General features: G+C 43.6%; 2 protein-coding genes and 1 long non-coding RNA gene across 4 annotated transcripts; 1 reads left to right on the forward strand and 2 right to left on the reverse strand.

Annotated features, from left to right (window-relative positions):
- Positions 1-12,668: 12,668 nt before the first annotated feature.
- Positions 12,669-14,744, forward strand: LOC120966775 (uncharacterized). 2 transcript variants are annotated; one of them, XR_006665765.2, is made up of 3 exons: positions 12,687-12,765; positions 12,884-13,073; positions 14,372-14,744. It is a non-coding gene; the product is annotated as an uncharacterized lncRNA (long non-coding RNA). The 2 variants fall into 2 exon arrangements; XR_005761015.2 differs by having other exon boundaries at positions 12,669-13,073.
- An 8,332-nt stretch (positions 14,745-23,076) lies between these two features.
- LOC141026583 (disease resistance protein RGA5-like) lies at positions 23,077-27,390 on the reverse strand. The gene is made up of 4 exons (XM_073503350.1): positions 26,905-27,390; positions 26,319-26,732; positions 23,286-25,239; positions 23,077-23,190 (listed from the first exon to the last, which is right to left on the reverse strand). Exons 1-4 carry the CDS (start codon positions 27,321-27,323, stop codon positions 23,077-23,079), a joined length of 2,901 nt encoding a protein of 966 aa, XP_073359451.1. The 5' UTR covers positions 27,324-27,390.
- Positions 27,391-30,950: 3,560 nt separating this feature from the next.
- Positions 30,951-34,242, reverse strand: LOC109737873 (respiratory burst oxidase homolog protein B-like). The gene is made up of 7 exons (XM_073503351.1): positions 34,160-34,242; positions 33,495-33,597; positions 33,187-33,260; positions 32,947-33,097; positions 32,680-32,826; positions 32,455-32,591; positions 30,951-32,363 (listed from the first exon to the last, which is right to left on the reverse strand). The coding sequence occupies exons 1-7, from the start codon at positions 34,240-34,242 to the stop codon at positions 31,829-31,831; spliced, it is 1,230 nt and encodes a 409-aa protein (XP_073359452.1). The 3' UTR covers positions 30,951-31,828.
- Positions 34,243-72,089: the final 37,847 nt, after the last annotated feature.

Raw genomic sequence — 72,089 nt, forward strand, 5'->3', positions numbered from 1 at the left:
ATGAACAAAGAACAAATGAGGAATAAAGCATGTGCAAATTGTGAAACAAATGATAGTACTTTTATTTTTCCTACCCTGGTATCTAATTAAACTATATGATACACTACGCATTGCTGCGAAGGCACTCGCAGTATATTTCAATAGAATTTGGTTTATAAAACATGAATATTTTAATACTTAGTACTCCCTCTGTTCCATGATATAGTGCATATAGATTTTTTTTTAAATCATGCCTAATAAACATTGGCCAAGTTTGTGAAGAAAAATATTTACATCTAGAATAGCAAACTTCAGCCAAGCCGGCAGCTATTCGTATATATGGTATTGTAGATATAGATAGCTTTCTTTATAAGATTGATCAAAGTTTGTAAAGTTTTACTTTTAGAAAAATCTATACGCACTACATTAGGGAACGGAGGGAATATATAAATTAAAAATAAAATTCATATGATATACCATATTTGATCTTTGTATATTTGAAAAATATTTATGAATAATATGAGAAGCATTAATATAATGAAAAAAAACTCCCATGCATGTTGTGGTGGTCCCTTGATAAGGTGACATTGTGGTGGAATAAGATGTGTACATGTTGAGATAAATAGTGTAGTGGGTATCAAGTAATAACGAAAAACTGTTTTCATGCATGTTGAGGTGGTCCTTTCATGATGTGGCATGTGTGGTGAGCTGGCACGTAGTAGTGGTGATCCACTACTGGATATATACAGTTAGACATAAACAACTGTTTTGATATGAATGCAAACAAGAGGGAACAGTTAGCTGTTAGTTTTGGAACTTGGAAATGATTTTTTTTGTCTCAAGTGCCGGGAATTTGGAAATGACTTCATACAATATTGATGCGTGACGGTTAGAGCAACAAGTTTTTTGTGTGATGTGATGACAAGGACCGGCTGGAGGGCCTTATTTAAGGCTTGATACACGATGGACAGCACAGCTATGTTGTAATAGTTTTCCTCTAGATGATCGAAGTCCGAATCATGTTTCTACTACTTAACTTTGTTATGTAATTGAGATTTGTACATTAAGATATTGGAGGAACTACCACACATTTGCAAAGCAGCCATGGCTACTAAGATATGGGTTCTGCTTCTTCTCCTGCTCCTCTCTTCTCAGAGTCCACCACCCCTTACTTTCAACCTGGACAAGCAGAGTATCGAGGAGCTTCAGCAAGCAATGGAGCGGGCGTTGGCTCCTCGCCTTCCGGCGGTTCATCGGGCGAAGTGGATACTCGTGGGACGGCCTGCAGGCTCTTGTCTCCTTGATGACTACAATGGCCTACGTCCTGCAGGCTGGCCGCATCACGCACACGAAGGCCAGAGTTGTTGCTGCCGTGCACTTCCACGACGTAGGTGAGGAGGAGGTCCGCAACGTAGGCGAGGAGGAGGTCCCCCTGCATCACTGTCACGGGAACAAAGCACTTCAGGTGAAGCCCAAGAACGACCCACTCGACCCAAGCGGGGGACGAAGCCCAAGCCACAGTACACACACGAGATGACCGCCCCAATAACTGAAGATATAGGGATATGCGCGACTCTTCTTCCTTGGCAGGCATCGATTTATCACACACTGTATCCCCAATTAGCTCGTATCAGTGAGTCGAGGGTCGTGACATCTGGTATTTATAGCCTGGTTTATCTTCAAATTTGTTTCCATCTCTGAGCGATCCCGGAGATAGCCGCACTCGCAGCCTCAAGGTGATCATGGTGGAGCTCGTCCTGCAGCAGCAGCTGGTCGAGGCGAAGAAGGAACGCAGCAGCATCGCCAAGGCGCTCCTCACGATCCAGCACACTCTCGACAAGATGGTGCCGGCGATCTCGCTGATGGAGTCCGTTCTTGACAAGCTGGAGCCCGCGGTGACTACCACCAACGCCCCTGCGAAGGCCCCACCCACCGGAGTACTCGGCACCAACCCCAGCACCACCGCCATGAAGGGAAGCGACCTTCCTGCTCCGACGCCCACCAACTGTTCGACGAAAGGCGTGGGCTACGACGATGTTGACGAGCAGCCCTATGCAGCTGCCATCCCCAACACCACCACGTCCGGGCTGCTGTCAGTGACCACATTGGTGCCGGATCCTGAGTCTATGATGCTTGAAGACACCCAGGCCACCACAATATCACTTGATGCATCAGTTTTTGTGTGTCCCAATGATAAGCTGGATGCCGCATATTAGCTATTCGACACAAAGCCCCTGCATGCTGATTGGTGACCTTGTGGCCTCACTCCTAATAGACACCGAGCAACCAATATCATATCCACTGCCACTGGTCCTCGTCCGATAACCAATCAAGACCTTGGAGCTGAGCGGGCAGACAGCACGGTGAGCGAGCAGACAGCAGAGGCAACGGGCGGTGGCAAGCATCAGCGGCGGGTGGCGCATGCAGCAGCACGAGCGAGCGGTGGCAAGAAGCGGCGCAAGCAGCAGCAGCCAAGTGGCGGCAAGAAGCAGCACGGCCGCGGCCCAAGCAGCAGCACGGTGACACGTCTGTGCGGTGGCAAGCAGCGGCCCGGCAAGTAGCAGCACGACAAGTAGCAGTAGCAGCTCGGGCGACCACCACCATGGCCGGCTTCGCCACGGTCAAAGGGACCCGATTGCCTTTTATAAAAAGTTACAGGGACCCGATTGCTTATATATTGTTTTGAAGGGACTGACATGTGGGCTCCACCTAGTCAACCTAACGGTCAAAGTTAACGGTTTGACTTTGATGCCACGTTAGACCTGGCGGGTGGCCCAGTGTTGTCATAATCATGATTAAAAGTTAAGCACATGATAACTTGGGTTTTTTTGAAACAGTGAACCAAAATTGTGGTAGCATTTTGAGAAATTAAGAAAATCGGTAGTTTTTTATAGACATAGCCTGTAATGTGGTAGTCTTTTGCTATATACTCGAATGGAAAACATGGCTGAAATAAGTTGATTCCCGTTTCACACATCTTTCATGAATCATGACAAAATGGACTTGGGACTAGATCATTCAAGACTAACCTGCTTGCGAATGCAAATCGCGCTCAACTACTCGGTTATTCAAGATCATCGACATCATTTTAATGTGAATTCACAGCAACAAAATCCAACACTTTTCTTTGCATTGTTTTAGGCAAGAACGCGGAAACTAAACAGGCAAAACAGAATGGCCACATGATCACGCAGCCTACACATCACATAATAAAACACACATGATAAACATATTCCATGCTCATTACATATTCCATGCTCATATTATGCTCTATAAGAGCTGACAAAAACTAGTGGTGTATCAAAGGGAGCCTGGTATGAGTTCAAACTTGGGTGCCCCTTTATCCAGCCTTCAAGAAGATCTGAAATATTAGAGAAAAACAAAAAGAGCACGTTAGCAATCACAGAGAGAAGCTGAAGCTATGAATGGATGGAGTCCTCGTGTTCAACTATGAGTCCTGTACCGAGTTGTTCGACCAGACGTGGAAGGTGAAGCTTGTTGGCGCAGTGCAAGTTGGAATTCTGTGCTACGAAGACGGGCCAACGAGTAGCTCCTGCTGTCATTGGCCTGCGACGTAACTGAGAAGCTAGTGGGCTACTACGTGTCGGAAGGAGACAGAGCGGCATGTTGCTGTTGAGTCTTGTTGGTTCTTGCCAGGAATGGAGATTCTAATAGCTACCAAGGTTGCCGGACTATACTACTGTACTCCCTCTGTCCCATAATATAAGAACGTTTTTTGCACTACATTAATGTAAAAAACGTTCTTATATTATGGGACGGAGGGAGTAGTTAACTAGGCAGGTTACTTGCTTTCTGTTAGGAATTAGTTTTTCGTACTAGCATGTGGACTGTATGTGTTTTTTTTTTTTTGAAGTTATGTGGACTGTATGTGTTAGAGGGGGAAATATAGCCTACGTCACGTCACGCGCTTTCCTGTGTGTGGTGGCATGCAGAGAAACACACGTGCTCCATCGCGTGGCACAGAGAGAGGAATGGGGTTTTCCTTGTTGGCCCGTAGGCACAAAGGGCAAACCGTCGAAAAAACGAAACTGCACTTGGACCGATGCGCTACCACATCCCCACATCATATTAACATGAATGCATTTCCTGCACCCTATTAAACATCATATTAACATGAATGCATGCATCCTATTAAACATCTCGTAAACCTTCTCTATTCCTCTGCTGCTGCCCAGTGGGAGATGCACATCTACTGATGTTCACTTTTACTTTGGCAAAATGTCTGTCGCGGAAGTAAAGCCTTTTTGGCGTTGTTGGATGAGAAAGGTTTGGTGGCGAGGTGAGGTGAGTAAGAAACTGAAGATGCAAATCCATGTAGTTTTGCTTGGCTGTTGTAGATTTGAATTGGATGGTTGCATCTTTCATGAGCTGTTTTAGCAATGGAATGTCGTCGTCTTAGATATGTCGATAGAACTGACTTTGTGTTCATTCAAGTAATGCACATGATTTGTCCATGGTCATAAGCAGATGTAGATGAAAACCCTCGTGTTGCCCCCGCGGGCAACTTGGGTGGCGGCGCCGCCTACCTCCTGCCCCCTCCCCTTCGCTGCTCCTCTCTCCCTTCGCCGCCGGCCGAAGCCGCCTGGACAAAGCCCCTCGCGGCGGTCGGCGGCGGGGGCCCTTTTCCTCGCTCCCCGACCACATCGAAGCAGCGTGGGATGCGGCGCTTGCGCGGTGCACCATAGCTGCAACGAGCGAGGCCGGGTCTACGGCGTGGCGGTGCAGCGGCGGCTGCGGGTGCTCCAGGTCGGGCAGCGGCGGCTCCTTCATCTAGATCGGGCGCAGGGCGGCTCCTGGTGGTGGTCGGCGAGGCCCCGTCGTGCGTGTGGGCTGGCATCCGCCGTCTGGGCATGGCGCGTCCGGCGGTTGCGGGCTGCACGTGCGGCACCCGGATCTGAGGCGGCGGCCTCTACGGTGGTGTGCCTCCATCCCAGCGGCGGACGGCCGGCACGGGTGCGGATGGGCGTCTTCCCTCAGTCGCGTGGGCGGCGAGGCGGCGACCGGCGTGGATCTGGACCCTTGGGCTGCCCCGTGGGCCCTTGGCGTCTGAGCTGAAGATGGCGGCGTCCTCTCTTGCTCCTCGGATCTGTCGGCCATGATTCTTGACACTGGTGGTTGTGATTGGGGCTGGGGGCTCGAATCGGAGGAAATTCTTGACCGGCGGTGGCGGTCACCATGCCGACGATGCCTTGAGCGCCATTCTCCTTGCTGTAGGCGACATCGAGATTCAACCCCTATCCTCCTCCTCCATGTCCTGGGGAAAGCTCTATATCCTTTGGATTAGGCGGCGACGACGCTCCAAAGGCTTCGTGTTTTCCTGGAGACGCCGCCTTGGGACTTTGGTTGGATGGCCGAGGCTGCTGTTTGGGTTGTCGACTGCCGGTGTATCTTCAGTTTTGGTTCCATTTGGCAGCTTGCGTTGTGCGTTTGGTCTTGCCGGTGGTAATGGCGATGTCGGTGGTTTGCTTCACAAATGTGGTGGCCGTGCTTGCGGTTCGCTCCCTGGCACCAAGATGGCCCCATTCATTCTTGCTTGGGGGTGAGCAATTCTACGTGTGGCGTCCTTCGATCCAGGGCGAGAGGGCAGGGGGCCCTCTTCGGGGGTGGAGACGGACGAGGGCGCAACAATGGTTGGCCTCACGAGAGTTGATGGAGCAAGGTCTTCATGCGACGGCGGGCAGCTCATCTGACTTAGTTTCTTTGATGGCCTGGCCTCGTGTTCGCCGAATTAGCTGATATCGAGCATCTTGTATCTTTTGCCGTTTCTTTTCTTTTCTTGTTTGCTCGGTTGTATCTTGCATGGCTCGGAAGTTGCTTTATCTATAAAGCGGGGCAAAAGTCTTTATCGTCATAAGCAGATGTAGAGCATAGAAGAAGATTTAGTTTAAAGCTCATTGCTTAGCCAATCACCAGAATGATACACTACAGCAGCTTCCCTTCTTCGAAGGACAGTTGCAAGCACTGGATGTTCCGGCAATCGGCGGTATCTCACGATACATATGATCGATGCAACAAGCACCTCGTGAACATTTGCTGCCTTCTCCTCCAACCAAATCCAATGTCACTCTGTTCGTAGTAGACATAGCTACTACTTGTTGGAAGTAAACACGTACGTTACATGCATGTATCCAGTAGCAATAGAATTCGTGGCCGTGTAGTACTAGACTAGAAGGGTTGAGCGCGCTTTGCTATGTTGTTGGTGTCGTTGGGTTTCTTCAAAAAATAATCACCCTCTTTTAAAATATAAGGTGTATTAATTTTTTGAAAAGTCAAATCTTTTAATATTAATCTAATTTGTAGAAAAATATATCAAAATTCAGAATATCAAGTCAGTATTTTAAAATTCACCATGAAATGAATTTCCATACTTTTTTGTTTAATACTGTGGACGTCGATATTTTTGCCCTAAACTTAGTCAAAGTTAGTACAAAGTTGAGTCACTTATTTTTGGATTGGGGGACACTAGTAGAAAAAGGGTCTTTATCACCGGTTCGTAAGGGCCTTTAGTGCCGGTTCTGCAACCGGCACTATGGAGTAGAGACTAAAGGCCCCCCCCCTTTAGTACCGGTTCGGCACGAACCGCCACTAAAGGCCCACCACGTGTCGTGAGCTCGCGCTGTGGTATGGGGGACCTTTAGTACTGGTTGGTTTTACCAACCGGTACTAAAGGTTATTTTTTTGATTTTTTTTCTGAAATTTTTGGAAAAAAAATTTGATTTTCAATTTTTTTATTTTCAATTTTCTGAATTATTTTATGATTTAGTTTCTAATCACCCCTCTTAACTACTCAAGTGTGGATCACTCATTCCAAATCGTCGAACTTCCCGGCCGGTCACCCATCCTCTCACTCCCCTAGCCTGAGCACGCTTAACTTCGGAGTTCTATTCCCTCTACTTTCCAAGTCTGCACTTGTTGTTTTCCTGACAATAGTAAGATGTCAATCCTATTAACCCTCAGGAATTTAGATTGAGCATGAAGTCACACATTTCGCTGTTTGAGTTTGAAACTATTGTTTTAAAAAACAATAATTATCTAGTAACACTAATATTTCTTGAATAATTAGTTTGACCATTGTTTGACCACAGTTTGACCAGATTTGACAAAAATTCAAAAAAACTGAAATAATTATTTAGTAACACTAATATTCTAGAATAATTAGTTTGACCAGATTTGACCACATTTTTCCAAAAAAAAATTTGAAACTATATATTTTTCTGTTACTATTGGCGCACCTAGCAAATGGTGCGCCACTAGTAAGTTTGAAATTTTTTCCTTTTTTTCCACTCTAGATCTTAAAAGCACGTGACTTTTTTTCTGTTAGGTTTTTGAGGATTTTGAAAATGTTTAACGGGGTTCCCCTGGTTAAATTCGGATGTATATTTTCGAGTAGATGATGTTTCATATAAAAAACTTTTTAATCCGAGTTCGTATGCAAAAGTTATGCTCATTTTACAAATTCCAGAGAGATTTTGCAAATAAAGTCGAATTTCATATTTGTAAATTTTCCCAACAACTAGACAACATATCACATGGGAAACTTATTTTATTTTATTCTTTTGACATTTCCATCATTTTCTTTTTTTCTAAAACTGGAGTAGATTATTTTTCATATAAAAACTTTTTAATCCGAGTTCGTATTGAAAAGTTATGCTCATTTACAAATTCCAGAGAGATTTTGCAAATAAAGTCGAAATTCATATTTGTAAATTTTCCCAACAATTAGACCACATATCAAATGGGAAACTTATTTTCTTTATTTTTTTGACATTTCCATCATTTTCTTTTGTTTTTTCTAAAACTGAAAAGGCGGTCCGGGGGGGGGGGGGGGGGGGTAGAGTTTGAAAATTGCCCTATAGTCCCGGTTTGTGTCTCCAACCGGGACTATAGGTCAGACCCCTTTAGTCCCGGTTCATGGCACGAACCGGTACTAAAGGTTAGGCCTTTAGTACCGGTTTGGGCCACGAACCGGTACTAAAGGTGATCGTGGGGCCCCGGCCTGACGCCAGCCTGCCACCACCCCTTTCGTACCGGTTCGTGGCACGAACCGGTATTAAAGGTGCATCACGAACCGGCATTATACTGCTAGCTAGTTGCCTAGTTTGCTGACCCAAAGAAGTTAAAATAGTTATTATATGAAATTCAACTAAAGTCAACATTTTTTACGACTAGTGCTACTAATAAATTCAACTAGAGCCATCATATGTCCACAAGTGCATTGTTTTTTGAATGAGAAATGATAACTTAGTGTAGTTGAACAAAGACATCAAGGAGGATGATCCGGACTGGAGTGGGGAAGAAGAGGAGCAGAGTAGACATCAGGCTCAGGATGACCTAGCGATGGTGGTGGCTGACCAAGGGCAAGAGATGGTGGTGGCTGACCATGGGCAAGAGATGGTGGTGGCTGAGGATGACCTAGCGATGGTCGTGCCTGTCGTGCCTGAAGATGGCCTCGCGATGGTGGTGGTGCCTGACAATGACCTCGCATCGGTGGTGGCGCCGGCGATCCCACAGCTGGGCGACATGACCACGCTAATTGTGGTAGAAGACTACATCCCACTGCCTCCACCGCCTCCCCACTCTTGGTGCATCAGGCTGAGGAAGGAGAAGGAGAATAACAATGACAACTAAACTATGTCAGGTATGTTTGATCTCCAAAATGATCTATATATACTTAGCTTTGTTTCCTCCGATATGCTTAGTTACCTATGTTAGCTCTAATATGCTTAGTTACCTATGTTAGCTCTAATATGCTAAGTTATCTCTACTATGCTTAGTTTCCTATATGTTAGCTCCAAAATTACTTATGTTAGCACAAAATGACCGAGTTTACATAATAAGCTTATAGTCTTCTTCTTCTTCTTCTTCTTCTCCAAAATGACATAAGTTAGCTCGAATATGCTTACTTTCCTATAGGTTAGCTCCAAAATTACTTATGTTAGCACAAAATGACCAAGGTTACATAATAATTAAGCTTATAGTCTTCTTCTTCTTCTTCTTCTTCTTCTTCTTCTTCTTCTTCTTCTTCTACAAAATGACATAAGTTAGCTCTAATATGCTTAGTTCACTGAAAGATGGCATAATTAGCTAGGTTGGCTCCATTTTACCTAAGTTGGCTCTAATATGCTAAGTTATCTCTAATATGCTTAGTTTCCTATAGGTTAGCTCCAAAATTACTTATGTTAGCACAAAATGACCAAGTTTACATAATAAGCTTATAGTCTTCTTCTTATTATTATTCTTCTTCTTCTCCAAAATGACATAAGTTAGCTCTAAGTTAGCTCTAATATGCTTAGTTTCCTATAGGTTAACTCCAAAATTACTTATGTTAGCACAAAATGACCAAGTTTACATAATAAGTATGCTTACTTCTTATAGTCTTCTTCTTCTTCTTCTTCATTTTCTTTTTCTTCATCTAACATCTTGTTTATCATTTTGCAGATTTGATTTAATTCACGGAAGCTTGCATGGATGGAGTGCATCTTTTCCAAATGTGCTTTTATTTTGTATCAATGAACTTGCATGGTTGGAACTTGTTATATGGATGGATGGATAACGGTGTTGGATGAACAAATGTGAAACTTTTGTAATATGTAAGGATGGAACTATATATGTGTTGGTTATGTATGTATATATGATGAAACTAGTGTGTTGGATATGCTTGTTGTGTACATATGTATATCTGTTTATATCTGTGAATTGCTGTCAAATTAAATGAATTAAATTAAAAACAGGTCTGTACACGCTCTTTGCCGTCAGCTAGCTGACGGCAAACATGCCACATGGCAGCTACCTGTGATTCCTGGGACTGGCATGTTTGAGCACTTTGCCTTCCGCCTGCGGACGGCAAAGACCTTAGCCTCTTTGCCGTCCGCTGGCTGATGGCAAAGCACGCCGTTAACCCCTAACGGCTCTCACCTCACCTCACAGCCATCCACGATCTTTGCCATCTGCTGGCCACCAACGGCGGACGGCACAATCCTTTGCCGTCCGTTTCTACAAAGCGGACGGCAAAGAAGGCCTTTGGTGGCACGTGTTCATCCGGACATTTTGCTGTCTGCTGGCGGACGGCAAAGAAGTTTGCCATCAGTGAACCATGCCTTTGCCGTCCGCCACGGCAAAGAAGCTGATTCCAGTAGTGTCAGACACAAAGGGAAGATCTATATTGGCAATGTGGTGGAGTTAAAATCTAAACTCTTTCAAGCACTGCACTCTTCTGCTTTAGGTGGCCATTCTGGGAGGAAAGTCACTTATGAGAGGATCAAGAAGATTTTCTACTGGCCTGGACTCAAGAAAGATGTGGAGAAATGGGTGACCGAATGCCCAGTCTGCCAGAAGAATAAATGTGAAACTTGTCATTACCCTGGATTGTTAGATCCTTTGCACATACCTGACATGGCCTGGACACACTTGGGCATGGATTTCATTGAAGGTCTGCCAAAATCTGAGGGAAAAGAGGTAATTTTCGTAGTGGTCGACAGATTGACCAAGTTTGCTCATTTCCTGCCTCTATCTCACCCTTTTACTGTCAAGAGTGTTGCTCAAGTTTTCATTGACAATGTTATCAAGCTACATGGTCCCCCAATTGCTATCGTTTCAGACAGAAACAAAATTTTCACCAGCCAATTGTGGAAAGATATTTTCTCAGCTATGAAGATTGACTTCAAATTTAGTTCTGCATACCACCCACAGTCGGATGGCCAGACCGAGCAAGTCAACCAGTGCATCGAGAACTATTTAAGATGTTTAACTTCAGAACATCCTACACATTGGGTCCACCATCTACCAATGGCAGAGTACTGGTATAACACCTGTTTTCACTCCTCATTGCAAAAGACACCATTTGAGGCCCTCTATGGTTACCCTCCTCCACAAATCAGCGAGTACATTATCCAAGACAATGAGGCCAAAGAGATGTTGACTGACAGACAACAGCTGTTAGCTACTTTGAAGCAAAACCTACAGCTAGCACAGCAGCGCATGAAAAAGTTCGCTGACAAGAAACGTGTGGAACGTTCTTTCCAAGAGGGAGACATGGTGTATCTTAAAATGCATCCCTACAGACTGAATGCCTTTGGTGCCAAATCCCATATTAAGCTTCAAAGTAAGTTTTACGGTCCATTCAAAGTTCTGCACAAAGTGGGAAATGTAGCTTACCACTTGCTTCTTCCTGAGGGGACAAAAATACATCCAGTCTTTCATGTCAGTGAGCTTAAACGACACATTGGTCCGACTGTTGTTCCTGGTGAAAATCCTCCCTTGGTCACAGAGGACGGACATATCAAGCAAGAACGGGTAATGGTGTTACAGACGCGTCTGATACCCAGGAACAATCTTCCAGTGATCCAATGGCTTGTTCAGTGGGAAAATTTCCCTCCTGAAGATTTCTCTTGGGAAGATGCAGACTTCATTAAGCATACCTTCCCCCACTTCTTCAAGCAAACAGTGGAAGGCTGGCGCCAAAACAATACTACTCCTTGAGGACAAGTTCGTTTTTTCGAGGGGGCATTGTCAGGACCTAAGACGATTCAGTATAAGCGGGTTCAGTTATCGAACGGTTGAAAGGAGCTCAAGCTACGAAGATCTAACGGCTCGCATGCGCTCACCGTTACTGTACAGTTTCATTTCTCGTCTGTTACTGTTCCGTTTTTGAGAAGGCTATATATAAGCCAGCGCGGTGCACTTGTAACCATTCATTCTGTTAAGCTCAATTCTCAAACACTCGTATACATTAAACCTCCCTCTGTGAGGAATATACCTAGCATATTCTAGTCAATACAGCTCAGATCGAAACCCTAGTTCGTGTTCATCCCCAAAATTCCCCTGATCTGATAGTTGGGTGTGACACAGCGGCGGGGGAGGTGGACGCCGCGGCCAGAGTGGCCGACAGCGGGAGGGAGGGAGGGATGGGGGGGAGCTCTTGGTGCAGCACCGCTGCTGGGGTTCAAAGCTACAGATTCTCAATTCAGGTGTTTTTAGTGAGTGTGGGTTGATTACAAGGAAAGGCAGGGGGCTATTTGCAAAAACGCGTGCTGACCAGCTCGGGCCCGAGGAGTCCAGTTGTCGCGTTGTGATTGGTCCAGGACCAAAGTAACACATATGGTGCAAATTCTAGGACTGGGTAGGGTCATTTTGCAAGTTGTAGGACTAAATCATCACATCCTGATCAAGTTCTAGGACCCCCAATGCTTTTAACTCACCCATCACATGCAAACTCAGTGCCTCGTCTCTCTCTTCCTCCACAGCGCAGCGAACAACAATCAACAGTTAGAGAGAACATAAGAAGAGGAGAGAGAGTATGCAGGATGCAATAGTTTGTAAAAATTGGCGCAAAAGTCAAACCCAAGTGAGTCAGAGTTGCAACGTGCAAAGGCTTTTTTGGAAGTTTTTTTAGTCTTTTTCATAAATAAACTGCATGCACGTTCAGAGACGAGGTACTGTTCTTGCGTACTCTCTCTCTTTTTCTTTTTGCATGTGATGGGGGAGCGACTACAATAGAAGAACAGCTTGTGATGCAAAAATAGAAAAAACTAATCTGGGCCATCGGATGGGAGATTCATGGCCCGGATTCGGAGGAAGCAATCTGCGCGCACAATTTGCAAAAAAACACCCTCGCTGAAAGTTAATTTGTTCCCATGTCCTTGTCGTTGAAACACGGTCCGTACGCAGTTGCATCGACCTACCCCCCCCCCCCCCCCCCCCTACCCCCAAGCGCGGCGGCGGCGGCCAGATCCCTCAGCCAAGTTTGCCAAGTACGCCGGCGCGGAGGTGATGTTCCATCTTTCCGATGGCTCTTGCCAGCTGTGTCGCCGGCGGTTCGGTTTGAGGCCGAGCAGATCAGATCTCATGGAGTACTAAGATCCGCGTCGCTGTGTGCTCATTGCAGCCTCCCGATCTCAGGCTCCGGCAGCGGCTAGTTCGTCGTCTCCTGTCAATCTCAGGACCTAGGATCAGCTCGCATCCTGCTCCACCTCGTTGGTTGCAAGCCGGAGGTGGGCTCCTCAGCTCCTTCCCCGACCAGCCTGTGTGACGTGGTGCGAACATAGAAGGCGTCACCACCGTGATTAATTCTCCTGGTAAACAAACAAATTGATATGGAGTATTAGCTAGTACATTTGTCCTCCATGGTTCCATCTCAATTTTATTAGCTAGCATCTCTACAGTATTTGCCCACTCTTGGAATTGTTGACCAGCAGCTTTGCATCCGTTTCTACCATGACATTGGTCAATGGTCATCCCCCATATGTATGGCCTGACTGAATCATAGCCACTGCCTCCGCTAGCACATGGGAGCTTATGCAGATTTTTATAACATCATTGGGTACTAATCTAAGCACTGAACAATGCATTCTACAACACCATTGCATGCACTACTTCTGTTTTAAGTTCCAGCATCGGCAATTGCATATCTCAGGACTAGGCAGAGAAAGGAGAGGGCTATACTAGCAGCCAAAAAAAAAAAGGCTGGACAAGCTTGCTATAGTTTGCTTAGACTAGATTTTCGACCAATTTGGCATTGTGAAAATATGTCATCTTGCTGGATACTGTAAAAAGAAAAACTGTAACTTTTTACCTAAAAACAAAGACTCTTTTTCTGCGTGTCTTTTAAATTTGCAACCTTGGAATTGGGGTTGATTTCTCATTTTTGTTGTTTTTTGAGGTGATATTGGCGGAAACACAATTTCTGCTCTGTGTATGATAGATAGATCCGGAGTTCGTCGACTAGTATTAAGCTCGTCCTCTGTTGTTTTGCTGCTGCATCTCGTCCCTCTTTGATACTTTTTTTTACTGAAATTTTGTTTGCACCGTGGAATCGGTCAACAGTGTTCAAAATCAAGATGTATCACTACAGAAGGATGTATCATGTATGCCCATGATTTAGGATCAATTCTTCTTCCATGATACATGCCTCTCAATCATCTTGTTCATTTTTATTTCCTGTGTCGTTGTAGTGTTCTTGTTATTATTCCAAAGTAATATAATGCATGCCATCATTTTCTTTTACAACTATCTCTGCTTTTAAGTAGTCCTTGAAACTTGTAATCTGCTGATATGAGGTCTATGGATGGTTGTTCAATGCATTAGAGTGGTTTTTTGTACAAGAAAAATAATGTTTTATAATCTGTTTCATTATCAGTAAGTTAGGATGATCCAAAATAGTTGGCTTCTCTGCCAGTTCGAGTATAGAAGCATATAGGTCATGTTTTGGGATGAATTTGATTCATCTCTATTTGTCCTTCCATGTAGTATGTGCAGCACACAGTTAGATGGCATCATTGATACATATTCATTTGATTAGATTATGGGTAATAAGAAAAGTATGAATCCATGTCACTTGTACGGACCTGTGCTAACTGAATCTTCTTTTTATTAGGTCTCGTCTCTTCCAGCACAAGAAGCTCGATGAGCAATAAGCACTAGTAACGCAGGCAAAGGCAGCTTTACTGTTGTGTACCATCAAGTGCCAAAAGTTGATGCAATTTATAGTGGCAATGCTTGTTGAACGGTGATTATTTTAGTCCTTGGTTTTTAGTCTTGCCTGTTATTTACCAAAAATGATCCTCTCATGTTATGTAACACTTGATATTATGTGTGTCTCTTCTATTGTGTTTGGTCTGGGATCATGCAGTTCGAAATGTATGTTTAGTTATGATTTGAAGTGGACGGATTACTATTCTCATGTATTCTAATATTTTTGTAATGATGTTCACATACTTTTATTGACCAACATGTTCGGATTGCTTGCATGATTCGTGATATAGTAGAAGCTACTATGAAATCAAATATACATGAATTTCGTACAGGATATATATATGTACAGTTTTTGTGTAAACCTGACAGCAAAGGGGCACACGTACATGGCTGAAAAATTGTCTTGTTTATGAAGGACAGAATTATTGATATATGAGAGATTTGAGGTGGTTACTGCAAAAGTCATGTTCTAGTAGTAGGGGGTTTTCTAGAAATGTACACTGAGAATCCTTCACTTAAATCTGTACCAGTCATCTTCCATCCAATGGCCCAGATTCATTTTTCAATTCTTTCACCAGAGGCCTTGCTTTTATTGTAGTCGCTCCCATGTGATGGGTGGTAGGTGAGGGAAAAAAGAAAGAGCAAGCGAAGTTTATGAGAATGAGAGATAACGTGGCTACAGTAGCACTGCAGCATGATATGCTATGGATGCCAGACTTTTGCAGGTCGTATATGAGTGTATGAAGCTTAAGATTCCCCTGACACGGCTGCACCTTTTCAAAGCTTGCACATATCCTCATGCATCTTCCCATAGTCTGAACGGTGAAGATAATGGGTACCGGGAGCTCGGGCTACAGAAAAACACACTCATTTGGTTTTCTGCAGGGCCAGCAACAGTTTAGTCTTCCTGTTGTCTGTCATGTTTGCTGTAGCCCAGTGTTGTGTCTAGTCTAAATAACTTGCTGCCTGCTTAGAGGGCGAATAAGTAATTTTACTGGTGGCGGGAGGTACCGGCACACCATCCGCCGTCCGTCTAGTTTCGTCAAGATTCGTGCACTCTGTCAGAGTATATACTACACCTCTTATATACTATCTAAATACAACTGGCACACCCTGACACATCTGATCAAATACATGCATGCCATGCAACTTTGTCAGGAGAGAAAGAGAGTTGGAATGGAGAGACCGACCCGGCATGCATTATTCTCTCTTCCCACATAAATGACATGCATTTTATTTCGTCCATATATTTTGAATGATTGATATATTTTAAAGCGAATGTCTATTTTTGAAACTTTTTATATATTTGAAATCATGTTGACAAGACCTCTAGAATAAGATCAATGTTGGATATATTTGAACTACTTTTAATTTATATATTTCCATTTTCTTTGGCATCATTTTCATAAATAAGATTGTTTTGCTATTTCATAAAAGTGTTTGCTCCTGTTTTGCAAATTTCAAAATAATAATTTCACCTTTTGTAAACATTGGTTTCACTTATTTTAAGACACATATTTTACTTGTTTGAGAAAACATATTTCACTCATTTGAGAAAACATATTTCACCTTTTCTGAAATTAACTGTTTTTACGCATTTCATCTATTTCAAATATAGCTGCTTTCACTCATCGGAAGAAAGTGATGTCACTCATTTCAGAAAAATAATTTCACTCGGTTGAGAAAACATATCTCACTCAGTTGAGAGAACATATTTTCACGCATTAGAAAACACAAATTTTAGTCGTTTCAAAATACTAGTTTCACTAATTTCAGAAAGTTGATTTCAAGCATTAAACAAACTAATTTCTTTATGTTCAAAAAACCAATTTCACTCATCTGAAGAAACATATTCACTCAATGAAGAAAATGATTTCACTCAGTTGTGAAAACATATTTCTCTCAGTTGAGAAAACATATTTCGAAACAAATATTGGAACATATTTCGCTCAGAAATATCAGTTTCACACTTTGAAGAAGTTGTTTCACACCAAAAAGACATATTTCACTTTTTCAAACAACTCATTTCACTCATTTCAGAAAACACATTACAGTCGCTCAATTGAAATACTATATTTCACTTGTTTCAAAAAATTGATTACACTCATTACAAAAGATATATTTCATTAGTTTCAGAAAAAACACATAATGGAGTAAAGAAACAGTTCCATTAGCTCAAATATGAAACTCACAAAGAAAACTATATTTAGAAAAGTGGTTTCAATCGTTTCAATATAAAACTGATTTCATTCATTTCAAAAGAACTGACTTCACTCATTTCATTAAACTTATTTCATTCATTACCAAAATGTTTTGAAATAACCAGTTTGACATGTTTGAACAAACTAGTTTCAGAAAACTGATTTCACTTATTTCAAAAAATATTTCACTAGTTTCAAAATCGATTCCAATTATTTTGAATAAGTAAATTTGAAATAAGTGAAATTTAAATTTTGATACGATTGAAATACAAAAACTTAAACTAGTTTAAATATATTAAAAATTGGTCTTGTTCTACAGATCACATGTTTAGGAATTTGAATATATAAAATATTTCAATAATAGAAAATTAGTGTGAGAGATATTGTCCATCTAAAATTTTAAACAAAGATAAAATGGATGGATTTGTGTGTGAGAGAGAGAGGAGAGATTCTGCATGCATGCATGGTACCGTCCATGTTAAAAGGTACTGCATCATTCTGACATTGACTAGACTTAAATCAGAAATACAAGAGATTTTTTGCAATGAATACTTTCATATACACATACACATGGTCCCACAACTTTAGATGTGGGAGAACCTCATTGGTGGAAAGATCACCGGTAGATCCCGGCTCCGGTAAAAAACACTTTGCAGCTTAGAGGGGAGGACAGAAGATGGAGGAACCGAAAGAGCAGGCTGCGGCTGAGTATAACTATCACCGGTGAAGAAGCAATGGATGTTCACTAGCATTATTATGTATGTTTTTGTGTCCTTTAGTTACTTTTGGTGCCCCCTATAGTTACCATTGTCACTTGATTTACCATTGTGCCTTTGGTTGCATACTGCTTCTGTTGATTTACCAGTGTGTTCCTATAGTCAGTCAGCCAGCCCTCTGCTTTTATGGTCTAATGCTGTTAGTGATGCAGGAAAGGGAAGGGGCATGGTGACGGGACGTGCAGACTAACATAAACTTGGGCTGAACATTCAGCACTGCAGTGGGAGGACATCTGTTAGAAGGGAGAGAGGGATTGTTGCGGAATATGATGGATATATTATTGAGCCTCGAGGGGAGTATATATTGGGTACAAGGCTTGGAGGGCAAGACGCCTCTCCTAGAGATAAGGTAGGAGATGAATTACAAATTCTAGACTACCAAACATATGTAACCCAAATATATCTCTAACATCCCCCCCGCAGTCGTAGCGGTAGTGTTGCGAACAACAGGAGCAACGCGAACGGCCAGACTGGAGAGAATAGCAGCCGACAGACTGACATCCCCCCGCAGTCCTAGCGGGAGCGTCGTGGACGGTGTCGCATCGCAGACGCGTTGACTGTAGAGGAAGCCGACGAGTTGCTCAAGCGGATGATAACCCTTTGTGCCGATGTCGATGTAGCCGAGAGCGTAGGGTGGTATAGCCGTGGTCGAGGTAGCCGTGCGAAGAACGCCATGGTCGATGTCGAGTCGGGGTAGCCGGTGTCGAGAGAGTCGCCGTGGAGCCGCGGGCACAAGGAGGCGCCGTGTTAGTCATGGGCGCAGTGGTGTCGAAGAGGTGGTGCGCCAGGAAGGAGAATGGTGTTGACGATGCATCGCGCCGGGTTGCCATGCCCGGGAACACATGACGAAGGCACACATCGGTGTTGCCAGCACCGCGCATGCGTAGATGGACGAAGTCGAAGTTGATGAAGCACCGCACCAGGCTTGCCAGGCCCGGGGACACGTCGTGGACGAAGGCACGCATCGGTGTTGCCAGGACCGGGCATGCGTAGACGAGGGAGCTGCACGAGATGTACGCCATGTCGGAGAAGTCAGAGGGGCCCGCAAAGAACGACTCGACAACAGTTGCGGCGCCAATGGACGCGGTGTCGATCTCGCCCGCGGTTGTCGGAGTAGACGAAGTGGTCGGGGTAGATGACGACGACGCTGGCGACGGGCTGGTGCTTGGACGAAGACGAAGGGGGTGGATAGGCGGCGGCCGCGGCTACGGGGGTAGCGGAGGCGGCGACAAAAGAAGAGCGACAGCGGCGGCCTGATGACGGCGGCGGCGGCTAGGTTAGGAGCGCGGCGGGGATGCTCAAAGTAGGCGAGGAACCTGACAGTGTGACGAAGACCGACGGACGGTGACGTTCCCGCGCCAAGGGAGGCGGCGCGGCGCATACCACGGGAAGTCGATGCGCGCGGATGGCGGAGTGGACCACGCGCCACGACTCTATGGCCCGAAGGGGCGACACAACGGCGGCTGGCAAGTCGGGGCGATAGCAGGGGCCGCATTCCGCAGCGCTGCAGCCCGAAGAGGCGGTGTAGCGGCAGTTCGCAGGTCGGTGCAACCGCAGGGACGGCCTCGGGCGACGGTGGTGACAGCATGCAGCAGCGCTACAGCCCGAAGAGACGGTGTAGCGGCGGCTCGCAAGTCGAGGCAGCCGCGTGGAGACCCTAGCCGGGGGCGATGGACGGACGGGAGGCGGCATGGACCGCGTGCCGCGACGCGATAACACTAAGGGGCGATGCAGAGGCGGCGATGGCTACAGGGGTAGCCGGTGGGAAGATCTCAGGGCGGCGCCGTGGACCAGGTTCCGCGACACGACAGCCCGAAGGGGCGTCGGCGGTAGCGGCGCGCGAGTCGGGGCAGCCAACGGGAAGACCTCGGGCGGCGACGCATCGGACCGAAGGGACGACGCGACGGCAACCCTTGGCTCGATTGACGGTAGGCGCGTGCTCGGGGACGTACTTGGCGAAGACAGAGGCGTGATCGGTTGATCAGACCGACGGCGACGCTGTATGCGCCATGGCGGGGACGACGCGCAGATCGGAGTCGATGGCGACGTTGTCGGTGATGTCCCGGGCGATGATGACGAAGACGGATCGGCGATGGAGACCACGCGGACAAGCAGCCGGCAGCGATGCACGAAGGCCTCCCTTGGGCGGCGCGTTCAGCCTTGCCGCGCGGTTGATGTCGGAGTAGAGGCACGGGGGTCGACGGAGGCGGCGGGCGACACAAACCGATCAAGCATAGATCGGAAAACCAAAAAGAAAATGCCGATGAAGATGACCGGCGGGATAGAGAAAAATCCGGAGCAAGGGTTCGGGAAAAAAGATTCTCTAGGGCAGCCGGTCAACATGACCAGCGGACGAACCCTAGGTACGGGCGGCGCGACCCCCGGCGACGGTCATGGAGGCCGACCATCCCGGGGGCGGCGGCTAGGGTTGGATCGGTTAGGCTGATACCATCTTAGAAGGGAGAAAGTGATTGTTGCGGAATATGCTCGATGTATTATTGATCCTTTATATTTAGTACAAGGCTTGGAGGGCAAGACGCCTCTCCTAGAGATACGGTAGGAGATGGATTACAAATTCTATACTACCAAACATATGTAACCTAAATATATCTCTAACAACATCTTTGGCTGATTAGAGAGAGAGAGGCAGAGTTGCTGACATCGCTAATCGTTGGGCTTGATAATTGATAGCTTTTTGATAATTAATAGCTGCAGAACCCAACCCAGGCATGCCTGAGAATTAACAAGTATGCTTGTCTGATGAGAATTGACAGGTGTGTGTTGAGGCTGGACCCTTTTTTGCCTTTCACACTGGGCTGAATTTCCATATATAGGAGCATATGTTGCCTCCTAGGTGCGTTTCTTGAACAAGGTAAGAGTGATGTGGATTGTTATATTCCAATACATTCACAGCTATTCTAAGAGTTTCTACTGTGATCGTCATGGAAGACAGTACTCCCGACATTATACCACACGGAGATGGTCATCCTGGTGTTCTTCTGTATATGAGTTGATCAAATCTGTACTCGCTGAGATGTACATATATATGAGCCGGCGAGCGCTCGAATTTATCGCTGAACAAGTAACTGGGCAGCTTAGGAAGGTTGATTGTTTGGTAAGAGCTGAAGCAAGCGACGTTGACCTATAACTTCTCTGGATATTTTTTAGGCTGCGATTTCTGTTTTACCTGCTTGTATACTCGCACAGATAAAGTGCAACTTGGGAAAAATGCTCAGGTGTATCCGTGTTTGCACTTTCTAGGTCTTGTACGAAACGAAGTCTGACAAGAATTACAAGCGGTCTGGCGATGGTGCACTTTGACCTTTTATATTCTTCATTCACATATACTATTTGTAATGTGGATAATTAATCTCACTGAGCATTTCCTGGGTTTAGTAGAAGTTGTGACAGGATATTGATATGTTTTGAGCTATCTATGTATGCATCTAGTATTTGTTATTTCTCTGAGAAGACATTGGCTTTCAACTTGTGGAGAAACTTTGTAAACCGTGATTGTTATCTGGTTGGATACTGATGGTGCGCCGGTAATGATGGTTAATTACTGGGAAGTTGTTGAGAAACTTTGCAGCATTAGGTGCTTTGGAGCCCTGCCGAAGGATGTTGTGAATTCCTTGGATAATAATAGGCCTCATCTCTGATGGCTGCTCTGCTAGCTAGTGGAGGGGCTTGTGATTGCTTCTACAGCTGAACTGAACTGTACTGTACTGCTGTTGCTATCGATCGAGAATTGTTATGGCCTGTGGTGTAGGGCGACTGCTTGGCGTGGAGTTGAGCTGCATCGCTGAATCACATCGCCGAGACGATCTGATCTGGCTTTTCTTTGCTGCTGGTCCTTTTGGCTGGGTGTGTACAAGTACAACAGGGCCAGCAGCAGTTTCGTCGGTCATGTTCAGCATGTTCTCTGTAGCTCAGCGTTGTCTCTGATTAATTTGGTGGCTGCTTACGAGGTAGGACATGCTAATGCAATGCAGGAACCGAAAGGGAATACACACTCCAATGACAAAGCAATGGACGTTCACTAGTAGTATTAGGTAAGATTTCTGTGCCCTTTTATTACTTTTGGTGCTTCAGTTGATTTGCCAGTGTGTTTCTTTGGAGCCTCCTGTAGTCAGTCAGTCAGCCACTCCTCTGCTTTTATACACCAGTATTATTCGTAATGCTCCTTAACCCAAATTCCTATTTCTCTGCTACCTATACTAGTTTGCATTAGACTGTAACTGTTTGTTCAATTATTTAACCTGAAACAAGCACCCCCGGCCCTGCTCTGTTGGTTGCTAGCTTAATTAGCATCCACTTCTCTATGTACACGAATGTGTAAGCTATGGGACTTGTCTCTGTACACGCATGCATGACAGGGTGGAATTAATATCGGTTAATTCGATCATACGTAAAAATTTAGTTAGTACGTATTATTTGTTTTTATTTTGCCCCATTATATTCATTTAGATCTTGTTGAATGTTCCATGTATATGTCTGGTACTGCTATTTCAGTATGCTCATGCTTGCGCGCTTGCTGGTTTAGCATAGCACATGTTGTTTATTGAAACTGTTGCATAACCGTGACTAGGCTTGATTAATACTGTTACCTTTCTAATTTCGAAGGTAACCATGTTATTTATTAGTTTGTCATCAATCAGTGTCTGAAATATGTCTGATCATCTCTGTTGGCATGTGTCGATGTTATCCCGATGCAGCAAGCGGAAGTAGGTTGAACATTCCTTCAGCATTGCGGTGAGTCGTCTCAGTTGCTGACGCAGCTAGTCGTTGGGCTTGCCTGCGGATTAGCAAGGATCGTGTGTAAGTGTTGAGGCTGAAACTTATTCTGCATCTCATACTCTGCTGAATTTTGGAGAGATTTCCATATATATACAGGGGCATGATGTTTCCTATGGATCTGTTGCCTTGGTATCTTTCTTCAACAAGGCATGGATGCATATTGTTGGATTCCGATACCTTACTAGCTATTCTTAGAGGACTTTCTATTGTTCTGATGGCCACCATGGATATTTGTAGATATTATACCAGACACACCTGTGGCCCTAGGGTACACGAGTTTGTTGTCACTTGTTGCGGTGAGAAATGGAAGGTCCAGGCCAAAACAGAGGAGGAAAGAAAGGAAGAACTTCATGCGAGAAGGGTGAAGTACTTCATGGGCTATGTTTCTTTGTGCTTGCACAGCTCATGTACACCCGTATATGAAAGGTAGAGTGCGTTGATGACCCATCCTCGACGCTTAAAGAAAAATCTGAACTCAAATTTTGGATTAATTTTCCAACCGTGCAACCCTCTTTCTGTTAATTGCTCAAGGTAGTTCTGAATACAAAGCAAAAGGGAACAAGAAAGAGCAAAGCGAGTTGGTGCACTAGTAGGAAACCCGCTGTGAGTGCTCAGGGTTGAAATACTCACTACGGGACGAAAACCTACTACCACAAGATTATGGGAAGACTTCAAAACTAGATAACGACAACAACAAGACCAAAACATCCATGGTAAAACAACACAATCACACAAGGCAACTGAATATCACGGTGAAGCTCTAGAAATGCGTCAGGCTCCAAGATCAACAATTGACATCCCCATCAGCCCCACCACCGTTCTGGCCTCCCCCATCAGCAGGCAGAATTTGGACCTGAACAAGGTTGTGCACGAAATTTCTGAAACTTCCCCGAGAGTTTCCTTGGCTCCCCAATCAGTTCATCGAATGTAATATCTGTTTTCTCAAGCTGATAAATTAAGATAGAGAGAAATGTGAATATATAATCAAGGGTCAACCAAAACTTTAAGATATGGTAAGAAAAATGAACAATATGTGTTTTACCTCGCATGGTTTTATTGGTGGCCTGATATCAACAGTAATGCCGGGATGATTGTCATGAGTGCTGACTTCACGCCTCAATGTGGCTGCTGCCTCATTCACATCTTCAATCGTTGCACCATCACGATCGATTCCGACGGTGATCTGCTTAAGTGAGGCGAGGTTCATCAGACCGAAGTTGAAACCATCATTGCCATTGGCTCTTGCCATCCGAACACTGAAGTTGAAGAGAACCGCCTCAACCTTCGGAAGAGCTCCTCGTTGAAATGCTATCTGCTTTGGTGTTATACAATATAGTGTGAATGTTCTTAGACAACGGTACCCGTCAGCACCAATAGGCAACACTGCCTGTGTTTGTTGGGAACTGAATAACCAGAGGCGATGGAGAGCCGGCAACATCCCAAGGATAAGCATGTCCTCCTCCTGTAGTTCCTTGAAGCCCATGGTCAGATCAGAGAGGACCGAGACAATAACTGGGTTGACCTTTATCCATGCCGGCACCGCAGGGAAAATACCGCACATGACCGACTCAAATTCGCGGAGTCGTTGAGGGGGCACCCAATCTTCCCCAAAGAGATCCATGGATGGAAAAGATCCACGAATAACTAAACTTTGGAGGTCTTGAAGGTGGGATAAAGACTCAACAAAAGCTTTCCTTAACTCCAGGCTTGCATTATCCTCAAACTTGATTTTGAGCTCCCTTAGCTTTGACAGGTTGCGCAACTCTTTCACAATGTTTAGAGTGGCACAAATCTTCTTCAATACTTGGATGGATGTCAGATTCCCCAACCCATCTGGGAGCCTCGTGCAGTAACCATCAACATGTAGGCACATTAATCTTTTCAACTCATAAACACTCAATGGTAGTTCTGTAAGTTTGGGATTGTATCTTGCATCCAGGACTTGCAAAAACTGCAGCCTACCAATTTTTGCCGGCAGTTCACAGATTTGTGTACCAGCAAGACCAAGGTACCTCAGGTGAAATAAATTCCCCACATCATTAAGGTTAATGTGGCTACCTTCACCAATGAAGCATCCACTTAGATCCAATACACGCAAAATTCCAAAGCTCGAAAGAGCCGGTACTAAGTTAATAGCAGGCGGAAAGGTAGTAATGGACCTCACTTGTGGTTGCAGCAGGGAAGCAAGTGGTGTAGTTTCAGTACCTTCCTCTCTATTCTGGATGGATAGCCTCCGGACCTTACTTCGCCGATCTATGCCATCGGCATGATTTGGCACTGTAACAAAGTTTTCTTCTTGTGACAGGGAACAGAGGACTTCAAGTACAATGTCATGCAAACGACAATGTGTTACTTGTCTTTTATAGTCCATGCATGCCAGTACCATACCACTATTTATGAGCCCTCTGAGATAACCGTCCCCAACCTCAAATAATGAAACCATGTTGTTTTCTTGTGTGATGAAACCTTCGGCAATCCATTTCCATATTAAATCACCCTTCGGAATCTCATAGTCTTCTGGATATATACTTAGGTACAACAGGCATGTTTGCAAATGTGAAGGTAGGTTATAGTAACTTAGGGCCAATATTTCCTTCATGTTTTCTATATTAGGATCGCCGCGGATTAATCCACGACCAATAGAGTTACACACACCATCCCATTGTGTTGGATTTTCTTGTTTAGTAGACAATAGACTAGCCATAGTGATGATAACTAATGGTAGACCCCCACATTTATTCAGGATCTTCATGGATACTTTGGCCAATTGTGCAGGACATTTCTCTTCGATGCCAAATAGTCTCCTATAGAATAATGATTTGGATTTCTCTGGGCTAAGAGGAGGTAATTCATAACAGTTGCGACTGATGTGTGTAGCAACACCAGACTCACGAGTTGTTGTGATTATTCTGCTTGCACAACCATTATTAGGGAAAGCATGTTTGACATTCTCCCATGACATTGCATCCCATATGTCATCAATAACAATGAGGTACCTAAATGTATGGTAATAATTGAAGGAACTAAATGTCAGCTAAATAATTGTGTAACTAGTAAATAAGCTAATTGAAGATGTCATGCATTAACAAAAAAAATTATAACTCATGCATCAATGATTAGCAAAGGTGAAATCAGAAAACACTTTTGAGAGGGAGGGAGAGAAAAGACAAGGACAAAAGAATAAGATGAAGAAAAACATCAAATGGAAACAAAGAATACAAATTTTGTAATAGAAATCTATATGTGATATATATAGATGAGTTGATCTGTATGGGAAGGGGGTGGGGGGGTTGTTCAAGCCTAGTTATCTGTTATTAGAGTTGGTAGTTATGTCTAAGCCGATGATGTGAGTTCACGGGTGAGATTTGCGCAAGGCATGAGAGAAGTCGAGATTAGGTACATTATAAACGGCTAGCACCATTGATTTTGACATAAGGGGGTGTATGATGGTGCTATCTTAGAAGTGCCATGTGATAAATATTGAGGTAGAGGAAAGAGAAGCTGGGGAAAACAGACCCGCCTTCTCTTAATTAAGGGCATACAATGGTGCTATCTTAAGAGTGCCACGTAAGATAAATGCTGAGGTGGAAGAAAGAGAAACCATAAAAAAAGGCCGGCCTTCTCTTAATTAAGAGATGATCTGTTAGCAACAATATGTTTCATCACATATTTAGGGATATCTAGTTATCAGCGATAAGACTAGAAAACAACAGATTGTACATTATTTTTTCATTGCCTTCTCTTAGTTACATTGCGGGCGTAAGATAAGAAGGTTTTATCAACTACTGTACATGCCCAGAATATCTCTCACCATATTTTTAGAAATATCTAGTTACTAGAGATAAGATTAAGAAACAAACCACTATACATTATGTCTTCTTTTGCCATCTCTACATTACATTACAGGACTAAGATAAGACTCTCTTATCAACATTGTACATGCTCTAAATAGATTTGTGATGGAACCATCATTAGTTATTGCTTATTTTGACGCCACCATTTTTACCGTGTAGAATAAAATAAGATAGCTAGGTTCATGCAATCGGTAATAATTATTTTTGCAGGTAGGTCATACCTCTTGGTCTCAAGGAATTTGGACAGTTGATCGACGAGTTGTATTTCATCTCGTGATGCTTCATTGATGGTGGCGAACTCCTTGTCGTCGAGCTGATGTAGCATGTCTTTGAGGACCCTCTTCAGTTGTGGTCTCTGTGAGAGGGACACGAATGCTGTGCATTCGTATTGTGCTTCTAAGCCGTTATACACAGCTTTGGCGAGAGTGGTCTTGCCTAGCCCTCCGAACCCGACAATGGACACTATCTTTAGTTCCTTGGTCACGTCCTTCAACTCCTTGATCAGATCCTGGCTCGGCCCACCAATGCCGACGAGGTCAGTCACCTTTGTATATAGAGCCGGCAAGAGAGGGTTGACAGCGGTGGCTGCAGCAGCCACAAACGCGTTGTCAACACCGAGCCTGTCGAGTGCGTACCTGTCAAGAAACACACATGCATGCTCACCATGAGACTTTGTTCTTCATTATTCCATACACCTAGATAGTTGATTTTCCCGCAGAAACGCGCGGGTTATCATCTCTAGTTGAGCACATCATGGAACCTAGTCATTTTCATGCGGAAATGGATGGAGTAAGAGAAAGAATCTACCTGTCGCGCCGGTCGGCCACCTCCAAGACCTGCACCTTGACCTCCTCGAGGGCTTGAGCGATCTCCCTGCTAGTCTTGACTCTCTCGAACCACTTGGACATTTTCTTCATGAATGAACGGAAGCGGTTTGAGGCTGGGGGCACATGACCGCCCTCGACGACACGCACGAAGAAGCTGTCGATGATGTCCTCCGTGTCATAGGAGAGATCCCTGACCTTGCTGGCCCAGAGCTTGACCTGGACGTTGAGGTCCTTACGGGGCACAGCCGCGATGTTGAGGAGGGCGGCTCGCATGCTCTCTAGCTCTGTCGAGAGGAACTCCACCTTGTTCCTGGCGCTCCTCTGCAGATGGTATTCCTCCCTGAGGAGCTCCCCCAGCTTGACCAGCAGGCTGCCCATGGCACCCGTCACCAGATCCATGGCGACGACCCTAACTACTGTCAGTAGATGGTATTCCTCACTGTATGTTTGTTTGTTGCTAACTGCTTTGCTGTAATGCTAGGTGTGTTTGTGTGTGTGCCATGAAGGGTCGCTCTGGCTGCCCTTTTATGCACCTCATCCATACATCTTACTACATATTTCTCCACTGAGCGATTCAAAAAATTAAGCAATAATAATGCAAGTTTGGGTTAGATGATAAACTAATACACGCTAAACCAGCGGTGAATAGCAGACACCCTTATCCAAATTACTAAACAAGTACACTAGGGGGTGTCTGAATTATAAGAAGCTGTGCCGACCGTTAGATGCATGCAAGTCACCAAAACTCACAGTTGACATTAGTTAGGCTCCAGGCTTGCATTCCTTACTTCTTTTAAGAGTTTCATTAGATGGAGAAAATGACACATCCCACTCTCTAACCACTCAAGCAACCATCTATACATTATCATCAACTTGTACTATTAAATGATTGATGTGTCATACACAGAGGGCAGCGTTGACATTATGTGGCTGCTTTAATCTCACCCTGATTTTCTTCACAGTTCAATCTCATACTGCTGCTGGTTGAGGGCAAAACACAACAACATATGAGGTGCATGGTTAGCATAAGAACAAGGGACCCCGCATACACTCACTCACTCGCACCCAGCATCTCGTTCGCAGGCGCGCCCTTCATCTATCTCTAGACCTACCGGCTCAGTCTCTCGAATGTACTTATAGGGGTAGGGTATGTGTGCATCTGTACATAGGGCCGGGGTGTGTGTGTATGTCAGGACATACGTCTGTATTGTGCTTAAAAAAAAGTACAATTCAAACAGATCTGCAATGCGATGGGCGAGGATTACCATGTCTGTAGTGTTTACATGCAATAACGGATGTCTAATCTTAGATACGGTCATTGTTATGTTCCAGACTAAAATAAATGTACGAGTGTTAATTATCAGTTAGTGTGGCGTGAGGTACAGGTACCTTCTGTCATTGCCTTGGTCTTATCTGGCCTGCAAATGGCAAAATTTTGTAAGATGTGGTGGTCAGATTTGGCCCATATCCGTCAGTTGCAACGTGCCTATCACGACTACTTCTGGATAACCCATTATATGTCGAAAGAACATTTGAATAGACTCAGTATATATATGCATGGGAGGGATCACCTGGAGCACATGGTAGTGTTGAAAAGCAAAAAGTCGCATGGAGTAAAAGTCAGTGGCTATTAAGACTCTGTCCTGGTTCTCCACAGGCAAGATGCATGCAGAGAGAGCTCATCTAATTTTTTTACTACATACTTTCTACTCCCTCCGATGTAATAACATCTTATATAATGGGACAGAGGGAGTATTTAACAAAGATTTATCCATTACTCTCTCCAGGCCGCGGTAAGTTCGATTTTAGTTTTAGGTTTCCACAAATATATGACGATAAAGCTCCCCCACCCCACCACCCCGCTTTATATTATAAAGCAACATCTGAGCAATAGAAGCACCGATGCAACAAAAAGAAGAAGAAGAAGAAACAAAGGTAGGCGACAGAAGGATACAAGATGCTACCGAACAGCTAATAGGCCTTGGCTACAACTATTGAGGACCCCGGCAACTCCAGGTCATGTCATCGATGCGACCACGATAATGCAGCAACCAATCGCTGGAGGACCATGCGCCATCAACTCCCAAGATGCCAACCCAGTTATCCGGCCATCCGTTTCCGCCATCTAAGAGGGCCTCCTGCCCTCTCATCCTGGATCATAGGACGCCGTGCCATCGACAAGCAGAAGAACTCACCCCTGAGCCCATATGGACTAGAACAACATGTTACTGAGGAGAGGACGATAGACACGATGACCTTGCCTGGCAAAGCAACACCCATCATCGTCACCGCCTCCGGCCACAACCACGAAGACCACCGTCGGACACACCAAAGGAATGACCCCCACTCCACAGTCTCAAGGCAGTGTCTACAGGAAGAGAGCCAAGGCATGGCGCCACCGTTGCCCAATCCACAGGACTTTGGGTTTTCGCCTGAGACAGGAACATGAAGGTGTGGATTAGAATTTAATGCTAACCTAAAGAAGTAGAACATCGTTGGAGCGCCACTAGTATCGTCACCGCCGCCGTTGGTCAAGGGTTTTTCCCATCTAGGGCCCACACCCCAACCAACCACGAGCCGGGCCACATGAGGTCGCCAACATCTTGGGTCGGTGAGATACGTCTCCAACGTATCTATAATTTTTTATTGTTCCATGCTATTATATTATCTATTTTGGATGTTTTATATGCATTAATATGGTATTTTATATGATTTTTGGGACTAACCTATTAACCTAGAGCCCAGTGCCAGTTTTTGTTTTTTCCCTTATTTAGAGTTCCGCAGAAAAGGAATACCAAATCGAGTCCAAATGGAATGAAACTTCACGATGATTTTTCTTGGACCAGAAGACACCCATGAGACTTGGAGTGCATGTCAGAAGAGCCTCGAGGCGGCCAGAAGGGTGGAGGGCGCGCCCCCCAACCTTGTGGGCCCCTCGAGACTCCCCTGACCTAGATCTGATTGTAGTTTCACGTTTGGACCATCCTGCAGTAGTGCTAGATGTCTGCAGCACCAGCTGGGCAACATCAACCACAAATTTCTAGATGTCCAGTATGAAGGTATGCAACACATCCTTCTATCTTTGCCACATTTAACCAACAAATGCAGGCATCCATCCCATTCCCATGCACCATGTCAACACGTTTGTACAAGTTTATTCTCCATTGTTTTAATGCCATGTGGTATAAATTTTCATGTTACATTAGTTTGTATGTGTTTGTTCGGACATCATTTGTGATATATGCAGTGGAAGCACTTAAACCCTAAACCAAGAATAGTCCGCGAGTGGAGGCAGTCCGCTCGATGTGGAAGATAACTCGAGCAATCTATGCAGGAGTAAACAGGCCAGAAACCACATAGAAATCATGCATTATCTTGGCTTCAAATAATGTACTAGTAGGTTATGTCATGATTCTTATCGGCTTGAGACATTGATCTGTAACTTGTTCGGATACTTATGTTAAACTGCAAAATTGGCTTCCCCATGGAGAAAATTTGGAAGATATGTCATGTGTAGATGTTTTAGATAGTTTCAATGTAGACTACATATGGATTAAAATGAGTGAACGTACACATTAAAATGGGTCTAGATAGAATCAGAAAAATGCTAAAACATCTTATATTTAGGAACAAAGGAAGTATCCTTCTCTGATAGAGATGACTTACTGATTGTGGAGGGAGAAACTGGTATGTACTCCAGGTTGTTCTCTGCTCTCTAGTGTGCTGTGGTGTTGAGAAATATGTGACATTTATTTTCCTACGCCAGGTCAGGTTGGGGAGCAAGTTGCAAAAGTAGATGGCTGACTAACATGTTGTCTGCATATCGATTAGCATGTTCTCTGCTTCTCATGCTGCCCGTTGATGTTAATACATCAGATATGGAAGATGCAGCGCTAGTGATGATGTTCACTTAGGTAGTGTTGCAGGTCCTGTGGACATAATATGTGAAGGAAAGCCTTATTTGGCTGCTGAGGGAAAGGCTTATGTGAAGGAAAGGAATTACGATTTGTATTTGTGAGAGAAATATATGGTCGATTCGGAATGAAGAAGGAAAGGAATTAAGATTTGTATTTGTGAGGGAAATATGTATGGCGGAATTAATGTGAGAAAAAGACGCACAGAGAGGGTATCCGTGAGTCATGAAGATGGAAAGAAATTAATGGGATAAAAAGAGAAGGAGAGATAAAGAATTCATGAGAAAAAGACACTATTTTCTTTTTGTTCATATTTGATAGTATTAGCAATTTTTTCAATAAAGTTGGATTTGTCAAGCTTTAAAAAGTTTGACTTGGAACAAACATAAAATTTTTGAACGTATTTAGATACAGATGATGGTTTCGCCTGCATGCATTCTTGAAAAAAGCGAAGAAATGGGTGGCTGACCAATGCATGCATGCATAAGCTTCTAATTGCAGCAATAATCTCCTTAGGTGTCATATGCACCCGGACGAAGGGAGTGTTCTCTTCATGGCGAAATATTGGGCAATGGGCTTGCGCATACCATTCTCATTAAATCTGAGTACACATAAATTAATTTCCTTCCCGGCTGCAACGCACGGGCATACATGCTAGTATAGCTAGTGTGAAATGAATTTACTGATGTGTAATTAGCCTTTTTTTGCACTGCATTTGTACACTTGTATAATCCTGCCACTAACTTGGTGATTCCTTATAAATTGTTTAGTGTTTTTTAGCATACATGTTTGATGGAAAGGTATGGAGCATCCATTTACTTGAATCATCATACGCAGAACACAAACATAAATGTCCTTTTTTAGTTCCATTTGTGCGTCTAAATGGTTAGTGTATTGCGTAATGAAAAATCACTTTTGCCGAGAGTGATGGAGCATGCGGAAACAAACGGTCAGTACTGCCGCTGCCGGCAACATGCACCTAGCTTTCTGTTATGGTATTTTTGTTCTTTCTGTATTACTTTTCAACATATCTGCGAATTGGGATGTCAATCTTCTGTTCGGTTGTTTCTGTACTACAGCTTCTGAAGTAACTAGTCCTAGTTCATCTAAAAGAGCATAAAAATACATAAACCCAATCATCCATAATAAACCAAAAAGGTACAAAAACATATTTATGCATCTATCCATTGCTAAATCAAAAAATATAGCATTAACAAAATTCATAAATGCATCCACAATAGTACTGTGAAGTTTAATTCCATTAATTTGAATTCCCATTGTGGAAATTGAACCTAGTTGTGGATGTCTGGCTGAATTCTTTCGAAAGATCCTTGAGTTCTTTCGTGAGCGTGGAAGATTCACAATAGAATACACCTGCAGATTCTTGTACATATTAACAACTGTACCACGAAGTTTAAATCTTATATGATAAATTGTTTGCAAATTTAGCTCACCAATGCGAGCGTTCTTGTGAGCAACGGCCAAAGAAGAAAAAACTCTTCTCCAGTTAGGTCTTGCAAAATGTGTCTGAATCCACAGTAGACGTATCAGAAACAGATATACCAGAAAATCAAGGAACCGGACACGTGAGATGGGATGAGAAAAGGTGGGAAGATCCCTTGGTTCTAGTTCTAGATATGATATCCACGCCATATTTGGCATGTTGGAGTGACTGAACCATGGCAATAAACGCCGACCTTGCATCGCCTTCTACATACACGCTGGTGAGATAATTGTGGACCTCTATTACACTCTGCAATTGCCATATTTTTAGACCACTTCCTGGTTATGTTACCGGACATCCCGATAAATTTAAGGAAGACATCGAGTGAGATAAGTACACTGTGATCTCTCTCAGCAATTTCATTCATGAGTCCTTTGCGCCAGTCGAAGGATCCTTGCTCCCCTGTAACCCAGTAAAAGTAAGCTTTTGCTGGCCAATTGTTCTTGAAGCTGACTACCTCAGGCCCATGTGTGCTTTCCACCTCCTGTTCCATCAACTAATTTTGTCAGTTATATTCTTTCTTGAAAAGGAATGACTGTTATGTTCTCTTCTTTAAGCTATATGAGCATAACATTTGGAATACTTTGCGGTGGAGGAAATTTACATCGCTGGACTTGATATTATTCAAGGTATCTTTTAGTATGCTGAAGAAAGTAGTGACACCCGACCCAAGACCGATGAGCAAAAGAATGTCGTATTGCTTGTAATTTTGCACCGGTGCACTATACGGGCCATCAATAAAGATTGCAGGAAGCCTGAAGGAGACACATGGATGATGATGATACATTAATAATTTTTTTACTCAAAACTAATTGAATTTGCATTGTGAAAGAAACAAGGTCACCTGATTTCAGTCTTAGAAGTAACACGGTTTCCATCAAGCAACAACGGTTCAGCCGCACGGCCCGCACCAATATACTGTATGAATACAAGATTAAATTCTTCATTTTTTGGACAATCCACATTTTATCAAAAATGAAATCTATCTCCGTCCTTTGAATCGATTGATTTGATGCATGCATCCATAATAATTTTCTGAAGAGTGTCGGATCATACAAGAAAAGTAAAATAAAAGGCTAATCCACATTAATCTCGCTCTCCTGTAATTATTCAATGCACGAACCAATTGCTTTTGTATTTGTCTGAACTCACCTCTGTGAACAAGTTCCGGAGATGAGATGGCCAGTCACCCAGGGTGCGGATATGCACAGTGAGATAGTCATCTCCAGGTGCAGGGGTGATGGGAAAACGATGCCTGCAAGGTCATCAGGTATAAGCTAAAATCATACAGTGATATCTTGTTCAGGCATGCATGTCTGCACAAGGGTGTAAAGTGATAGTACCATTTAGAAGACGAGGTATCAGTGCACTTGAGAAACAGATGCATCCCACTCTCGAATTCGAAACCATATGGCTTTGCCATGATAAGAGACAGCATGTTTCCACGAAGGAATATAGCCTGTATAGTACTGTATATGATTAGTATTCTCACCGTCTCATAATATAAGAGTAATTTTGACACTAGTGTCATCGATTAGCAAATAGCTACTCCCTCCATCCCATAATATAACAGTATTTTTGACACTAATATAGTGTCAAAAACGTTTTTATATTATGAGATGTGGGAGTATACAGTACCCTACTACATTACTAATTAACAGTCAGAAAGAACCAAACCACGGCCTGTTCTCTTTGTTCCCAAGGAAGAAAATAAACAATCTACTACAAATCGAGCGGCCTTAGTGTAAAGTACCTTTAGCAAATGCATGCGGAACTTGTTCCATCGAACCTTTCTGATAATTCTCTTGCAGGCCTACAAGAGGGCTGGGACTGTCAGGTACATCCAGCTCTCATGGTCGCGGACCGTCTTGGTGGCGTGCCCCGACGGGGACGCGGCCATTGTCGTTCACTCTAGTTTCACCTCGGCCGCCGCGCGCAGCAACGTCTGCGACACCTGCCATTAATGGAGGAAGAATATGTCGCTCCTTGGCTTCGATAATAATCCCTCCTTTCACAGACTACTCCCTTCTTTCTGGTTTGTAGGACTTATCTCAAAATCTTAGTTTTTCCATTTTATAAGGCTCAATTTGGTTGTTCTCCATCACAAGTTCAGATTTGCATGCATGCATTGCAATTAATACATTGGTAAACATAATTGTTTGAGGAAAACAAGAGCATTAATTGGGTGCTTTTGCAAATTACAAAAAGTATTTCACCACTCACCATCTATCTTGATTGGTGAGATTTTTGAATTGAGCCCTATAAACCGAAAAGGATGAAGTAACTTTTTTCTCAATGGACGGATGTAGGTAGACACGTTTTAGTGTGTTAGACCATCTACCGCGGCGGACACCTAATTTTGGGCTCCTATACGCCCATCGTCTCAGCCGCCCCGGTTCTGCCGGGACAAGTGGAGGGCCATGCGGAGAGCTAGCTCCTCATTTTCGGGCGCCGACGAGCCATGAGAGTCTGCGGCGCGCTTCTCCCAGTGGATGTCATTGAATCAATGGTGACCTCATGCTCCTCAAGACGAGATTCCAACTCATCAATATATTTCTTGCCCTCAATAGCAATAGACATGATTTCCATGAAGTTGGAACGAGCAATTTTATTCTTAAGAAGAGCTTTAAAAATAACTTCCCCCTTAACTTTTAAGGAGGCAACATCATCATTCTCTTCATCATAATCGACATCATCATCACTCTTGCCATCATCAATATTATCACAAGATATATTGGGATTCAAAGTGGGAGATACCTTTGAAGCCTTGGCCATAAGGCAAAAAGCAATAGATGATGATGTGGGATCCCTTGAAGCACCATTCAAGACCACATCTTGTTCCATGGAGTGTTGGGTTTCCTCTACATTGTTAGCACAACAATTCGAGGAAATAGATACATTTTCATCATGGCAACAAGACATAGCAAGCATATCATCATGAGATTTGAGCAAGCAATTTCTACATGATATGCAAGGACTACCAACACGAGCATGTGAAACATGTAAGGTGCTCGAAGTGTTAAAGTCCAAAGAAGGACCATTGCAATAAGATAGTGATGAAGAATCACCAAGAACAAGCACACTATCATCATTGCAATGAATACCACTACTCACCATGTCATTACCTTGTGGCAAACCACATGTAGGTGAAGTAGAAGAAGTTGAGAAGACAACACGACCGGAGGTGGAGGGAGAACAATCATCCCCACAAAACTTGGACACGCCATATTTATCTTGAAGCTTTGTCCATAACTCATGAGCATCCCGGAACGGCATGAGTTGAAATATAACTACATTGCTCAAAGCATCGAAAAGCACATTAGAAGCTTGAGCATTGAGATAAGAGTTTTTCTCATCCTCTAAAGATAATCTTTGGGGATCCTTTGGAGGAGAAAAACCCATATCTACAATTCGCTCTAAATTTGGGTCCATGACCCTAAAGAGATGAAGCATGCGAATTACCCAAACATCAAAATTTGTGCCATCGAAACTAAGAGTGTCAGAGAATCCTAATCCCCTAGTCGACATATTTACTCTCTAGGCGGTTAAGCCTAACAAAGAGAGACGAGGCTCTGATACCAATTGAAAGATCGTGGATGTCGCCTAGAGGGGGGTGAATAGGCGCTTTAAAATAATTACGGTTTAGTCTTGAACAAATGCGGAATAAACCTAGCGGTTAATTTGACAAGCACAAAACCTACAACAGCTAGGCTCACCTATGTGCACCAACAACTTATGCTAAGCAAGATAAACAACTAAGTGATAGCAAGATATATGACAAGAAACAATATGGCTATCACAAAGTAAAGTGCATAAGTAAAGGGTTCGGTTAAGAGATAACCGAGGCACGCGGAGACGACGATGTATCCCGAAGTTCACACCCTTGCGGATGCTAATCTCCGTTTGGAGCGGTGTGGAGGCACAATGCTCCCCAAGAAGCCACTAGGGCCACCGTAATCTCCTCACGCCCTCGCACAATGCAAGATGCCGTGATTCCACTAAGGGACCCTTGAGGGCGGTCACCGAACCCGTACAAATGGCAACCCTTGGGGGCGGTCACCGAACCCGTACACTTTGGCAACCCTTGGGGGCGGTCACCGGAACCCGTCAAATTGCTCGGGGCGATCTCCACAACCTAATTGGAGACCCCGACGCTTGCCCGGAGCTTTACACCACAATGATTGAGCTCCGAACACCACCAACCGTCTAGGGCGCCCAAGCACCCAAGAGGAACAAGCTCAAGGGCACCAAGCACCCAAGAGTAATAAGCTTCTCAACTTGTAACTTCCACGTATCACCGTGGAGAACTCAAACCGATGCACCAAATGCAATGGCAAGGGCACACGGAGTGCCCAAGTCCTTCTCTCTCAAATCCCACCGAAGCAACTAATGCTAGGGAGGAAAATGAGAGGAAGAACAAGAAGGAGAACACCAAGAACTCCAAGATCTAGATCCAAGGGGTTCCCCTCACAAAGAGGAGAAAGTGATTGGTGGAAATGTGGATCTAGATCTCCTCTCTCTTTTCCCTCAAAAACTAGCAAGAATCCATGGAGGGATTGAGAGTTAGCAAGCTCGAAGAAGGTCAACAATGGGGAAAGAACACAAGCTCAATGGATAAGGTTCATTGGGGAAGAAGACCCCCTTTTATACAAGGGGAAAAATCCAACCGTTATGTGCTCAGCCCGCACACGAGCGGTACTACCGCTCCACGAGCGGTACTACCGCTCTGGCGGAAGAAGCAGGGAAAAGGAGCAACCAAACATGAACCTTGGGGCGGTAGTACCGCTTATAAGCGGTACTACCGCGCACCGCAGCGGTACTACCGCTGGAGGAGCAGAACACGGGACCAAAAATGCAGTAGCGGTACTACCGCCCGACCGGAGCGGTACTACCGCTTATAGGCGGTACTACCACCCATCAGGGCGGTACTACCGCTTATAGGTGGAACTGCCGTGCCTTACTGCCGTGCAACTACTGCAAAACTCGACACGAAAAATGCAAGACCCAAAATCGAGGCGGTACCAACGCGGAACCATAGCCGTACTACCGCTTATGGCCATAGGCGGTACTACCGCTTTGGACAGCGGTACTACCGCTTGGGGCGATAAGCGGTACTGCCGCTCTGGCCGCGGTACTACCGCTAGGAAACCAAAACTGCCATAACTTCTGCATATGAGCTCCGAATTGAGCAAACTCAAGCTTGTTGGATTGAGAAAGACGAGTAGCATCAAAACAGCGACCGAGAAGAACCGGCATAACCTCCAACATCGAAAACATCATAGAAGATGCGAGTGAACTCCGTTTTCGATGAACTCGAGCTTGTCATCAAGATGACCATAAGCTCCAAAACTCACAAAGAGAAGAACCAAACAAGAACCAACAAAGATGATGCAAGGATGCAATGGTTTGAGCTCTCTATGAACGATACGATCAAGCTACTCATCGAGAGCCCCCCTTGATAGTACGGCAATCGATCCTATAACCCGGTCTCCCAACTACCATTACCGGTAAAATAGAAAACCTATCAAGAGCAAACCTTTGCCTTGCACATGGTCCACTTGAGCTAGATGATGACGATCTTGACTCCCTCAAGTTGGACCACCTTTCTTGGTTGTGTTGGCTCGATGAAGACTAGTTGATTGCTCCCCCATACTCCACTATGGGTGAGCCACTCTTCCGCACATCTTCACAAGTCCATTGTCACCAGAATGGACGGCAAGCTTCAAGCATTTGATCTCTTCATGATGCTTCACTTGAACTTGCACACCGCAACCTAACCCCACAAAGAACTCTCACGAAGATCATGGGTTAGTACACAAAGCGTAATCGACAATGCTTACCACACCATGGGATCGCTTGATCCCTCTCGGTACATCTTGTGCGCTTTGTGTGTTGATCAACGTGATTCACTCTTGACTTAGTCTTGATCAACCTTGACTCTTTCCAATTCTCTTCATTTGGATGATGTCTTGAAGGTAAACATGAATGATCACACAATCTTCTTCTTCAAGACATGCTTGCAATAAGCTTTACTCTCACATGACCAATCTTTGGATAATTCCTTAATAACACCTTGGTCACCACATAAACTCCTTGAAACCAACACATGGACTTCAAGAAATGCCTATGGACAAATCCTTCAAATATAACTCAAGGCAACCATTAGTCCATAGAGATTGTCATCAATTACCAAAACCAAACATGGGGGCACCGCATGTTCTTTCAGATGACTTACACACCTAGACGGAGGGAGTAATAAAATCCCTCGACGGGTGATGAAGCCGTAGATTGCTCGCATAATGCCATCCGTTTAATGTCTCTTTGTGACGGGGAGATCGGGGGATGGAAGGAGAAGAGGCCGACGCATAATAAATTTGGGAAGTTGAAGCGGAAAGCCCGGGTTCTGGCGTTCTTGCGAGGCGAGGAGACGCTGGAGTCAAAGGGATTCCGGGAGGGTCGTCCAGCACGGGGGATCAACACTTGTGCTGCAGATCTGAGCCATATGTGGTCGATCAAACGGCTGAAAAGAATTATGATGACGTGGACGCACGAGAGCGCGAAGAAATCAGGTAGTGGGGTGCTCCTATTTAGATATAGTAGATTCAAGACAACTTACATAAGTTCTTGATATACTCTTCTACTCTCGGAGTGATGAAACGTGTGGGAAAGGTGTGGGCATATCAAGTTCTTTTACTCTTGTATAAGTTGGTTACTACTGTAGATAATTCAAGACAAATCTGTTTGCAAATGCAATTTCCCTTCAATGGGAGACTCATTCCAACTTGTTGCCATTCTTTTCATGTGAATTGACTTCAACTTAACATAGTACTCCCTCCGTTTCCAAATATAAGTCTTTCTAGAGATTCCAACAAGTTACTACATACGGAGCAAAATGAGCGAATCTACGCTCTAAAATATGTCTACATACATCCATATATTGTTGTCCGTTTGAAATGTCTAAAAAGACTTATATTTAGGAACAGAGAGAGTATTTTTCAATCAATTTGGGTTTGGCAAGGAATCATAAACGAAACATGCAATTAGGATGGTCACTCAAAAGACATGATAAACAGTTCTTGACTGGCTTGCTCAAGACATATCCCATGCTCACAGTTTATTTATTTCCTGAAAGGAGTATATATAGTCCACTGTCTTCGGGTGTGAAAGTGAATGCCATATGTTTCCAGATTTGCTTCTCTCTTCTTTATCCAGCTGCAGTCTATCTAAAATATTGGTGGAAAACAAATATACATGTATGATGTATCCTCTCCCGCCTAATCCATCTCCCAATGTTTGTCCTCAGCGGTACGAGTCCAACGACCCGAACACTGCCTTTGTCGAGCCATAGCTCATGCCGACGCCACCATTTGACCTTACAATGACGCTGGAGTCCAAGGTCACGGTCATGACCATCCGTGCCTCGGCTCTGGACCAGGGGAGCACAAAGATAGGCCATGCAGAAGCCTAGTTTGTGGGTAGCGTCAGTGGATGCATCACGCTTTGTTGATGTCCCGACGGAGGCCAGCAACGCCAATGCGGCCTGCTTTGATCCCTCCAAGGGGTTGCCCAAGCTCCGTGATGCTAGATGTTCGTGCGGTCGGCGTGTGCGAGACCTCAACCATCCTCACCCCGTCCTCTGTTTCACCGATCATGGCGTGTTTAGCGTGAGTAATAGTTTGTTATGTGTGTTCCTTCTCTGTGTCTGTCCAGTCGATGCGTGTGTCCAGATTCCAGCTCTGCGATGTAAGGCTTGAACCCGCATCATGGCCGAATCTCAGCTTCCCTATCTTGTTACACCTGGTGTCACTTTTGTTCATCTTTTCTCCTTCGAAAAAGGGTCACATTTGTTTCTGGCGCTCTCTCATTTCTCCATGACGCTAGCTGTTCATGCAGTCGGCGTGTGCGAGACATCAACCATCCTCACCCCGGCCTCGACTTGCACGATCGTGTCAAAAAAGTCTGTTTCGCTCCGTTTCATTGTTCATTTAATTACTTCATTAAATTAACCTGTGAGCTCAGTATTGTTCAGTCTGAACCTTACCGTGACGTTCAGTAATGTCGAGTTGTAACATGCAGGTTCAGTTTGCGCATGAGTTTCAACGTCAAACATCTCAATTTATAGTATGTAGGATGGCACACACAATGTGTGGATCGTGGCATGTTTAGCGTGAGTACTTTGTTACGTATGTTCCTTCTTCGTTTTTGTCCAGCCCCCGCGTATGTACAGATTCCAGCTCTGCGATTCAAGGCCTGAACTCACATCATGGCCTAAGCTCAGCTTCCCTGTCTTGTTACACCTCTTGTCACTTCTGTTCTTCTTTTCTCCTTCAAAACATGGCCACGTTTGTTCCTGGCGCTCTCTCGTTTCGTCCATGGATTGTCGATCTCGCTGATCTGAAAAAATGGATTACACTACATCAACAACCATTGTCGATGTCTCTTGTAATCAAATCGGTCACTCTATTCAGAAAAGTTGAAGTCACGGTCACATGAGTATGCCGTGGTGAGTCAATACACTCACCGAGCCCACGTGCATATGTTTTGGGAGACGACTTGTCATACATTAGGTTGGACAATGCACTTGTTCGACTCCAATTCATCGCTGGGCAAGAATCAAAGGTCCCTTCTAACATGCAATCCTGGTTCGGCGGCAATGCTGGTTTTTGGTAAAATGTCTGCGGCGCCAAATCAACCCTTCGCAGGAGGAATTAATACAGCTTCAACTTGTTGGGAAACTCTGCTGTACTCTGCAGTTTGAAGCCCTGCGGTGGGATGTGGTGATTGCGTCTGCATGTGTGCTCTACTGGCAGTAGCTGTAGGTATCGATGGAGAAGAGTGGGGTGACTGCTTGGCGTCGGAGTCAGAGTCGAGCATCGCTGAATCACAACCAGCCGGCCAAGACGATCCGCTCTGGATTTGGTTTTCTGCTGCTCCTTTCCTTTGGGTTGGTGTGTATAACAGGGGTCAGCAGCAGTTTAGTCTTCCCCTGTTCGTTATAGCACAGTAGGTGTTGTAGATACTAGGCTATCAGGTGGTACTGCTCCAGCATACAACTCATGTAAACGGCCATCACTATGACCAAGCCTACTATCAAAGATGATGTCATCTATCCATCTTGTTCAACATTTGTGAAGACATTATCTAATCCCGAGACTAAGAAATTTAAGCATTCCACAAAGGCGCGAGAAGAGGCCAGGAAGGACATTTTGAGTGTGCATTTGGAGTGCTGCACGCTAGGTCTGAAATTGGTCGGGGTCCTTCTCGTTTCTAGAACAACAAGGATGTCTTGGCAAATACCATGACATGTTATGTGATACTACACACTATCATATCATCATCGAGGATGAGCGGGATATTCCAAGCCCCATGGACCATGAAAATGTTGGCTCAACTATCAGGCCTAGCAGGCATACAAACCGCATTCAAGCATTTCTTGAGGTGTAGTACAAGAAAATTGAAGACTGGGCCTCCCATGATCAGCCATGTGAGCATCTCATTGAGCACCATGCATTGGCAGCTAGCAAGGACATAGTGTGTTTGTGTTTCTTTCATATTCATTTATTTTTACTTGGACATTTTATTTCATTGGATTTTTAATTGCATTTTAATTATTTGTTAATTTGGATTATTTTTTGTACTTGGATTAATGGTTTTTAATAATATTTTATGAATTATTCAATTGTTTCATCTAAATGGAGTATATACTAGAAACAAGAAAACATAAAAAAAATATGGAACATGCATTATGGCGATTTTGTGTTTGCATGCAGCCTCTAAGAAATTATGGAGCGTGCTCCATACACATTATGGAGTTACTAGTGATGTGACCCCTATATGCCACTGATCATTTCTTTTGGGCATGCAACTGGTAACCATTTTTTAGTAGTGTAACTCGGTAGCATTGTCAGGCCTACAATCGCAAAGGTGACACGAGAGACCCAGCGGCAGGGCAGAGCCAGCACATCACCACCACCATCATCACTGCAACACACTACAGGGAAATCAGTCTATCACAACAACAACAGGTTGTTGCAATAAATCCAAAATAGTGGCTGTCAGGTCTATAGCCATGCACGATGGTGTAGCACACATAGAGGCACAGAGCCACAAGAACAACTATGGAGGAAGAATGCACGCGTAGACGATGCCATGGTAATGATGGGCTAGGGCGGTCGGCTACGTCAACGCCTTGGCGACGAAGGTGAGGCGGGCTGTGCGGGCTTGATCCGGGTGATGTGGGGCTCGGCAGCATCCGACGATGACTTCACATCAAGGAGAGGACCCACGATGAAAGGGCGTCATGGTGACCGAGGTGACAAGGGAAGCGGCGGCACTACCAGGGAAATGCTTATACACAGGAGCTCACCAGTAGTGTTTTTATAAAAGAAGCGCTGCTGCTAAATAGCAGTAGCGCTTGGGTAGCACGAGCGCTGCTAATATGAGCATAGCAGTAGCGCTGAAGTTAGAAAATGCGCTGCTACTAAAACAGACAGACCGTTTCAGGTATGCTAGGGATAGGGATACTAGTAGCGCTCATGCATAGAAAGCGCTACTACTATTGATCTTAGCAACAATAGCGCTTTTTCCCTGACCAGCGCTACTGATAAATTCAGTCCCCTCCTAATAAGATCAAAGTTTAGTCCCACCTCGCTCCGCGAACAGAATTTTTACCACCTTAAATATGGTGCTTCTCAAACCATCACAACCGCTTGGTCTTCATTGAACTCTATGTGTAGGATCTGTGGCCGCAATAGGAGAACCGGACAAGATTCCTATTGACAATTTATATTCTACACAAAAAGATCATTGATGACCAATGTATTTTTGAAATTTTGTACATGCTTAGCGTTAGCAGTAGCGCGTTTTTACAGAGAGCGCTACTGCTATAGATTTTAGCAGTAGCGCTTTTTACGGACAAGCGCTACCATTAAGGGCCCTTATCCAAACCGGCCCGCGCGCGTCCTCTCACTCTCCCCCCACACTCTCTCATCGCCTCTGTCGCCTCCGCCGTCCTCCTCCGTCGACGTCCTCCTCCTCCGTCATTGCCATCCTCCTCCCCCCAAGGTCCCTCCCTCCTCCTCCTCACACTCTCTCATCGCCTCTGTCGCCTCCCTCGCCCTCGCCGTCGTCGCTGCCGTCGTCCTCCCTCCGTCCCTCCTCCTCCGTCGTCGTCATCCTCCTGCCCCCAAGGTCCTCCCTCCTCCTCCCCCTCCTCCCCCCTCTCCGCCGGCGGCCCTCTCCTCCTCCTCCCTCCTCCTCCCCCTCCTGCTCTCTCCTCCTCCCCCTCAAATTTAAATAAGTAATTTGAATAGAATAAAATATGCAATTGAAAATAATAAGTAAATGTAGGTATTTTGAATAGAATAGGAAATTTTTAGAAAATTTGAATAGAATAAAATATGAAATTGAAAAAAGAATAAGTAAATGTAGGTCTTTTGAATAGAATAGGAAATTATTAGAAAATTTGAATAAGTAAATTTGAATAGAATAAAATATGAAATTGAAAAGAATAAGTAAATGTAGGTCTATTGAATAGAATAGGAAATTTTTAGAAAATTTGAATAAGTTAATTTGAATAGAATAAAATATATGAAATTGTAAAGAATAAGTAAATGTAGGTCTTTTGAATAGAATAGGAAATTTTTAGTAAATGTAGGTTTTTGTTTATATCTTGATTTAGGGTTTTCACTAAGTCCTAAGACAAGGATAATAATGTTTTTGTTTATATTTTGTTTTTGTAGAAATCAAGGAACCCCTGCATCATCCCTGTCGTTGTCCCCGTCACCGACCACCTCCGACCTCGAGGTGAGACCAGCCAAATCCCCATGTCGATGAGGATGTAGATGTTTTGATAGTTGTAGTAGAGATAATTTTCATGGAATATGATGGAGATTTAGATATGTGATATGTAGTGTTCTGTGTAGTAATAGTGCTTGCCCAAGTGGCCTATGTTTGCAGGGTACACCTCACAGTGGCCTATGTGTTTGCGGGAGTGTTGATTCATTTCTATTCCGGCAAATTTCAGGCGCTCAATATGTCCTATTTTAGCAAAAGGTCATGCCGGATCTTTCCGTGAATTTAAGCATGACTTGTGCTAGAATATGTAGGAAATATCGAGTGCCCGGATTTGCTAGAAAGAGAATTAAACGACATTTTGAGTTCACTTTAAGTCTGTCAGGGCTCCATACATGACAGTCAAAAAATCAGTGAGGAAGAGTCTCCACCATATATGAGAGAAGAAGAATGCCGACTATTGTCGTGGGGGGTCGCTTCTCCTTCTTCTCTTTGTGCTAGACCTTTGTGATGCACTAGGGGAAGAAGGAGTAGCGACCATCATCGACGGTCGAAAAATCGGTGAGGGAGTGTCCACCATATATGAGAGAAGAAGAATGCCGACTGTTGTCGTGGGGGTCGCTTCTCTTTCTTTTCCTTGTGCTATATATTTGTAATGCACTAGGGAAAGGAGAAGAAGCGACCATCACCGACGGTCGCAATATCAAAGAGGGAGTGCCCCACCATATACGTGAGATGAGAGTTTAGGAAGGAAGACTTGACAGACCTAAAGTCAACCCATTGCATATTGAGTAAATAGTGATATGTGTGTTGAGTTTCCTGGTAGTTGCCTTCGATTGATTTTCAATTAATGTTTCAACTATAAACATAGGAAATGTTTGACTATGAAAAGGATTTCGGTATGTGCGAATACTGCGAAGACGAGCGCGGCATGTGCGACAGACATTTCCTAGTTGATGGTAGGCGCTTCAGCATCAAGCTGGATGAGAATTTCGAAGTGGATACAGTAAGTCACAACGACAAGTCTTTTTTTGTAATTAAGCATGACTTTTGCTTCTTTTGCTTCAACTTATAATTTTAATTTTTTACTATTCTACTAGCGTATCCCCTGCCATGCAATAATTTTTGTCTTGGATAAGATTAGTTTCAGTCCTACGAAAACTATGGAGGTAAAGAGAGTTCACTTGAGGACTGAGCATGGTTATACTTTTGCCGCAAAATTATATAATGCAGACACCTACACCTATTTTGAATGCAAAAATTGGAGAGCACTATGCAAGGCTTATGCATTTGAGCCTGATATGCTTATCACCTTTGATATTCGTCCGAAGATGATATTAAAGATAATATCGACATCTGGGTTGATGTGCAGACGCCTCTAGTTCTACCATTATGTGAGTATCTCAACCATATTTATGTCCTGGATATTATTTATTCAAAAATAGTTGACAACTAGTTTCTATTGACATCTTATTTCCATTCAAGAAAACATGTCCGGCGCTTGGTAGACATGACCTACTACTGTCCCGGGGCTGAACTAAACTACGAGGAGATAAGTCATTATGTTTCATGGCTTGAGGATCTTGATACTGTCAAGACAAATTATTTTCCTGAACTTCAAAATCTTAGTACTCAAAACGTGCGACCAATAGCGTGTGTATTAAACTACGGTCACATCTATTTAGGAAAGATGGCAAGATTTTTACTATTTGTCCTCAGTGCATCTTTTGCATACATTATTTTTTAAGCTAAACTTCATTACTAAGTATGTCACTACGATGTTCTTCAACAGGGTCTCCCGATAATAGTTGTGCCTAATTGGATCGAGGCTAAAGGTCGCATGAAAATGGTTAGCTTACGGCCAAGACATCCTACATTGCACATGAGTGCACTCAGGATTTCTAAAAGCGAACAAGTCTTAATAGTCAAAGACTGGAGCAAAATTGTGAAGGATCACAGAGAAGTACTTGGGGGCAGCAATCAGAAGCGCAACCCATAATTAGGAGACGGGTTCATCTGCATGCTCCAATATGATGAATCGGGAGTGTTACACATGTTCTATGCTATTTTACCTTAAAGAGAGTAGCATGAGTGATTAGCTAGCTAGAATGAGTTTGAACATGATGATGTGCTACACTATGACTATGATGATTAAATAGCTAGTGTTAGTGGTAATGACTATGATGATTATTATTAGTTAGTGTTGGTGGTGATTAGATAGCTACCGTAGCTAGTGTTAATGGTGATTATCTAGATAGAATGAGTTTGAAGATGATGATGTGTGCTACACTATGACTATGATGATTAAATAGCTAGTGTTGGTCGTAATGACTATGATGATGATTAAATAGCTTGTGTAGGCGGATTAGATTCAAGTGGAGGCAACATGTGGTGCACCACATGTTGCCTCCACTTGAACCTAATCCATCTTAGTATATACAACAGTGTGTGAAATGAAGGTGGATTAGGTTCAAGCGGGACACATGTTGCCTCCACTTGAACCTAATCCACTTTCATTTCACACATTGTTGTATATACTAACTACTCATAGTCATAAAATCATACGATGAAAGTATTGTATATAAAACATATACAAATACAGCGAAAATAAGCTGCAATTAGAAAAACTAAGCAGTAGCGCTTTTTAGAAGAAACGCTACTGCTACATCCCTCTATCAGCATCACTTTTCCAACAAGAGTGCTACTGCTAACTAGGTGTATCAGTAGCGCTGCTAAACCAGCGCTACTGCTGCCAGTTAGTTGTAGCGCCTTAGTGGTAGCGCTGGTACAAGCGCTACTAGTAGCTCTAAAACCAGCGCTACTACTAGGGTTTCCCCTAGTAGTGCGGGGTAGATCTGGGTGACGTAGAGGGACTCTCAATGTCGTGAGGAATAGGATGGGAGGGAGAGGAACGGCGGCTAGGTACGTGAGTGGTGGCGAAGATTTGGTTGAGAAGCGCTCAATAGTGATACAAAGGGAGGGGAGGGAGGGAGGGGAGTGTTTGGGTTAGGGGATGGGCGGACAGCGGGTCGAGCGGTTATAAAGCCCCTTCAGGTCACCACTGAAAATTTAGCAAGGTGGCCGGTCAATGGGGTCACCACTCATGGGCCGAACTTGGCAACTGATCACAAATTGCGATCAATCAGTGATATGGCCACCTGAGAAAAAGGTGAACTACAATCAGTGACAAGTCATCTAGTGGTCCATCAGTGTTGACTAACCTACATAGCCATTGATGTTTCAATACTTATCTCTCGTTGTGGTCTCGTCAGTGCGACTGTCACCAATGACAAATATTCACTAACCAGTCACTGTTGATGCATCAATCGTAACGTTATTTGTAGTAGTAATCTTTCTCAACGGTCAAAAGTACATCTAGATAGTAGTTTGCCAAATGCGCAACGTGATGTCATGTATGGATTAATGGTAGGAGAAAATAGACAAGCAACCGTTAAATCACTAGTAGAAAAAGGCCCATTTGTCCCGGTTCCAGAGGCCCATTTGTTCCAGTTCTGGAACCAGTACTAAAGCCGTTGGAGTAGAGGAATAAATCATGTGCAAATTGTGAAACTATCTGATACTCCGCGCGTTGCTGCAGAGGCGGTCATAGTATATTTCAATATAATTTGTTTTACAAAACATGAATATCTGCATATTTATTAGTGTATAAATTAAAACTAAAATTAATACTATATAAATAGAAGTAGTGGTGATCAACTGCTAGATATGTACAATTAGACATAATACTATAATTGTAAGCTCAATTAACCAGCAGTTTTGATATGAATGCAAACAAGAGGGAATAGTTAGTTGTTGGTATTTTAACTTGGAAATGATTTTTTGTTTGCCAGGAATTTGGAAATTACTTCATACTATATTGATGGGTGACAGTTAGAGCAACATGTTTCTTGTGTGATGTGATGACAAGGACCGGCTGGAGGGCCTATTTAAGGCTTCATACACAGTGGAGAGCATATCTATGATGTAAGAGTTTTCCTCTAGATGATCAGTGTCCGAATCATGTTTCTGCTACTTAACTTTGTTATGTAACTGAGATTTGTATATTGAGAGATTGGAGGAACTACCACACATTTGCAAAGCAGCCATGGCTACTAAGATATGGGTTCTGCTTCTTCTCCTGCTCCTCTCTTCTCAGAGTCCACCACCCCTTACTTTCAACCTGCACAAGCAGAGTATCGAGGAGCTTCACGAAGCGATGGAGCGGGCGTTGGCTCCTTTCTTTCCAGCGGTTCGTCAGGCGAAGTGGATACTCGTCCACGCGGACGGCCAGCAGGCTCTCGTCTCCTCTATGACTACAACGGCAGACGACCTGCAGGCTGGCTGCATCCCGGCCATGAAGGCCAAAGCTGGTGCCGTGCACTTTCACGGCGTAGGTGAGGAGGAGGTCGGTGAGTACGGCGAGGAGGAGGTCCCCCTGCATCACCTACCGCAAGGCCCCCGTACATGATGGAGCAATTGAGCGTTGACATCTCTGTTTCGCCAGGTGTATAGTGATGTCTAATTACCCCAAAGCTCCCATGTGTTTGTCATTTGTTTGTTACTGGTCCTTCATCCTTAGAGCATCTACAGTCTCACACACCAAATCCGGGCCATCAAACATCCGAGTAATAATTGTCATAACTATTGAGTCTGTTGGTGGCACATGTGTTGTCTACACGCTAGTGGTTGTGACACGAGTACATGAGTGTATACATATCTCGCTGTTTATATTTGTGGGCAATGCATGTATGTACGTGCTTCTTTTTGTTTTGGGCGGTATGGTCACATGTGCTGGGCTTGTGTTGCGTCGGTGGCCACTAATTAAGACGTAAGAAGAGAAGCAAGCAGGCTCCTTGCCCTTGTCCTCGTGAAACACAAGACACAACCAGCACTACGGCACTAGTACGAATCTCAAAACGAAAAATAATATTCACAAGACATGTACACATGGAGCAACGTGCATGGTGTAGATCTCAACATGTGATCAGCTTGGTAGCCTGAACGAATCCGTATATAGTAGTATGTTTATAGCTGACAGATGAAGGTGCGAGGTTGCTACCTCTAGGGTCACTGGGTGCTTATAAATAACAATTGCTATGCGTTTTTATATGCACATCACTTACGCTTAGTATTTGATCTTGATACATTCTTCTCCAACATGGCTCCTGTTGGTTCACCCACTCTCGCTAATGCCGTCAAAGCGACCACCATCGCCGCTGTCCTCGCCATGCTGGTCCTGCCTTCCTTGGGGCGCTGTCCGTCGCTGGGCCAAGAAGAACTAGCAGTGGCTCCGGCACCGGCGATGCGGTGCAGCGAATGTGGCCCGCACTGCACGGAGATGTGCAGAGTCTCCGTTCCCCCCAAGTGCAGCCGGTACTGCGACGTCCCCAGCTGTGAGGACTGCCGGTCCGCCGCGATCCGCGACTGCAGGGCCAGGTGCAAGGCCGGGGGCTGCGATTGTGATGGCAATGCGACCCGGTCATGCGCGAGCTCTTGCTCAGGTAGTTCTTCGTGCGCGGACTGCATGAGGCTAACCGGTAAGCAATGCACGAGCGACTGCAACAGCAAGTGTGCCGCCACCTGCGTGTGAAGAATATCAAGCAGAAAGGCAAATGGTTCGGTTGAGCCTCTTGGTGTGTATTCGTACCATCTACCTATGGTATGATATGGATGCGGCCTGTGATTGTCATAAAGTTTTACCTTTTCTTCTTGTCAAATAAAGAAGTTGTATCTTTTCTTTACTCCTTGTCCTAAAATATTTGGAAGTATTACTTGATGGTAATTTTCATTGGAAATCCGAACGTGTCTGTAATGAGATATATTTGTACATTTTAGCATATTTATTTTTTGTTTCATAAGACGTACTCCCTCCGTTTCAAGATAAGGGTTAGTAGTGAATGATCTATTTTGAAACGGAAAGAATATTAGATTTAAGACAGGAAAAATGATGGTGCTACCGCTGTTGCTACCACTACTGCGCCACTACTAGCGCTACTAGTACCATTACGACTACAGCCATCACGACCACCACCACTACCTAAATTTTCGTGAAACAGATCATTCAAGATTAATCTATTTGCAACAGCACCTGCGGCTCTCACTTGTTCATGGACTTCTCACCACTTGCGTAATTGTGAGATCACTCCAACCAAAAATACCATATCTCTTTACTTTCTTTTACTTTTTGTATAGGTGGTACAAAACTAAATATTCAAGTAGATTGGCCACATGGTTCGGCAGAGTAATCACATGAATGAAAAGAGCTTAATTTGCATATTCTATTAGTTCCTATGATACCACTCGGCATTTTGGGTGAAGGAAACTTGCCCGACCTCCCGGGACGCTCCTGGGAAACTCCGGAGGCGCACCCAGCCGCTTCCAAAAGAACCGGCAGCCACCACCAGACCCCTCTCTGCCGCCACGGGAGAATGTCCAATGGCGGACGGTGGAGGCGGGGTGCTGCCCGTACTCCCTCTCTCACCCTCCCAACCTTCCATGGCTTATGTTCCCGTTCATCACCATGCTCTAATCCAGATATAGTGACCAGATCCCTTTTCATCGTAGCCTTAGCGGCATCCATGAGAGACCGACTTGATCCTAGAGCCCATCACTAGGGTCATATGCACATGAGGGTTGTGTTGGAGATTGCTCCCTCTCGCATTTGTGGCTGGCCGCGTCCGTCCAGATCGGGCAGCAACTGGTTGAGCTAGTCGCCCATGATGTTCGGAGGGGCAGCTACCATGCCATGATGTTGAAGCCTTGCGACAGATGATGACGGCTAGTCGTTGTTTGTCCCTATGATGAAAACTTCGGGCTGCAGTGATAGCCTCGCTGTGGCTTGTGATGACCATCAAAAGGTCTTTGTGAGGATTCCTCCTTTGAATCTGGTGGTTGATTATGATGGTGAGATGCATACTACGGACAATGTTCTGATGCAAAGGAATGGTTGTGTAGCGCTGGCGGTCGCATGGGCAGAGCCGGATCTAATCTTACCCTCAAGCACCACTTAACCATGGCGTAATTTTTTCAAGCTATGATGCATTAAGTAAATATGTGTTTCTTAGCTTGTAATAATGATTACAAAACATAATAGAAGTCAATTTATAAAAACAAAATGCAACACTCAAACTGCTTAATATAATGCTAAAAACAAAAAAATTACATGAGAAGGTTCAATAACCTACAATATAAAAACTAGAATTAAATTTCAAGTAGAAGTGTAGAAAATACAAAAATTCCCAAATCAAAATACTTAAATTTGCTAAATTTTTATAAATTACCTTTATTACATTCTCTTCCTTCGAGCCAAGATACAGTCAACCACTTGATCATTGGTGACCTTTTTCATCTCTTCTTTCTCCACATAACAAATAATATGTCTCCTTGTCACCTTTTTTTTCAAAGCTCGGTGATTGTTGTCATGTTAGAAAAGTTATCATATGTGTGCACATCAGCAATATAGAGACATAGATCCTCATCAAGATCCCTCAAATCCCCGGTTCAGAATCCTGAGAGTGTAGTTTAGGCAAACTCATGAGAATTTCGAAATTGAAATCACGAAACGAGTCTCTTGGACTTAGAGCTGCAGACCGAACAACAAATTAGAGGACGTCTCGCTGAACCTAATGTCAAACATGCTCTTAAACAAAACCGTGTAGCCTACTCACTCACCCTACAATGAGATGGTATTTTTTTGGACATTCTTGAAAAGACGCCAACTTTTGCCAGCACGTGGGCTTGCCCATGGTAGGCATCCATGCCAGGTTTGAAGGAAAAAAGTATTTACAATAATGATTTAAGTAGGTATGTAGAATTGTTATTTTTTAACATAACAAATAAATAGCAAGGATAAAATCGTAATTTAAGTTTAATTCAAAACATTGAATAAATATTTGAATGAAAAAAGGATTTTAAATCGTAATTTAAAACATTTACTTAAAACTGTTATTTTGGTATTCCAAAAACTATTTTAAATTTTCGAAAATGTTTCAAAAAAGAACAATAAGTTCAAAAAGAAGAAAAATGAATTAATGATAAAGATAAGAAAAAAGAAAAAAGAAAATAAAACACGCCTTTGCCAAACTAGGGGAGACATCTCACCCGTCGGGAACCTGTTGGGCTGCCCAAGTTCTTGGAGATTTTACAAAAGTTCAACAATTTTGAAAAATACATTTAGAGATTTAAAAACTTCAAAGATTTTCAAACCAAGTTCACTAAAAAGTTGCAAAAAACGTACCCGGTTTTGGGAAACTCAGCTTCCTACCTGTTTTTTTCCTGTTATGGGAACCTTCTACGAAGTTCCTGAACCACATTTTTTTTCTTTTCCTTTTTCTTTTAGGGTTTTTTTATTTTTATCCTCTCTCCTATTTTCTTTTTCATGTTTCGTTCCTTTTATTTGAATTTTTCCTTTTATTCTATTTATGGTTCCTATTTTTCATAAATAAAAAAACATAGACTTTCAAAATTTTGTTCGGAACTTCAAAATATTTCATGTATTTCAAAATTTATTCATTTTCGAAAAAGTGTTCATGTTTTCGAAGAAAATGTCCAGAATTTCGAAAAAAATTCATATTTATTAATCAGTGTTTAAAATATTCAGAAAAAGTTCATTTCCCGGTTTTGTCCAGATATCAATTTTGTACATACTTATAAATAGATATTAAAAAATTCCAAAAAAATGTTCCTAAATTCAGAAAATGTTTGCGCTGTTAAATTTTGTTAAGAGTTTCAGCAGGTATTCCCGTTTTCGAAAAACATTCACAGATCCAGAAAAGTTAGCTTTTCCAAATTTTGTTCATAGTTTTTAAAAATGTCCCAGTTTCCAGATTTTGACCAAAAATTTAAAAAACAAAAATTTGAAAAGTTACATAAAAATTGGAAAGCGCTTGTGGGTTCAAAAAATATTAATGAATTTGAAATAAAGTTTAGGGATATGAAAAAAGTCTGTGAATTTAAGAAAACGTTGGCATGCAAAAAAAATCATGGATTTGAAACAATGTTCACGAATCTGAAAAGTTTAAGAATTTAAGGTAAGTTGACTACTTAAATAGAAGTTTGCTAACTTTTTTAACAAGAAAAAGTTGGAAAAATAGAAGAAAAAACGGCCATGGGAGGCACTGCTTTGTGGCATATACTACAAGGAACCAGTTAATCCATGACGGATTTCTGTTGACGTTCCCTAGAAACTGTCACAAATTGGCCAGCTGGGCCTAGCCAGGTCTAAAATTTTTCTTATATAAACTATTCAGACCGTCATGGATGGCTCCTGCTGATGTGTTGTATCCTATATGGCGTCCAAGCTGCTTTCGGATTGGTTCATACCACCCTCCCACGGATCGTGTATAACCACCGTCCATCGCCCCCGGATCCAACGGTAGGCACAGTCACCCCTCTCTCTCTCTCCCCTTTCTTCCTCCAACCCGAGCCGCCGCCGGCTGCTCTTCCATCGAGAGGAACGAAGCCCCTCCCTCCCCTGTGCTCCGTCTTCTATCTCACCTCCCGTGATCTCTGCCGTCCCACCTCCCCCGATTCATCTTCAGATCGAGGCTTCCGGAGGCTGCATCGAGAGTAGCACCGCCACGCCCAACTCCGCTCCCTTCCGGCGCTAATCCATGCTCAGCAGATCTAGTCGCGAAAAGGACGGCGCCCCGCCGCCCCTGCTGGATCCGCCGAGCCAGCGGCCGGATCTATCGAGATGCGCCGGGATCCCGAGCCTTTCTCCTCCCCACCTTCTCCTCCGTCGACAGTAGGCAGCAGAGCAAGGCGCGGGCGACTGCTCCGGCCAGAGGAGGGCGTGAGGTGCAACGCGACCTCACTAGGGCGCGACTCCGTCAGCCCGCACCGGCGCCCAACTGGGATCCACCGAACCCAGGCGCGGCCTACGGCGGGCGTGCGGTTTTGAGTTCAACAGGAGAGCTCGCGCGAGATTGAGCGCTGCTCCCGTCTTCCAGCGAACCCAAAAGAGAGCAGAGGAGGAGATGACCAAGGGCGTTGGTCCGTCGATCGGCATCGACCTCGGGATGACCTACTCCTGCGTTGGCGTGTGGCAGCATGTCGACATCATGGGCAACGACCAGGCCACCATGGCAACTGCACCACGCCCTCCTACGTCTCCACCATCAGCGATGCCGCCAGGAACCAGGTCGCAATGAACTCCACCAACACCGTCTTCTGTACGTGCATCAATCTAGAATTTCTGTTTTGAGATTTGTTTTGCTATGTTAGGTTCTCAAATTAGATACTTGAGAATCGATGCCTTGAATTAAGTTGCGATGCTACCTTAATATTATATTCCGCTGTTTCAGATGGAACATAGCTTTACTGTAGTATTAGATTCGTAAATTACCATAGGATCAGAATTACGCTATTGGTTGATACATATTTTGAATTAAGCTGCATTATTAGATCCCCATGTTTAGTACAGAAGGGATGACTTGAATTATTGTCGAGAAACTACCTTAGGATTGAAATTATGCTACCTGATTTTGTATTTCTGTTCTTTGTTATCCTTTTGGAACAGTTGTAGTCCACCGTAGCTTACTGAATGTACCTCCTTGTTCTAAAGAAACAACATGCCTAGAGTACACTGTATATCTCAGTGGTATTTTGGGAAATTATGCTTTGTTTTAGTAAATCACGAAATTCATTGTTGAACCATGCAACCAATAAATTTAGATAATACCAGCTCAATGAATTTCGGGAACCATTATCTTTCAAGATGAGAGCGACATAGTTTGAGATGATGTCTTCTACACCCAGATATTTTGATTTTGTATTCATAGTAATCAAGGAGTGCTGATCTATTCCCTTAAGTAAAATCCAATTAGCTACGATTAACTTATATAATGTCACGAGAAATCTTGTTTCTTAAACATGTACATCTTTAGAAAATGCCTCTATTCATTATCAGTGCACAAATAGCCAGTAAAATTGTTCAACGTGAAGAACAGGGAAGCCTATTGGTCGGTCTGTAGCTCTCTGCTTAAGGATGGCATGCTGATGCATTTAGCCCACTTGAATTATGTAGCTGGTCTTATTTTTGCTAATACTAGCAGATAACATGTAAGTGGTTTATCGTTTCAAACTCCATTTGTTTAGAATGTAGGAATTCCCACAATGGGCATGATTGTAACATCAGCTCAATAGTGATGTATGAAGTTGTTGTGCTGGTGATAGTAGATTCTCGTGGATTTATTGGTGCGCTAAAAGTTGTTTTGAAGCTAGTGGAATTTAGTAGTTTCATTTTTCTGTTTTCTGCCTTTTGTCTTTTCTTTTGCCACTCAGACACACACAACAAAACATTAAGCTGTGATATATGTTTGACAAGCTGCAGGCTTTTATGATCTCCCTTTCTATCTCATTCACAAGTCACAACAGTTCACTGGTCTATTTCATTCATAGAAAATCCTTTGACAATGCCACTCTTTTATACCAAGTGTATGTTGTATTTGAGTATAATTTCTACGATTTCAATAATTCGAAACTTGCTTGTTTTGTTCAAATACATAGCACGTGTCCATTATTTTCACTAACATCTTTGACCTTTGGTTTGAAGGTTCGCCACAATTGAGTATTGGAGATCGTGTGTGATTGAAACATCCTAATTGGGTCGATTACTTGAAGGCCCAGAATTGAAAGTGGGCTGGTAACTCTAAAGGCCGCCACGTCAGATCCTTGCCAGTTGCCACCATGTCAGATGATGACATGGCATGCAAGTTAACGCCGTTACCTGCCAGAGATCGGTGACAGTCAAAGACCGTCATAGATTTGTGACGGTTCACTTATCCGTCATGAAATGTGTGGTGGTCAAATTATGACGTGACATACATGACGGATTTTAAATCCGTCATGGGTGCCCTTCGATGACCGTTATGTGCTTATGTGTGACCGTATAAATCTGTCATGGATTAACAGATTTCTTGTAGTGACAACAACAACAACAACAACAACAACAAGACGTAGTAATAAAGCACAACAAGTGAGCTTTCCAGGATGGTTACTGTGGTTTGAATGAATTCGTGAGGTTTTTGGTACGAATCCCACTTCCCCCACCACAGAGTCATTTCTGGAGAAGTAAATGGGCCGGGGGGGGGGGGGGGGGGGGCGGTGACATACGGCATATACATTCTGACGGGCGACCTACCATACATACGAAAGTGTGTACGATTTGCTAAAGGCTCATATTGCCCTTTATACGTTTAGTTAGGAGGGTTGTACTGAAGCGGGGCTGTCAAGATTAACATTTTGTATTACCCGCTCAACTAGCTATTCGGGAACTTTTCGCTTTTTTTGTAGTGCAAGTCATTCCATGAAAACATAGTATTTCTCGCAAATAAATCAATAACATAGAATTTCCCTTTAGTTTAATTTTGTATTTTGGACGAGTTTTCTTTTTCATGACATTTTCGGACGAGTTTTCATGGAGTGACTTGCACTATTTTGTACCGAAGCGGGGCTGCCAAGATTAACATAATTTTTGAATGCCTGGCTGGGCTGCATACACCATTCGTGAGGGGATCCTTTTGCCTAACCAGCTCATCATCAATTGAGGTGAGAGTGATTCTTTGCCTAATACTCCCTCCGTCCGAAAATAAGTGACTCAACTTTGTACTAACTTTACAAAGTTGAGTCACTTTTTTTGAGACGGAGGGAGCACCAAATATCAACTAATGTGTTTCAAATGGAGCACAAGAGAGCCAGATGACGTCCCCTATGGTTCCATCAGGACTTATAGATTCGGATGTCATATAGATGTTCATTTATCTACATGCCAGACAACTAGACCTTTTCGGTCTACATTTTGATGAAATCATTTCGTTGACAAAAATTAAGATGTTTGAACGGATCAAGTTGTATAGGCCAATTTGCCTCCTTAATGCTAGCTACAAAATTTTCACTAAAATAGAGACTGGCAGGCTCAATGCCGTAGGCGATCATGTGGTCCGACCCTCTCAAATGACCTCCAGGTGAGGGAGAAACATCCACAATGTAGTACTTATCTTTCCTGAGGCCGGGCACAAGATGCACCAAAAACATGGATGGGGCAATTTTCAAAGTCCACTTTGTAAAAATGCCATGATGAAGTCAGATGGTATTTTTCTTCAGCGAACCATAGGAGTGAAGGGATTCTTCGAGAAATGGTGTACGCAGGTTAAGGAGGTTTGTCTCTAGCGTTAGTTTGGCTATAAAATTCAGTGATTAAGTTGATCATTACTTTTGAGACGAAAAAAGGACTCCATTAGTTTGGCTATAAAAGCTACTTGTTGATGATACAGCTTCTGGTCTTCCCACATGTGGTTTTGATTTTGAATTCTAGACCTCTCTTTGTGTCCTTGCTCGGAGTTTTATATGGGTTGTCTTCAGGAACCCTATACGTCCATTAACAACCTCCCTCTTCTTCTAGTGTTGCCATGTATGTGGTTATAGCATCACCAGTTCAGCATTCATCTTTGCTTTGTAAGCTATGTATTTGGTGCTTTTGTGTTTTTTATGCTCTCATGTCGGCAAGATGTATTGCCCCTCGGGCGGTATAGTTTTTTTTATCTGGTTTCCTGCATAAATTGGATCATCAGGTTTGACCCGGTTTCCGACATAAACTGGCTCATTTCTTGTTAGTTGAGTTTAATATACAGGTGGGGATTCCTGTGTATACCGATACTTAGAAGTACAAGACAAGAAAAACTGGAGTACTGGACTTATGATGTGACCATTGAGAAGCAAACCGTAACGAGTTGGAAGTGCTGATGAAAATGTAGTGATTGGAAGTGTCGCGCTATATAGAATGTTTGCAAAATGGAATATTAGGGTTGAAAGTTCTGGGACAAATGCACCGGTGGTACCATACAATACAATTGAACTTGGTTTTGAGCTCAAAGTATGAATAACCCGAAGGCCTTGTTCGGTTACACCTCTTCTCAAGAGGATTGGAGGGGATTTTGGTGGATTTTGACTTGTGGGAGATTATATCCACCTCAATCCCTGCCAAACCCCTGCTAAATCTCTGTCAACCGAACAAGGCCTAAGTGGTTAGGTAGTACCGGAAGAAAATCTTCAAAAGTACCGAGGCTTAGTGAGATTCATACAAAAATGCCCAGCGTGTGGATTCTGGGATTGATTTTAATATGGCGTGAGAGGGGATGCGGAGGAGTGGCCTGGAGAGAGGAAGTGGGTGAGGGGGCTGCGACGGCGGCATGGTAAGCGGTCAGGCGACAACACTTGAGGAGGGCCTGTGTTGGGATGAGAAGAGATACGGGTGGGTTTGCGGCCTGAGAATTGTTGTTGCTGTTTCGGCTCAACCAAGGATAATACATGGCAATAAGCCAAGTGAAACAACTCAGAACCAATACAAGACATATCAAGGCTAGAAATCACGTCCGCAGACACACAAAAGCGAACGGTAACCAACCAGACCTGCCCAAAACAAAAGACCGGCTACAAAAACCGAAAATGAACGAAGTAGAAAACCAAAAACAAGTGTCGCCCTAAGAGAGAGCACGCACCCAAGCTTGCAAACACACGGCTATATATATGCCTCTAGGACCAATATGCCTCTAGCTTCCTTGCTAGAAACGTGTAAGTGCCATCGTTGAGTGTTGTGTATCTTGTGTACGTGTATATTTGTGTATAGGGCCCATCTCCTGTTTCCTCTGTATAGTTGAGGTTGTGGCCCACCTCTGTACTTATATATACGTGCCTGGTGCACCGATCAATACATCGCGATTGCACAGCCCACATCTTGTTCCTCTACATGGTATCTATCGCAGCACGATCCTAAACCCTAAGCCGCCGCCGCCGCCGCTACTCCCCCCGCCGCCACCAGCCGCCGCCGCCGCCACCGTCCTCTCGGTCCCCGCCGCCGCCGCTGGTCGCCGCCGCCCCTTCCCACCACCGCGCCTTCCACCGCTGCTGCCTCTCCACGAGGCCGCCGCCGCCGATCGCTGCTAGCTTCCGCTCCCGTCCTCTCTCCCGCACCGCAGAACCCCGCCCTACCACCCCGCGCCGCGAACCCCACCTCTAGCCCGCGCCGCACCACCTCCAATCCGTGCCGCGTCACGCGCCCCAAACCCTAACCCTAGCCATGAGCTCCTCCTCCTCCACCGTCTCCAACCCGTTCGTTGGTCCCGATGTCACCCTCGTCCGCAACCTCAACATCCATGAGCGTGTCCCGGTGAAGCTTGATCAAAACACCGCATCCTACTCTGCTTGGAAGCGGTACTTTTCGCTTGTGTTCCGTGAGTACCTCCTGCACGGCTACGTGGACGACACCGTGGACTCGGCGCTCATGATCAACGACGAGGAGTGGATGATCCTCGACGCCACCATCATCCGCTGGTTCTACCTCACCATCTCCAGCGACCTCTTCCACACCGTGGTGGATGACGACGACGACACCTACGCGGTCTGGACCAAGCTCAACGGTGCCTGCCACTCCTGTGCGGGAATCCTCCTCGGATCACGGGCGTGCAGCAGCCTCGGATCGGGAGCCCGCCAGCCGGGAGAGACAGCGCGGGCACCTGCAGCCCAGGCGCATGCAGCCAACCGCTGCAGCGCGTTGCTCCCACATGCAGCCAAATGTTGCGTCAGGCTCCGGATCGGCTGCGGCCGCTGGTTCTGCGGCCACAGAATAAACGGCCACCACACAGGAGGCTATTGGATCGTCTGCGGCTGATTCTGAAAATTCTCCGGGATCTTCTGCATCTAGCTGGTCTGTGCATATTCCTGTGCAGAGTTCAGCATGACCACAACCTGTTTCTACACGTGTCACGACTCGTCTTCAAAAAGGTATTATAAATCCTAAACAAAGAAGAGATGGCACAATACCATATGGCATGTTGTGTATTTCAGGTGAACCAGCAAAACTAAGTGATGCATTTGGAGATCCTAAATGGAAAAGAGCTATGGATGAAGAATATGGTGCACTCATGAAGAATAAAACATGGCACTTGGTACCAAGTCAAAGAGGTAAAAATATTATTGATTGCAAGTGGGTTTACAGAATAAAAAGAAAAGCAGATGGCTCCATTGATAGGTACAAGGCACATCTAGTTGCGAAAGGGTTTAAGCAAAGATGTGGTATTGATTATGAGGATACATTCAGTCCAGTTGTTAAAGCTGCTACTAAAAGACTTATGCTAGCCATTGTTGTTTCCAGGGGATGGAGTCTTAGATAGCTAGATGTTCAGAACGTGTTTCTGCATGGTGTTCTGGAAGAGGAGGTCTATATGAGGCAACCACCAGGGTATGAGAGTAAACAAGCACCTCATTATGTTTGCAAGCTTGATAAGGCTCTTTATGGTCTGAAGCAGTCACCTAGAGCTTGGTTCTGAAGGTTAAGTTTGCAATTGAAGCATCTTGGGTTTGGTCCATCCAAAGCAGATACATCTTTGTTTATTTATAATAAGGAACATCCAGTGATTTTTGTGCTTATATATGTTGATGATATCATAGTTGCAAGCTCATCATCAAATGCTACTAATGCTCTCTTGCGTGACTTGAGTTCAGAGTTTGCATTGAAGGATCTAGATGACTTACATTTTTTCTTAGGCATTGAAGTTAAGAAGACTCAAGATGGCATAATGTTAAATTAGGAAAAGTATGCTACTGAGCTTCTAACTCGTATGGGAATGAAGGATTGCAAACCCTCACCTACGCCATTGTCTTCTTCAGAACAGCTTTCGGCATATCAAGGAGAACCGCTTAATGAACAAGAAAGTACAAAATATAGAAGTGTTGTTGGAGCTCTACAGTATTTGACTTTGACACGGCCAGACATATCATTTGTTGTAAAGAAGGTTTGTCTGTATTTGCATGCTCCTACCTCCACTCATCTGACATCTGTCAAAAGGATTATACGATATATTAAGCACACTGTGAGTTTGGGACTTCAGTTCAAACGATCAAGTTCTACACTTGTTAGTGCTTTTTCTGATGCTGACTGGGCAGGATGTAGTGATGACACAGTGTCAAGGTCAAGTACAGAGGCTGAGTATAAATCTCTAGCAAACGCAACTGCTGAAATTATTTGGGTGGAATCATTGCTTCATGAATTAGGAATCAAGCAACATCGTACATCTTGTCTATGGTGTGACAATTTGGGTGCTACATATCTGTTTGCTAATCCAGTTTTTCATGCTAGAACCAAGCATATTGAGATAGATTTTCACTTTGTACGAGAAAGAGTTGCTGAGAAGAAGTTGGAGACACGATTTATTCCATCCAAGGATTAGTTAGCAGATGGGTTTACTAAAGCTCTTCCAGCAAGGCCATTTGAGGAGTTCAAGAGAAATTTGAATATAGGATAGTTTAGATTAGGGGAGGGTGTTAGAATATCTGTTTAAACGCATTGTAATCTAAATCTCCCTCCTATCTCTACTTCTCTCGTTTCCTTCTCGGACTCCTCATGTATCGATGAATCCTAGCGATCATCGTAAACTTGTATGCCACGACAGGGGCGATTCTTGTCTCCAATAAATAGACACAACGCGGCTCCCATCGGGAGTAGGAATGTTTCCACAAGATCAAATCTTACACTATCACCTACTCACCCTCTTCCTCTATTCTTCTCATCACCTACTCCCAAATTACCCCCTCCGATGTGTGAATCTTGTACCAGCACTAGCATGAACTGACAGTTTGACAACAGCAGTCATGGTAATTTTTCTCTGTCACCACTCGAAACCATTGATGTAGGCACAAATCTGTGACAGGGCAGATGTTTTCTACTCTGTCCGACCCAAAATATGTGTTGCCGATTTTGTACAAAGTTGTGCTAACTTGTACTAAATCAGCTTATTTTGGGACGGAGGGAGTATATCATTTTTAGATTGGCATGTGAGAGTACCTATCACTGTGAAGATGATAGAAGCCTTGCATCCAGGGCTCATGTGCTTTTTTCATTAACACTTATTACAACAGAAGCAAATGTGTTTTCTTCAACAAAAGCGAATGTTTTGTTTCTATGCATTTCCGCAGCCCGGGCTCATATGCCATTTTTATTTAAAAACTAAGTATGCACCAAATGGAGTAAATGCCTTTTTCTCCTAGGGCTGTAATGATGTTAATAACTTCTCGTTTGCATGTCACTTTCTCCAATGTTTTCTTCTAGGTTTCTTTGCTATGATCTGCTGATCTTTAAAAGGACCCAAAAACTTGCCTTAAATTTGTCAATTTCCATTTCATTTATCGTTCATGTTGCAAGCAATGGACATGAAAAACTCTGTATTTTTACTTCCCAGATGTGATGGTAAGAGCAACTCCAATAGCTCATATATAAACCTTCCTAAAAATTCGTTTTATGGGATGTCTGTATAATTTATGGGAGGTTAATGTATGACCAAGTTCTCAGTTCCCGTAGACATGTACCCCTAAAATATGTTGTTTTTCTATTTCTCTTTTAAAATTGGTCCACAACACAAGCTACCTAACGTGCCACTGAGAAAATGGAAGGTGTTGTCGGTCAGCGAAGGTTCGACTAGGTGGACGGTGAGGCGCGGAGAAGGTCTGGTGAGGCGGCTGGCTCGCGCGAAGAGGTAGGCGGGCGACACGACCAGCGGCGGAGCAGTGGCCGCAGGGAGATGTGAGCGGGCGGAGCAACTGGCACTCGGCAAGGCGGCGGCGAGAGGGCTGCGTGGCAGCACGAAGGTGTCCAATGTGAAAGTTCAGGCGGTTTCAGCCCACCAAAATTATATGGGAAGGGTCATTTTCATGTAAACGTGAGGAAAATTTGGGGAAATGATAAGGGATCCTGTATAAGTTTTCGGGTTTAGAAAAGTTGTTGGAGGACAATTTTTTCATCAAATTTCTGTAAACGATAGTTGTTTACAGATACAGGAGCTATTGGATTTACTCCAAGTATGACCAAAACAAACATAACATGCATATTATGTTCTACTACCTGAAGGTTGGTTACTCTAGATCATTCATGATTAACCTGTTTGCAAATGCAACTTTCGTTCAACCAGTCATTCATTCAGGAACTTCTATCCATTCCTTCGTTTCTGGCAAGAGATTGGAAACTAAACATGCATGTAGAATGATCCAGAGTAACTAACCTTCATATAGTGCGAAGCAAGTGTTAGAGTACTATATATATAAATATATATATATATAGCCATGTAGCCTTTTGTATTTACCTCATTGTATAAGGGGTCTTCTGCATATTTCCTCCACCTATATATCTATATATACTGGCCTACGGCCTCATGGGAATACAAGTTGCTTTTCTAACATGGTATTAGAGCCCTAGGGTTTTTTTCCGCATGCGTAACTCGTGCTCTTCAATCCAATTTCCGGCATCGATTGCCGCTGCTGCACTCTCTGGCGACTGCTGCTGCTCATCTGCTGTACGCACAACCACAACTCTCCCGATCGTCGTTGTGTTCGTCCGCACCCGGTTCTCCGTCGGGCGCTGCTGCCCCGATCCATCTGCCTGTCCGGATTAGGTTGCGCCCTTGATCCAAATCGGGTCGCCTTGGCTCGCTCCACTTGGTGCTTGAGCTGCTCGTGTTTGACAGCCCAAGACGTGCAGTCTGAGGTGTCTGTCCGCTGCTGCCCTGCTGCTGTTCCAAGCCTCCAGCCCCATGGTACGTGTTGTGTCTCCTGAGTTCCTCTCGATCGGGTGGTGTACGTGCTCCTACGTTGTGCTACTACTGCTCCTTGATGCTGCGTGGTGCCTCAGCCGCAGCCGCAGATTGCGAGAGTAAAAGAAAAAGGAAAAAAAGATGCATCTCCCTAGTTGCCGGATGACGGCTCTTGGCTCGATACAATGTAGAAATGCATGCTTTAGCCAATGCAATCAAAAGACCAATCTGTTAGAAGAGACTAGGCAACACATTATACGTCAACAGCAAGGTCACAAGACTCCGCATGCAGTTTACTTCCTGAACGTCTCATTCAACACATATTGCATGCTCAACTTGTTTTTTCCTAAAAATAGGTAAAAAGACTTGAGATGTGTACCAGTCTTATATATATCCATGCCTTAGGATATCAAGTTGGGTGTGATATGGACATGTTTAGCTTCAGTCCATTTAAGATATTGGAGGAAAAAAAATGCGAGAGTCAAGGAGGCGAAGGGAGAATAGACTGATTAGCACCAACAATTTGTTGTCTTGCTTGTAGCCTCGATTGTGTAGGATCTGTTGATGGTGAGTTGGAGGTTAAGATAGAAAGGAGAAAGCCGCACTTGAAGATTAGTTGCTTCTACTATAGTTTTCATTCTGGCGTTGGAGGGCTATAGCTAGGGTTAGGGTATAGTATACATATGCTGTATACAGGCAATCCCCATTACCACCTACTTCTTTTGTTAGTACAGCCGTTCCGTCAATCATAAGTCTTTCAGCCGATCAATTATGCGACTTGATTATTTTTATCAACAGGTGACTATATTTGTTCTACAGGTTGTAGTGATTGTCCTATATGTACCTGAAATCTCCTTGGTAGACTGTCTAGCAATTGTCGGCAATGCGCACTACACAATAGCAAAAGCGATACTAGATGGATGAGATCAATTTATTACTTTTATACTACATTCACCACTTAGCATCAATAGTTAATATACAAAATGACAAATATTTCAAGTTGTATAATAAAGTGAGAGTATGCTTTAGTCATGCTTGGTCTTTAGTATGACCACCTAGCCCTGTTGAGGGGATCTCGATCAGCATGTCATTGTTGTTGTGCGGATGAGGGCGGGAGGAGAAGATCTGGTTTCTCCCGTAGCAAACGGACACTGGTAGAAAAAAGGCCTTTAGTCCCGGTTCGCAAAGGCCTTTAGTCCCGGCTGTGCAACCGGGACTAAATATGCGCGACTAAAGACCCTCCCCCTTTAGTCGCGCCTCTTACGAACCGCGACTAAAGGCTTTAGTCCCGGTTCTCGTGGCTAACCGGGACTAAAGGCCCGTCCACGTGGGCGTCAGGGGTCCGTCGGGGCGGAGGACCTTTAGTCCCGGTTCTCGTGGCTAACCGGGACTAAAGGCCTCCTCCGCAGGTTTACGGTTTTAGCCCCCCTAAACCTGGTTTCTTTTTAATTTGTAGTGTTTTATTTCTTTTATATTTTATTTTGTGTTTTATTTTAATTTTGATGAAGTTTCAGTACACATATTCTACGCTACTATATACATGCATATGAAATTTCAAACAAGAAGAATTCAAGAGGAATATATAATATATATTCAATCTCGGGTGACCATATACAACTTCGAACAAGTTTCCATACACAATTAGGATGGATGACCATATATAACTTCGAACAAGTTTCAATCTCGGGTATGCATATAAATTTCTTCGTCCTCGGTATAGTGTTCTCCTTTAGGATTGATGACTTCCCTCATGAAAAATCCTGCTAATTCATCTTGAATTGGTCGGAAGCGAGCTTCTGGACTAAGCCTCCTCCGCAAGTTATCCGTCGCCTTCCGCACGCTATCCGATGCCTTCCGCTCAAAGGTGTGTCTCCGGATGTTCTCACAAACATAGTATCCACATAGATTGGTCCCCGGTGGCTGCTTATCCACATTAACTAACCTTCTAAAATCTAGCTCATGTTTGAATTCACCGACAATTTCTTCTGAGAACCGTCTCCAAACCCTACAGGGCAAAGAAAATTAAATGAACAAGGGAGTTATTAGTTACTTGATATTAGGAAATGAACGAAAAAGACCGATCGATATAGAGCTCAAATGATTGAAAATAATTACTTTTGCAGCATTTTTCTCATATCGGCCCAACGCTTTGGATCCGAATCCATAGAGTCCATGATTAGAACTCTGGAGGTGTGAAGTTCAATATTTAGCAGAATCCAGTGGAACCTGTGGATACGTTACATGCACAGTCATGCATAACTCATCGATTAGACATACCATGCATGGAGTAAACAAAAGAGAATGGGCACAAGAGAGAAACACTCACCCAAAATGGTAAGGAAATAGAATATGACTTTTGAGCTGATACTTTCTAAGAAACTTGTACAAGTCTTTCTCCACGTCTTCGGGGTGATTTTATAACACATGTCCATTAACGATATGTGGGTCAATGAACCCAACATCATGGATGTTTCTTATTTTGCATTCCCAAATCTTCAATCTGCATAATAGCGTACGCAACAATATAGTTAGGACTATATATATATATATATATATATATATATATATATATATATATATATATATATATATATATATATATATATATATATATATATATATATATAGGGTCGCGCTATTCGTCACCCTGGATGAGAAATAGTTATTCTTCACCCCCCTCTCTATTTTGACATCAATGCACTGTATTTTTACGTTTCGTAAATTTTGTCTTATTTCATAAAAAAAAAGAACGTAAGAAAACATGTACTCGCCGTAAATAATATTTTATGTTACGTAAAATTACGAATATCAAAACATAGTGTAAAACATACATAAAATGTGATTTTTCTGGTCTTATAACATATTTTTTGTACCAAATTTTACATATTGAATCAATATGCATGTAACTGTTAATATTCTAAACGTAATTTATTTAGGAAGTGACCGTAAGATTACCTCGGGTGAAGAATAACTTATTCTGCATCCTGGATGATGAATAGTAACACTATATATATATATATATATATATATATATATATAGTGCAGGCAATTAAGAACGAGATGAGGTAGAAATAAATCACTTACAGAACGTAGCAACTCAGCATAGATTTGTCGAGGTCGCGCAGATTGAACAGCTGGAACAATTCACTCATATGAACTTGTACAGAGTACCGTTTGGTGTGATGCTCCTCTGTAACATCCGCATAAACATATTCTTTGTCGGCCCATGTTATGAATTGCTTGTACCAACGTAGCAAATTTCGCATTTGTGGTGGTAGACTCTTTTCCCGCGCAGGCTCGACGAGAGGCCCATTCCGCACATATTGTAATGCTATCTCACATACTGGCGCATCCTCAAGGCCTAAGAAGGCACGAAGAGTCAAACCCATCTCGGACGCTTGTTTCATGGCACTCGCTACAGTCAATCCAAGTGCTGCCGCAGCTGCTATGATCTCGGGGTCCTCTTCCGGACCGGCTTTCACTATGAGCGGGGGGATCGATTGTTTCTTCTGCATCCCGAGCTGGTCAACTTGTTTCCCGCTTTTTTTACTTTCTTCTTTCTCCTCCTTCAATATTTTTGCTTGCCTACGAAGTTCATGTCCATAGTCGTCAGGCATATTCAGCTCGGCTTGGGACGGTGTCGTCAAAAAATCCTTAGCCCACTTCTTTTGCTTCTCAGTGAATACTTGCTTGGGCTCAGGCTCTTTTATCGCCTTCATATCCGCCTTCCATTTCTCATAATCAGCAGACGCGGCCAATTTGGTTTCAGCTTCACTAAGTTCCCAAGGCCTTGGGAGGAGAGGCTTCAGTGATGGCTCCGGTACCCTTGTGGTCTTAGGTACATAAGGGTCCGGGTTAATAGTCCAGGAGCGGGTTTCCTTGCGGTCCGCCTGCTTCTGCTTCTTCGTCGGAGGTGGATTGGGGGGCGTCGTACCCGCCGGAGGAGGATTGGGGGGCGTCGTACCCGCCAGAGGTTGTGGATCGGGGGACGGCGTCGAATGGCGTGAAGGAGGTGTAGGTGAACCACCACGACCACCACCACCGCCACCACCGCCACCACCACCACCACCACCACCATCGGAGGGGGGTGGACTTGCTAGCCTTGGCGCCTCGCCTGGAAACACTATGTACTTCTTTTTCCATAGAATGATCTGGCGCTTGACATCTCCAAGTCTTCTCTCCCCTTCGGGTGTAGCTTTGTCAATCTCTAGGTCCTCAAACCCTTGGACTATGTCTTCCACCGTGACACGAGCATAGCCATATGCAATGGGGTTGTTGTGGTGGAGTGCTCCAGGTGTACAGGGTAAAGCACTGCCGCTAGCTACCTTCGTGGAAACGTTCCCCACGGGATAATGCAGATCACATTCTTTCATCTCCTTTACATCATCCACGGGGTAGTGAGGCTCCGGTGCATGAATCTCGATCATCGGTGCACTAGCACCAGGCGGGGCATCCGTGGAAGCCACGCTGCTTCTCCGCTGCTGGCTTCCGCGATCCGCTTCATGATCTTCATGCGGCCCTGCAGCCGATTTTTCTTTTACTAGTTCATGCACGGTCTGCTTCAACTCATGGAGTTCCGATGCAAACTTCGCCATAAGATCTGCATCCCGGTCCGTCTTTCTCTTACGGCTTCTATAACAGTACGGGTCATTGTCCTGGGAAAACCCTACTTTACACGGATCTTTGCCTTTGCCTCGTACACGTCCTCCGTGTTCATCATTCCCGAGGGCTGTTGTCAGTGCGTCTTTCTCTCTGTTGAACTTGATCAAGCCCTCTTGAGCTTGGGTCATTGCGTCAATAAGGGCTTGGGTGGGAGCAAACTTTTTCTTCCGGTGAACACACACCCCTATCTCCGGGTCTAGCGATCCCCATGCCCGTACCACCAGCATTTGGCCCTTGGGTCCCATCCCTCTGTACCTAGAGGGATTCCTCGCATCCTCAGGTCCTCCTCCATCTTCTGCCACCTAGGCTCCGAAAGGCGGTATCCTCCTGGCCCCATAATATGATGGAACTTTTTCTTACTCGCATTATCCTTATTTTTTTTGATATTTCCTTGAAATGCTCCGATTGCTTTTGCCTCACAAATTCTGGCCAATCATCTTTCAGTTTCTCATGTTGTCCATTGAAATCCGGAGTCTTGCCCTTGTTGACATAGTCACGGGTTAAATTTTTCTTGAAGTTCCGGAATGCTTCGCCCATCTTCTGAAGAGCGAACTCTTTAACTAGCCTCCTCATCTCACGTCCACCCGGAACCTCGTTACCGAATTCATCGACTTTGTTGTATTCCGGAGGTAGAATGAAATGTTCCATAAGCTTTCTCCAGCAATCCTTTTTCGTTCTCTTGTCGACAAAACTGAAACCAAGACGTGCCTTCTTTGGCTCCTTCCATTCCTGGACAGTGATCGGGACGTTGTCTCTAACAACGACTCCGCATTGGTTGATAAACTTTGAGGTGTGCTGTAGGGGCTTGCCGGTTTCACTGACAAACTCAATGGCATATGTTTCTCCTGTTTTCATCGCCTTGGATTTGCCACGCTTTGTCGTACTCGATCCGGCCGAGGGCTAAAAAAAGAAAGAGAGTCCCGCGCGTTAATACATATGTATTCACATTTCAGTAAGTTTGTATCACGAGAGGCTCAATGTATATATATACCTCGCCGGAGGTGGTTGCTACTTGCAATTCGAGATCGTCGTTTGTTGACGGTTGACCTCCGTCGACAATGTCCATTCCTTCACCTTCTTGATTATCGCCTTCTTGATCACCGTCAAGGTTCAGAAAAAAAAAGACTACATCCTCTTCTTGCTCCTATTCTGAGCCCGGCACATAAGGAATCTCGTTGTTGATGATGCCCATTAAATAACGTTCAGCCTCCGGATCCCTAAGCGGCTCGGCTCTATCGTCCGCCATATGTCACTCCTGCATGTACTAAAAATTCTTTAAGTATAAAGGAATTAAAAAATAAGATTAAGGGGACATAGAGGAGGAGGAATTAAAAAAAAAGATTATTGAGCACTGCCAAATATTTTGTTTTTCCTTTTCTTTTTTCTTTTCTTTTTCCTTTTCTTATTTTGTTTTTCCTTTTCTTCTTTTCTTATTTTGTTCTTCTTGGTTTTCATTGGTTTTCTTTGTTTCTTTCTCGATTTTCTTGATTTCATTCCTTTGCATTGGTTTGTTTTGTTTTGTTTTCTTTGTTTTTCTTTTTGTTTTGTTTTGTTTTGTTTTGTTTTTCTTTTGTTTTGTTTTGTTTTCTTTGTTTTTCTTTTGTTTTCTTTGTTTTCTTATGTTTTTCTTTTGTTTTCTTTGTTTTTCTTCTGTTTTTCTTTTGTTTTTGTTTTGTTTTCTTTGTTTTCTTTTGTTTTTCTTTGTTTTTCTTTGTTTTGTTTTCTTTGTTTTTCTTTTGTTTTTCTTTGTTTTCTTCTGTTTTTCTTTTGTTTTTGTTTTGTCTTGTTTTCTTTTCTTTTGTTTTGTTTTCTTTGTTTTTCTTTGTTTTTCTTTGTTTTGTTTTCTTTGTTTTTCTTTTGTTTTTCTTTGTTTTCTTTTGTTTTTCTTTTGTTTTTCTTTTGTTTTCTTTCTTTTTCTTTTGTTTTTCTTTATTTTTCTTTGTTTTGTTTTCTTTGTTTTTCTTTTGTTTTTCTTTGTTTTCTTCTGTTTTTCTTTTGTTTTTGTTTTGTTTTCTTTGTTTTTCGTTTGTTTTCTTCTGTTTTTCTTTTCTTTTGTTTTCTTTTCTTTGTTTTTCTTTTGTTTTCTTTGTTTTCTTATGTTTTTCTTTTGTTTTCCTTGTTTTTCTTCTGTTTTTCTTTTGTTTTTCTTTTGTTTCTTTGTTTTCTTTTGTTTTTCTTTGTTTTTCTTTGTTTTGTTTTCTTTGTTTTTCTTTTGTTTTTCTTTGTTTTCTTTTGTTTTTGTTTTGTTTTGTTTTGTTTTGTTTTGTTTTCTTTTTTTTTCTTTGTTTTCTTTGTTTTGTTTTCTTTGTTTTTCTTTTGTTTTTCTTTGTTTTCTTTTGTTTTTCTTCTGTTTTTCTTTTGTTTTCTTTGTTTTTCTTTTGTTTTTCTTTGTTTTTCTTTGTTTTGTTTTCTTTGTTTTTCTTTTGTTTTTCTTTGTTTTCTTCTGTTTTTCTTTTGTTTTTGTTTTGTTTTCTTTGTTTTTCTTTTGTTTTCTTCTGTTTTTCTTTTGTTTTCTTCTGTTTTTCTTTTATTTTTGGTTTGTTTTTTTTGTTTTCTTCTGTTTTTCTTTTGTTTTCTTTGTTTTTCTTCTGTTTTTCTTTTGTTTTTGTTTTGTTTTCTTTGTTTTTCTTTTGTTTTTCTTTGTTTTATTTTCTTTGTTTTTCTTTTGATTTTGTTTGTTTTCTTCTGTTTTTCTTTTGTTTTTGTTTTGTTTTCTTTGTTTTTCTTCTGTTTTCTTTTGTTTTTCTTTTGTTTTGTTTTTCTTTTTTTTCTTCTGTTTTTCTTTGTTTTTCTTCTGTTTTCTTTTGTTTTTCTTTTGTTTTGTTTTTCATTGTTTTCTTCAGTTTTTCTTTGTTTTCTTCTGTTTTTCTTCGCGGCGGGAGGCAGGCGGCGGCTGGGGCAGGGGCAGCGGCGGGAGGCAGGCGGCGGAGCGGCAGGGGCAGGGGCAGCGGCGGGAGGCAGGCGGCGGCGGCAGGGGCAGGGGCAGCGGCGGGCGTTGGCGACTGCGAGGAGGAGCGGGCGGCGACGGGGCAGGGCGTCGCCGCTCACTGGGGCAGGGCGAGGTCGGGGAGGCGTTGACGACGGCGAGGTCGGGGAGGCGTTGGCGACGGCGAGGAGGAGCGGGCGGCGACGGGGCAGGGCGCGACAACGGCGACAGCGACGAGGAGCAGCCTGGCGGCGTCGAAGCGTCGGGGAAGAATGTGGAAAAATCCTAAGTGCCACACTTATATAGGAAAAGCTTTAGTCCCGGTTGGGGAGGCGGACCGCAACTAAAGGGACTAAAGGGTACCTTTAGTCGCGGTCCGCCTCCCCAACCGGGACTAAAGGGTTTTGGCGCCGCTTTCGTTCCCGCGCAGAAAGAGCCTTTAGTCGCGGTTCGTGTCACGAACCGCGACTAAAGGTCCTTTTCATATAAAATAAAACTAATTCATTTTAAAATCTTAAAAATACAATTATATATCAAAGAAATCAGAAAAATAAAACTAATTCATTTTAAAATCTTGAAAATACAAATAATATATCAAAAAAATCAGAAAAATAAAACTAATTCATTTTAAAATCTTAACAATACAATAATATATCAAAAAAATCAGAAAAATAAAACTAATTCATTTTGAAATCTTGAAAATACAAATAATATATCAAAAAAATCAGAAAAATAAAACTAATTCATTTTAAAATCTTAAAAATACAATTATATATCAAAAAAATTAGA

Source organism: Aegilops tauschii, chromosome 1 (genome assembly GCF_002575655.3).
Source record: "Aegilops tauschii subsp. strangulata cultivar AL8/78 chromosome 1, Aet v6.0, whole genome shotgun sequence".
NCBI lineage: Eukaryota > Viridiplantae > Streptophyta > Magnoliopsida > Poales > Poaceae > Aegilops > Aegilops tauschii.

Bases quoted from the DNA above. Each gene is read 5' to 3' on its own strand.
- LOC109737873 (XM_073503351.1), bottom strand. From the start codon at position 34,242: ATGGCCGCGTCCCCGTCGGGGCACGCCACCAAGACGGTCCGCGACCAT. The intron at 33,098-33,186 runs GTGACCTTGTTT...TGTCTCCTTCAG, and splicing joins ACTTCTAAGACTGAAATCAG to GCTTCCTGCAATCTTTATTG. The intron at 32,592-32,679 runs GTACTTATCTCA...TGGCAATTGCAG, and splicing joins TTGCTGAGAGAGATCACAGT to AGTGTAATAGAGGTCCACAA.
- LOC141026583 (XM_073503350.1), bottom strand. From the start codon at position 27,323: ATGGATCTGGTGACGGGTGCCATGGGCAGCCTGCTGGTCAAGCTGGGG. The intron at 25,240-26,318 runs GTATGACCTACC...CCATACATTTAG, and splicing joins AAATTCCTTGAGACCAAGAG to GTACCTCATTGTTATTGATG. The intron at 23,191-23,285 runs GTAAAACACATA...TTAATTTATCAG, and splicing joins CACCAATAAAACCATGCGAG to CTTGAGAAAACAGATATTAC.